The sequence below is a fragment of the Mauremys mutica genome, chromosome 10 (assembly GCF_020497125.1).
Source record: "Mauremys mutica isolate MM-2020 ecotype Southern chromosome 10, ASM2049712v1, whole genome shotgun sequence".
NCBI lineage: Eukaryota > Metazoa > Chordata > Testudines > Geoemydidae > Mauremys > Mauremys mutica.
The window spans coordinates 5,820,886-5,892,974 of record NC_059081.1 but is presented as its reverse complement, the minus strand read 5'-3'; the positions used below and the strand labels follow the sequence as shown (position 1 = coordinate 5,892,974).

Below are 72,089 nucleotides of genomic sequence, written 5' to 3'. Positions count from 1 at the left end.
TGATAGTACCTAGCTCTTATCATGTGCTTTTCATCCCTGTGCCTCAAAGTGCTTTTCAAAGGAGGTCAGTATCATGATCCCCATTTTATAGGTGGGGAAACTGAGGCACGGGCAGGGAAGTGACTTGCCCAAGGTCACCCCACAGGCCAGTGGCAGAGCTGGGAATAGAGCTCAGATCTTTTGAGTTTCAGAGCCGAGCCCTACACGCTGGACAACACTGCCTAAGGAAAGAGTGAAAACTGCATTAAAAAATAAGGAAGAATCTCGAGATTTGGCATAATGAATCATTTTTAAAAATAATATTCTGCACTCATGTAGCCCCTTCCATCTGGAGATTTCAGACCACTTCATAAATATTGATCTAGTTCCATCATAGTCTATGGGATTTTTGCCTTTGGCTTCAGTGCGATTTGGAACAAACCCTTGAAAGTGTGGGATTTTACAAAATCTTTTCCTCTGTCTCCTTGCAGCTCTGCTCCTTCCCAGACCACACCAGCTGCTGGATCACACGTGCTCAGCAAAAGTCCATTGAAAGGCCTGTGCAGTTTGTGCAATGAATTAAAATGGTACTTATTTGATAAAGGGGAAGTGGCTTCCCTGACTGTTATTGTACATGCTGCTGAGGGAGGGATGGACAGGAAGGACTATCAGGAGGAAGCACAGTTGTTACATCAGGAAGTGCAGGGTTTTCCTTTAAGCAGGAGTTCACAGCACTGATACGCTTGTTTCTGGAGAGCCATGTGTTAACCATCTGTCTGCTGCCAACTAGCTCAGGTGCTATAGAAGATTAGGGTTGGAAGAGACCTCAGGAGGTCATCTAGTCCAATCCCAAAGCAGAACCAACACCAATTAAATAGAAGCATGTGCATACAGACCACATACCTCTTGATAATAATAAACTTATTGCAGAACTTCACTGAGCACAATAGACAATTCCATAAGGAATAATCATGCAGGACAATGCAGAATGGTTCACTGATATCCAGTTGGCTGTTGTTCAGTCATTTTCTATGCATCAGTGGTAGGGGTGCCATCAATGTTATACCATATATCTTGATATCTCAATGAATGTGTGCTTTATATTGTAGACTTTCCCCTCTAAAGTAGTTATTTTTAATGACATCTTTGCATTAATGCAAGGTAATTCTGTGTGCATGGTGGTGATGTATTTGGTAGAAAAATGAATATGCTACTTTAGAGGTTAGCAAGAGAGGCTGGTTTTCTTTTCTCACAGTGAACAAAAATGTAGTCAAGTAATTAGTTCCTAGCATCCCTTATCTATCCAGTATTACCTGGCAATTATAACAGAAAGAGGAAAATAATGAAGAAAGGAATAAACAGGTTTTAAAAAACCATAATAATGAATTCAGATTGAAGGCCAGAATTCAACCTTGATTAAAAAATAAATTCTAAAGTGGGTCTGACTCATCGCAGCAACACTCAAAAGACTTTTAACACCCATCATTTCTGCACCCACTTAAATACCAACCAATATTGTGTGTAAGCCGTCTGAGACCGTGACACACATCAGAAGTCAACGTCCCTGCTAATAAACAGACGGTGGGAGGCTCTTTCTCTCTGTATAGTTCTTTGTGGTTTGTATTTTGGGTTTGCTCTGAAGAAGACATCTTGTAAGTGGGACTGAGGCAAACATGACTCAAGAAGTGAGCTGTTCATGTAAATTAGCGGTAAAAAGGTATAGCACATTGGCTTTAAGGGACATCATGGATGGGGTGCAAATTTATAAACAACAAAAGGTTTAAGAGTTTAAAGCAGAAACTCTGGGCTCAGCTCGTTGCTCCTTCTATCTTCAATTCATCCTGAATCAATGTGCCATGTAACATATGCACTACAGCGTCTATGCTCACGAGGGAGAGTTCACGGATCATTGACTCAATATCAGGTCAATCCTGACTCACTGAATACTCTATAGGCCCATGTAGTAAAATTGTCATATTTTTCTGAAGGGAAAAAAGTGATGCATGTCCACAGTGGCTGTGTTTTAACTTCCAAGTCTAGGCCTTTTATTGTCAAAATACCTATCAAACGAGACAGGCCCACTGGTGTTTTGAGATATGCAGCTCAAAAGAAGCCACTTTAAGCTTATCACCTTCTATTTTTCTTTGACACTTGGTTTTAAGAAGTGAATTTAGCGTTGGTGAGAAAGACCAGCCACTTTGACCTCTGAGAAGGAGGCAGGGATCCTATCAGACAACCAACCATGCAGATGGGAGAGCCCACAAAAACCAAAGGTCAGCTATACAGTGGTAATGATGGGAGTGGGCACAATAAAAAGGCACTAGAAGGGGATGCTGAGCAGAGAATGCTGGACAGTGCTCGAAGAAGCAGGAGAAACTAACCTATTGTAACTCTGTGACTTGGGCAAAGACCCCACAGGGGGCTCCACCCATAACAACAATGGTTTCTCCCAGTGTCGAGGGGAGGAGCCAAAAAATACAATGTTCAACTCAACGGCATGAGACAAATAAAAGGAAAGTAGGGATGGGAGTGAAGTCACCAGTCAAAACATGGAATCCGGAAGGCGACCCTGATCAGAGAACCATGGACAACACTGTCTGCTCTGAAAAGCGAGCGACTCCAGCCAACCCGGCGATGAGAATTGGTGGGTGGAGCTACAGAATGAGGGAGGGGCCAGAATTTAGCCGAGTGGAAAGGACAAAAAATGAACAAACAGGCCATAGGCCGCAGGGTCAAAACAAGGGATCCAGAGGAGGAGGCCCAGTTGAGAATCCCAGACAGGAGCTGCTGTTTTGAGAAATGAACACTCCTGGCCTATTTGATTCCTGAGAATGGTGGTTGGAGCTCACCAGAACAACAGGGGACGGGCCACAGAGCTCCGGAGTCAAATAATTGCTTGGGAGAACAACAGAAGAACACAAGAATGAGAGTGAGGCTTAATGATATAAAAGAAGGGAACCAGATGAAGACACCAAGCAGAGAATCCTGGGCAAGCCCACCACTTTGAGAAGAGAGAGGCTGCATTGACAGCCCTGCAGACTGAAGCCCACCACTGAACCAGAAAAAAAGGCATTAAAGCAGGGGGAACTGGTGGTGCAATCTTCTCTCACATCACTCCTGTTGTTGCAGTTTATCCAAAGGGACTGCTTCTAGAGATGGGAGTGAAGTTCAGTCACTCTGGCTCGCTCATCCCTTGGCCTCGAGGCTGAAACTGCCAACAAAGTGCCAGTTGAGAGAATGTTTCGGACCTGTAGCCACCGTCCACTAGCAACTGGGCTGAGAAACTTGTTGCCTGTAGAGCAGCAAACATGTCGGGTGATAACGCCTTTTGGTCCCTGCCTGCTCCGTCTGCATTCTCACTGCCAAGCCCCTGAACCGGCCAGTTCCACCTATCCCTCAAACTGGAAATAAGAAAAAATATTTTTTACCTTTCTTTTGTTGGTAAAGATTGAACATGAATGTTCAATTATGTGCCTGACTAAATGTTAACAGCTGCGGTATAACTGCCTGAATACAACTGCTTAAAAATGAATACACTGATGAAATCCTGATGTTAGAATCCTAGCACAGAACTAGAGCTGGTTAATGATTTGTTAACGATTTTTCCCCCACCGGAGACTATTGATTTTTTGAAACGGAAATATCGATTTTGACAAAACTTTCACCGGGAAGGTTTCTCAGGTCCAGGATGGAATTTCTGGGGTGGGAGAAGAGAGAGACCCACCCCAGAATAACCCAGGGGATGGAAAACAGGTTGAATCCCTGCTCTGAATGAAGTACCACAGCATTTGAACCTGTCTCTCACATTTCTGCTGAGTGCCCTAACTGCCGGGCTTAGCTATTCTGGGTGTCGCTCTCACGCTTGTTTTTTCTCCAACAAAATTCAAACGTTTTCGTTGTGCTGAGGAACATAAACAAATTTGGAAACCTTGAAATGTTTCACAAACCAGAATTCCCATTTCCTAGTCATTCCTGTGAAGAGACCACTTTGCACACATCCCTCTGCCAGGGACAGATTGTTCTCAACAGTAAATTCTCCAGTGCTCTGCCCAGTCTGATTCGAACCATAGAGCTCATGTCCTCTTTCTGGTCACCTGCTTTCCTGTTTGTTCAACAGTTGCATTTGGTTCTGCGTTCGTATGTTTGTTAAGGTGGAGAAAGTACAAAGTGGATGGCAGTTTGTTGTAACTGTCCCTTGGTGGGTTGGTGGGTGGGATAAGACCCAAGGAATGTTCCTCTCTCTTAGCATTACTCTGGTGAGCAAGTACTACTCAGCATGATCAAGCGTAGCAGAATCAGGGCCTTGGTGGAATTTACTTTCCTTCCTGTAAAACAAATGCTTGGCTTTGGGTGGGTGGGTGATAAGCATGGAATGCTCTCCCTCGGCTCTGGGTGCACAGTGCCCGTCCTGCCATCTCTGCTTATTGGACTGAAATTTCCTCTTGACGTCCTGGGCAGTGAAGTCATCTCCCAAACACCAGGATGTGTGTCTTGGACGCCACCTGCCCGAAACTCTCCCCAGTAGGAAAACCCCTTCACACTAGGGATCCTCGTTTAACTTTCTTCTGTTCCTGCCCTCTCTGCTCCTGAAAGGCATTGGTACCACCGTACAGCCACTAATGGTCTACACTGCAATTAAACACCTGCACTCAGCTCTTGTCAGCTGGCTCAAGCTGTGGGGATATAAAATTGTGGTGCAGATGTTTAGACTGGGGCTGGAGCGTGAGTTCTGGGACCCTGTGAGGGTCAAGCTCACCCCAGTCTCCATCTGTTCTTCCCTATTTCCTGCTCTCTCCCCCAAACAAAAGTGTCTTTATTTGAGGACCCTAAAAAGGAGCAAAGGGTGGAACAGCCTATCCCTTCAGCAGGCCTAATATCCGACACACTAATTTTGGTTCATTAATTTCCAGTTCCACATCTTCTATTTTTACCAAGCACTATTTCAACACAGCCCTTGAGTTCTATCAAGAGGCCTTTTAACATAGATTAATTCAGTCTGTCTCCCTTTCATACCTTTCCCCGTCAACACTTATTGTAGGTTATTGTGACTTCTTATGAACTTTTACCTACTTGGTACAGTTGAGTTCACAAGTAGGGTGAATTTGTCAGCCCAATTATCACAAAAAGGGGAAGGAAATATATTTCAGCGCTCTTTTAATTCCCAAGGACTAATACATCTCAGACTTTTTTCCAATGAACACCGCAGACTCTCTGCTTTGGCTGTGGGGTTTTCTCCTTACAAACCCCTCAATATATACCCCAGGGCCTCCAACTGTAACCCCATTTTCCTGCTTGACATACAGACCTTCCACACACACAACATTAATTTTATCTCTTCACCTCCAGAGGATTTTGCTGTGCCTTTGTTTTGAAGGTTCTGCTGTCTGAGACACAGCCCAGTCTCACCTTGCAACCCCCTGAATTAACTAATGCAAATTATAGCCCATGGGAGAGACACCTGCTTCTAATTTAAAGCTGCAAAATTACTCTTTACAGAGACTTTAATAAAAGAAAAAAAAAGCTTTTTTTTCTTCCTAATAGATTCCCCAGCACAATGACTTCCTGCGATATCAGATACCGAACCCATCTCCACAATTTCAATGTCCACTGAACCCTAGAAACACTGTATTCATTAAATCTATATCTAATTAATTCCTTCCTTTGAAATTGACCAGCTTGAGTTCTGAGCTGGATATTTTTTTACCTTCAGCCTGAGGGGAAAGTTTCATTTTATTTCATTAAAACCCACATGTGGGTGAAAACTTATTTACCTTGAAAAAAGATATTTTTCTATCTTGATTTCAGTCTAGCTAGATTATTTATTTATTCAGTATTATTATTTTCCACGATGGTGACTATAGATCCCACTCAGGGACCAGAAACCTATTTATTTAAATGATGATCCTGGTATAAGAACCTATATAAAGCAGACTATTTTGATATGTAGATGCTGTACATACACCCATATAATAAAAAGACAAACCTTTCCCCCAAAAGCTTACACTTTATACATACGAGCAGACAAAAACAGGTTGTTAATTCAGCTAGAGATATCACGTCATGTATGAAAAGACATCATGATACCAGCTTGCAGTGTTTTAAAGGTCCTGAAATGTCTCTGAGGGTACCTCTACACTACAAATTAAGGTGTGATTGTAGTATGGGTAGGCACAGGGGGCTAGCTTTAATTTAGCTAGCATAGGTAAGAATAGTAGTGAAGAAATGGCAGTGTGAGTTTCCACGTGGGCTAGCTGCCCTAATTCAAGCCAGCCTGGGGCCCTTGGTACATACTCAGGTCGCTAGCCCATGCTAGGGTCCATGCCACTGCATCTTCACTGCTATGGTTACCCACACGAGCTTGATTAAAGTCTATCTACTCTACAAACCTATCTTAATCTGTGATGTAGACGAATCCTTAGAATCCATAGAGTATCATCATACCATGGCATCAACATCATCATCCCATGACATGGACAATGGTCCAATTCATGATACATGTATTTGTCCTTCAGGATGGATATTGCACCGATTCTCAGAAGACTTCAGTCTCTTTTTATTTCTATCTTGATGCAAGTCACGGTGTCCCCAGTGGTCCATGAAACCCAACATGAATGGCTATCTGAGAGACCGCCTTCTCCCTAGGCTGAAATCCACAGAGGCATTTTTGCTAAGAGTCCCAAGTCTTACATGCCTGGGTTGAAATCCTGGACCTATTAAAGTCAATGGGAGTTTTGGCATTGACTTCAGTGGAGCCAGGATTTCACCACTACTGCTGTGTTCTCAAAGAAGCAGCTAGGCCCAGGTCTCAGCAAAATGCTGACATAATGGATGAAGCCAGATTCAGGGTGAAATCATGGCCCAGCTAGCATGGAGGTACAAGAGCATAATCTGTCCTCACTCCCCTCAAGATGATACATCCCACCCATCACACACATGGTCAGGATGGGGAAGAGTGTGGCAAAGACTTGGCATAGTCTTGACCAAATGGCGCCCTAGGCTTAGGGTGACCAGATGTCCTGATTTTATAGGGACAGTCCCAATTTTGGGGGCTTTTTCTTATACAGGCTCCCCCACTCCTGTCCTGATTTTTCACACTTGCTGTCTGGTCACCCTACCTAGACCAAATGTCACCCCAGACGAGAAGTGTCTTCGGAGTCCCCTTCTACATTTGTTAAACCTTTGAATAATTTATTTTTATTGTATTTGTAGTCCATTTCACAACTTGGATGCACGATTTGCATGTGTGATTTATCTCTGTCATATAAGATGATAAATTCGCACACTAGGATATGTAAATTTGTATTTATTCATGCCATATATAAGCAAATCGAGGAAGAATTTTTTTAAGCTTATAGAAACTTTTTAATTTTAAGAATAACTGAAGTGTACAGGGCCTGGCTGACAACATTCTAGGAGGTTCAAGGAAAATGTAGTTCTCAGAAAGTCTGGAAGGCTCCAGAGGATTCTACAAAGGTCCAGAACATTCTAGGAAGTTAGTGAAAAATGAATCTACGTACGGAATACCTGAAACATTTTTCTTCAAACATTCTATTTTCCCTTTTGTCGCTGACAACAATAACAGCACCCAGAGACTGGCGCTCCCCATGCCCAGCATCCCAGGCGGTCGCCTGCCCCTAAATCCAGCCCTGGTCTTGACTCTACCCACAATGTGCCAGCTAGCTGACTGCACTGGTACACTGGAGAGTGAGCACTGCATCGGGAATAGACCTGGAGCAATTTACTCCTTCCATGTAGCAGTGGGGGAATCAGCAGGTGTCAGGATCTCCCTCCCAGGCTGCTCTTGGAATGCATGTCCCTTTCTGTGGTCTCATGGCAATGCCACAGTGGAGCAGGGTGGAAGTAGGAGCAGGAGGAGCACTGACATGACGAAGCCCTTGGAGTCCCTACGCTAAACTCTCTTAGCTCGCTTTCTCCTGCCCCAACATTCACAGTGAGGTTCATGCAGAGGCCACAAGATGGCTCTGTGCTTCACCTGGTACCCGGGGAAGGGCAGCCTTATAAAGCATCTCAGATACGGAATCATTTCCTTTCATTTTTTCCACCAGCAGGGACTCTGCTTATTTCTTCCTGAGTGCACAAGCACCCCCACGGAGGCAGGCTAGAGTCCCACCCATCCATTGCTGTCTAAGACCACAGTTATGGGTGGTGTAACAAGGGTGACTCCACCCTTAATGGCTGGAGGGCCTGGGGCTAGATGACCCTGATTACTAAAGGAAGCACACCTGTGGGAGAGTAGCTGATTCCTTATAAAGACCAGCAGGTGGCTGCACTGGCGGGAAGAGAGGAACGGTCAGGAAACAGAAGCCCTAGAAGCTGTAGGTGGCCAGCAGCAGGACACAGATGGAGAGTGGCTCTTGCAGAGATGTTGAACTGTTCCCCATCTCTTGGGAGAATGGCACTGGGTTGGGGCTTGGAGGGCCAGTGCATATCTGAGGCCTGAATAAAGTGGCCCCCAGGTCGGGGAAATGTTTTAATTTCTTTAGGCCTATATTGAGTTTGTTTAAGGAGCAGTGAAGAAGGGGAAAATAGAATCACAGAATCATAGAATATCAGGGTTGGAAGGGACCTCAGGAGGTATCTAATCCAATCCCCTGCTCAAAGCAGGACCAATTTCCAACTAAATCATCCCAGCCAGGGCTTTGTCAAGCCTGACCTTAAAAATCTCTAAGGAAGGAGATTCCACCACCTCCCTAGGGAACCCATTCCAGTGATTCACCACTCTCTGAGTGAAAAAGTTTTTCCTAATATCCAACTTAAACCTCCCCTACTGCAACTTGAGACTATTGCTCCTTGTTCTGTCATCTGATTCGACTGAGAACAGTCTAGATCCATCCCCTTTGGAACCCCCTTTCAGGTAGTTGAAAGCAGCTATCAAATCCCCCCTCATTCTTCTCTTCTGCAGACTAAACAATCCCAGTTCCCTCAGCCTCTTCTCATAAGTCATGTGCTCCAGCCCCCTAATCATTTTTGTTGCCCTCCGCTGGACTCTTTCCAATTTTTCCACATCTTTCTTGTAGTGTGGGGCCCAAAACTGGACACAGTACTCCAGATGAGGCCTCACCAATGTCGAATAGAGGGGAATGATCACATCCCTCGATCTGCTTGCAATGTCCCTACTTATACAGCCCAAAATGCTGTTAGCCTTCTTGGCAACAAGGGCACACTGGTGACTTATATCCAGCTTCTCGTCCACTGTAACCCCATAGCACTCACCCCAGGTCATGAGGGGTTGATATAACAACAGCAACAATGCCCCTAATAATGCCTCTCTCTTACATAATGCTTTTTATCAATAAATTGCAATGCACTTTATAAAGGAGGTCAGTATCACTACCCCATTTTACATATAGGGAAACTGAGGCACAGAGCGGGGAAATGACTTTTCCAAGGTCACCAGCAGACTGGTAGCTGAGCCAAGAATAGAACCCCTGTCTCCTGAGCCCTGAACCTCTCAGGCAGAGTCTGCAGAAATAAGGAACTCAGGGTAAAGCTACACTTAAAATGCTTCAGCTTCAGTGTAGACCCTCACTGTGATAAAGGAGAGGTTCTCCTATTGCTGTAGTTAATCCACCTTTCTGAGGTGCAGAAGAATTCTTCCATCGACCCACCCAATTTAACTATGTCACTTGGGGAGAGGGGTGTAGCGAGGAGGCGTGGCCTCCCTCCCTGACAGATGGGGAGAGAGCCGCGACCGCCCTCTGGTGGGCAGAACTGGGATATCTGCTGCTGCCCTGCCGGAAGCAGAGGGGCGGGGCGGGAACAGGAACTATAAAAGGCCGGTCCTCTAGCTCAGTTGGGGCAGAGCTGCCAGAGGAGCAGGACGTCTCTCCCCTGCTGCTGTAGCCTGGACCTGATCGGGGCTGCTACAGTGCCAGAGACCCAGAAGGACTGTGGAGCTGCCAGACACCGGGGACATTGATGAGCTGTTGGGGCTATTGCTGGCCATTTACCCAAGTGAGACCGATGATCACCCCGGAACCCAGGTACCCCCAGATTGGGAGGGTAGGAAGGAGCCCCAGGAAGCCGAATAGGGGGTTCAGCTGTGTGACTGATTGCATGTCGGTCAGCATGTTGCGGTCGGATTTTCCCGCTGACCCATTGGCAGACCATTGTTATGGCCCTGGGCTGGGATGCAGTGGAGTGGGAGAGCCTGCGTCCCCCTGCCACTCCACCATCAGGGGTGGCAGCCTCCCCACTTTGTGGTCAGGAGGCCTGCAGTGGTCTGGCACCCACCTGAACTAGGATGCCAGATGGTTTGCTGACTCACACCCCAGAGCCCCATACCTGCACTGACTGCTGCCCCGCCCTGATTGAGGGCCCAAGCAGACAGACTCACTGCTCAACCAGACCACAAGCCAGAGCCATTAACTGTGTCGCCCCACCCTGATTCAGGGCTCCGGGCTATGGACTTCTCACTGCTCTGCCTGACTGCAGGCCTGGGACACTGTCAGCTAATTTTCCTCTGAACCGAAGCTCTCCAAAGTGTCGTGGCGAAGGGGCGTGGTCTCCCGCCCTGGTGGATGGGGAGAGAGTTGCGACCGCCTTCCTGGGGGACTAACTTTTTACCGCAGACCTGGCCTAAGACTCCTACACTTGTGCAGAATATCACTGGATACGGGTGAGGTTGTTGTGGACTACGGGACAGTGAATGTGGGACTGCTCCAGCTTTCCACAATGTATTGCAGAGGATAAAACGTTAATTACAACTGCGCGTGTCTAAATTCTGTGCCAGGGACAATCCTGGAGTTGTTAACTTGAGGTCAAATGATGAGTTGCCAGGAAAGCGAAGACAGTTAGCAGAGTGGGGTCCCTACAAATACATTGTTTTAAACAAACTGGATTAATGCCTTTGATGGAGTAAAAGAATCCTCACAAATGCACGGGAGGTGATGCAATTCTCCTGGATTTCAGTAGGCTCTCTGGTAAGGCACCATGCACAGGCAGGTGGGGAACGTGAGAAAAATGTAAACAGGGAGGAGTTTCAAGGGTTAGTGTGCGGGTAGGATTGCCAATATGCTAATTTCTAAGGATTTGACCCCCCCACCCCCGCTTAGCCTCTTCCCTCAAGGCCCTGCTCCCTGCTTGCTCCTCTCCCACCCTCAACTTCCATCGCTCACTGCTCTCCACCTCACTCTCCCCCCACCCCTCCCAACTGGGCTTCCTCTGCTATGGGGCCTAGCCAGGAGCTGAAGCCTGACATGGAGCCTGCTGCCTGCCCGCCCGCCCACAAGATGGCGGCCCCGACTAAGCAGAGGCTGGTGCAGGTTGATCACCTGGTGCCTCCCCTCCCCACCCAGGCTAACTGGACTTTTGCTGTCCGGTCAGTACATCTGATCGGACATTTCCAGGTCGCCTTTTCAACCTTTCTGGTCAAAAACCGGACACCTGGCAATCCAATGAGTTTGAGTTCATAGCAGTAACTTGTGGGATACCCCACAAGGTCAATGCTGATCCTAAGCTTCCATAACCCCGGGGGCCTGGGAAAAGGAAGAGGGGCAGACATACGTTGGTCCGTGGTGTCTTTTGCATTGACATCAATGGTTGCAGGATCAGACCCTAAATCTGAAGGTGACGAACTTTAAGAGGAAAAAGATCCAGTACAGAAACTCCAAGCCTTTTTCAAATGAATTCAAGTTAGACAAGAGAGCGAAGAAAAGGATTCATGGGTGACGTTGTGCACTAACGTGACTAGATCGTACTGTCCGCGTCTGTATATTCAGTGCCTGATTTAGATACAGAGACCGTTCCTTCCTTTACGTGCAGCACACAGCCCATGCTCAGTAAACAACTGATGATGAATGAGTGGAGAAATGTCAAAGGAAGGACCAGTGCGTGATATGAAAGGAGGAAAAGCTCTGAAAGATAAACATGTTGAGCTTGGGAAGCAGATAGCAAAGTGAACTCATTACCGCTTTCAAATACAGAAAGGGGATGCGCAGTTCTCTCAGAAATGACCCAGGTGATTTCCCATTTCAGCATCTCTCCTTCCTCCTTTGACGGGCCAGTTCCAATAAAACAGCAGACGTGGGAGTCTGCCCTTTTTGAGTTTGCCTATTTCAGCAGGAAGCAAACGAGAGCGCCTCCCATTTCCAAGGATATCCTGACAAGGGGCAGCAAAGCACGCAGAGTTTGCTTTAACAGCTGGATAGATCATCCCAAAATCCAAGAGACGCACACCAAAAACTTCCGCATTCATTCATTAGATGGTCCCTTCATAAGCAATATGACCCAAATACCTAAAACAGAACTGGAAGTGGGCTCAGTTCAAGTGGCAACATGCTCTGATATACTAAAACCAGAGCTTCAGATGCTGTAAATTGGCATGGCAGTATTAAAGTCAATGGAGCTACACTGATTTATACCAGCTGAGGGTCTGATTCTGCCCATTTAAGCACACCTCTACCCCATATAATGCGACCCGATATAACACGGGTTCGCATATAGTGCGGTAACCCCAGGGCTCCGGCAGCGGGGCTCGGGCAGTGCTTTAAAGGGCCCGGGTCTCCGGCTGCTGCTACCTGCAGGGAGCCCGGGCCCTTTAAATTGCTGTCCAAGCCCCGCAGCCGCAGCCCCAGGGTAGCAGCTGCCTGCGCACTTATGAAGTCACAGAGTGGAGCAAATCATGGATTCTTTTTTTTCATTTGATGGCATTTCTAAAATTTTGTTTTGGGTTGAACCAAAAACAAAAACCTTCCAACTTTTTAGCAAATTCAAAGTGAAGAAAAAAACATTTTGGATCAGATGAAATATTTTGTTCAACTGAAAAAAAAACCCAACATTTTGTTTTGATTTTGTGCCTTTTTATATTTTTTAACAAAAATGTTACTAACAAAACTGAAGGAAATTTCAAATGGAAATGTTGCATCAAATGGAGAAAAAAATCAAAATGGTTCATTTCCTGGGTGTCTGGCTGGTGAGTCTTGCCCACATGCTCAGTGTTTACCTGATTGCCATATTTGGCATTGGGAAGGAATTTTCCCTCAGAGTACATTGGCAGAGGCCCTGGAGGTTTTTCGCCTTCATCTGCAGCGTGGGGCACGGGTCACTTGTTGGAAGAGTCTCTGCACCTTGAAGTCTTTAAACAATGATTTGAGGACTTCAATAGCTCAGCCATAGGTTAGGGGTTTGATACAGGAGTGGGTGGGTGAGATTTTGTAGCCTGCATTGTGCAGGAGGTCAGACTAGACGATCATAATGGTCCCTTCTGACCTTAAAGCCTATGATTCTATGATGCAAAAGGTTTAGATTTTTTTTTTCCAGAACATTTTTGAGGGGAAGGGGTTTTCCACCAAAAAGATTCAGCGAAATCTACACAAATTCACAAAATGTTTTGGTGTCACCAAATCTGCATTTTCCCACCCATAATAGTTTCAGTCAAAACATTTCACCCAGCTCTAGTCAAGAGGGAACTGGTCTCCTTCGGTACAAAAATGGAACTCAGACCCCATCGTGTGTGTCAATAATTCTAGGACCACATTTGCAGACAAGCAGGAGATGTGGTTGTGTGACTAACAGGCATGCAGAATGACTGCATTTGCTTGCAGAGACAGGCCATGCGGAATCATTCTGGACGGGGCACTAACCACTTTTATCAGTGCAAGTGACCTTGCAGATAAGTTGCTGTGTTATCCCCATGTTTTGTACGTGCAGCTGCACACCCAGCTTTCCTAAGACTCTGGGTCTCATTTATTCCTTGTATCTTCATGCAACAGTAGATGGGGATTTGGGGGATTTTTCTAACTGTCTTGTATATCCATACCCAGCTCCGAGAGGCCTGAAAATGTTAAGACGTGTTTATCTATAATGAAAAGAGAGGAATCGATGACATTCAAAAGGCTAGTTATAAGGATGGCATTTTGCCAGGCTGGTTTCCGTCGATGCATCTAAATAACCAGCGGAAATCAAAGAGAAATTAAAGATGATCCTTCCCTTAAGGGAACAAACAAATGTCTGGCCAGCGCTGTACAAAGGAGTCATTCTCTATTTAAAGCTGCCACCAACTGCTGTGTACATTGAAAGAATACCTAGTCCCACTGTTAGCACTGCAATCAGCTGACACGTCTCCTTACTGCCAGAATACGCTCAATGACATATTCATCAGGGCTGACCTCAGTTCCCCCCCTCCCCCTCCTCAAGATTCTCTGACGCTTTGGGACACTCATTTTGTTTTCGTTCAAATATTATCGTCCGAAAGTATTTGCTTTCTTTGCCGCCCCAAGAATTAGACAGGAAAAAAAAGCCATTTGTGTGGAAGTTAATGAAATTATTATTATTTTGTATTTCCGTAGTACATAGGGGCCCTAACCATGTGCTACTAGTGAGATAAGCATTTCTAGCAGTGCTGGAGAATGTGATGACAGTGATCTTCAAGCCAGGCTAGATACTTCTCGTAAGCAGCGTGGTTATAAAGAAAAGGGGGGAAGGGAATGTAGAGAGTTAGCAATCAAGGCATTAGGGCCAGAGATGCAAAAATCCAGTCCTCATGGTGCAGGGGTATCCAAGATCTGGGGATTTAGCTCTGCTCCTTATAAAGAGATGGGTTGGCCCTGAAGTTTGGGTCGAGATTGACATAAAACAAAATTATCCAAGTGCAATAAATGACAGGATGGCTAATGCACTAGGCCAGGACTCGGGAGTTCTGAGTTCAGGGCCACACTCCTGGTGTGACCTTGGCAAGTCACTTAGGGTGTGTCTACATTGCAATAAAAAACCAGCAGTACTGATTCTCAGAGCCCGGGGGCTGGGCTGGCGTCCAGGCTCTGACCCTCCCCCCTTGCTGGGTTTCAGAGTCTGGGCTCCAGCCCATACCCAACATCCATATTGCTATTTTTAGCCCCAAGTCAATTGAGCTGGGCTCTGAGACTCCCTGCCCCTCGCTGCCGTGGGTTTTTTATTGCTGTGTAGACATCCCCTTAGGGCTCTCTGTGGCTCAAATCCCATCTGTAAAATGGGGAACATGGTGGGCAGTGTGATAGATTACATCGCAGGTCTAATTTTCAGCTGATTTCGCTTCGTACATGTTTTAACGATGTCCCCTTTCCCTCCTGTCTCTTGTATTTGCTTGTTCAACACCTAGCACTAGGGAACCATGCGTTTGACTGATCTAAGCACCAGAGTCCTAGTAAATAATATGAATGTCTTATTTTGAACCAGAGGGGTAGCTGTGTTAGTCTGGATCTGTAAAAAGTGACAGAGTCCTGTGGCCCCTTATAGACTAACAGACGTATTGGAGCATAAGCTTTTGTGGGTGAATATTCACATGTATTCACCCATGAGAGCTTATGCACCAATACGTCTGTTAATCTATATGGTGCCACAGGATTCTTTGTTGCTTATTTTGAACCACACAGTTATACCCTTTCTACTCACCTTAGGCACCAGCCTCATCCGGAGGTACGTCCGTTTACACCAGCTGTGGATCTGAGTGTCTGTCTTTTTAGGGATTTAAAATTTAAGGCTCTCAGCTACACCAGCTGTGATTCTAAAGTCACTACGTTGTTTTGAGTGGAGATAACCCAGTGTAAATCCAGTGGATTTATTCCAGTTTTACACTGAGATAGCAGAGGACCGGGTGCTGCCCAATGCTCTACGCCAAAAAAGTTATGTATTGTGAAAGAACTAATCCTGGAAGTAAATATTTGGATTAATGCAAATATTTGAAATAAAAATCTCAGCTAATGTGCAGCCTACAGAGGATAGATATCCTTTTAGCTTGAATTCTTTCATGTCTTGCCATAAGTGCTACTGTTCTTGGGTGCAGTTAGAAGAAGATAAATAGAAAGATGACACTACAGATGGAAGGAAAGGTGATGTGCTGGCAGATACATAAACAGATCCATAGATAGTGAATGTTGCATAAATCCTAAAGTCATGAAAATGTAAGGCTGGAAGGGACCTTGAGAGGTCATCTAGTCCAGCTCCCTGCACTGAGGCAGGACCAAGTAAACCTAGACCATCCCTGATAGGTGTTTGTCCAACCTGTTTTTAAAAATCTCCAATGACAGGGATTCCACAACCTCCACTGGAGATAGATGAAGGGATAGATAGATCCAGGACCTAAAACAGAGTTTTAAAAAACGTTTGACTTGTATTTACTTATTTACATTTGAGTTCATCATTTAATGGGAAACTCTTCCTCCTTGTGCTGAAAAAGTGACTGACAGTGGCTGGTAGTGCAAACAAAACTCTCTGAGAATAGGTTCCCTGAAGCTGGTTTCCTTGGGAAATCAGAAACCTGAATGTTAGCTGAGAAAACAATGAGCCCGGCCAGTCCTGTCATTCCTGAGAAATAGCCAAATACAACCACTAAGGATTCTGAATTTACAGTGTTCAGAAGCTAAGCCTGACTTTTTTTGATGAACACTGTAGTCTCAGCCTGGTATTGCAACCTATTTTACTTTTCCAGTAGAAGTTTCCATTGCTGATGTGCCAGCCATTTTGCCTAATATTTGCTCCCCAGCCCATATACAGGATGTATATATCCTTGCATCTCACTTGGAATCAGTTAACAGCTTTAAAATGTCACTCCAAATTATGAGCTGACAGCCTGCCAGGTGACATTCCTCGACCTCTGTTCTCAGGGACTACATTAAAAGTCTCAGCTTTACTTTCAACACACAGGAAACATACAAAGATAGTTTGCTTTAAGTACTGAATTTATGGAGACTTCTTGGTCATTGACACAATAGAGAATTCTGGTGTGAATTAGGGTTGGTCTCCATCGGGGTGGATAACTCTCTTGTCGACTCCGGTATGCCACTGGAATGAGAAGAGTAAGGGGAGTCAGCTGGAGAGTTTCTCCCATTAACTCAGCACGGTGTTGACCTCGTGGTAAGTAGATCTAAGCTTCGTTGACTTAAGTGACGCTACTAATGTAACTCAAATTGCATAGCTTAGATCGACTTTTCCCTATAGTGTAGACCCGCCCTTAGTACAGATAGTTTCATAAACTCAGTTTTTAGGGAAAGAAGATATCACTTCAATCAGTTAGTCTGACCACCTGCATAACACAGACCATAGCGTTTCACTCAGAGATTCATAGGGACCATTAGATCATGTAGTCTGACCTCCTGTATAACATAGGCTGTGGAATTCCATCCAGTTACTCCTGTATGGTGCCCAATAACTTGTGTTTAGCTAAAGCGTATCTTCCAGAAAGGAATCCAGGTCTTGACCTGCAGATGTCAAGAGGTGGAGAATCCACCACTTCCCTTGGTAGTTCCAGTTGTTAATCATCCTCACTATTAAAAACTTGTGCCTTATTTCTAGTCTGAATTTGTCTGGCTTCAATTTCAAGCCATTGGTTCTTGTTCTGCCTTTCTCCACTAGATTAAAGAACCCTTTAGTACAGTTAAAAAGGTGTGATTTTATACTGATTTAATTAACCCAGTAATCTTGTGCGTGGAAACCTTAAACTGGTTTAAACCTGGCTCACATCCATTTAGTTTGTGTTGTGTTGTGCCCCTGGGTGGGTTGTCGGCAGGAAAGATCAAACCTAGAACCTCAAGATCTTAATGCATGAGCCTCTACTGCCTGAGCTAAAAGACCCGCCTCTGCTAGCCAAAGCTGTAGCAGACTCATCAACTTCTGTGACCCATCCACCACCAGAGGGGGACTGAATGCCAGGCTGAGTGGCTTAGATTTCTATTGGTATTTACAGGCATAAGCAAAACCAACATAACCAGTTTTAAACAGATACAACAGGATCCATAGGGGGTTGCAGTGGTTAAACTAAGTGAGTTTTTAAACTGATTTAAGATAAATTGGTGCAACTTGTGTACGTAGGTGTCATAACTATAAAGGGAAGGGTAACAACCCTCCTGTGTACATACTATAAAATCCCTTCTGGCCAAAGACACCAAAATCCTTTTACCTGCAAAGGGTTAAGAAGCTCAGGTAACCTGGCTGACACCTGACCCAAAGGACCAATAAGGGGACAAGATACTTTCAAATCTTGGTGGGGGGAGGCTTTTGTTTGTGTGCTCGTTGTTTTGGGGATTGTTCACTCTTGGGACTAAGACGGGCCAGACATCAATCCACGCTCTCCAAATCTTTCTGAATCCGTCTCTCATATTTCAAACTTGTAAGTAATAGCCAGGAAAGGCGTGTTAGTTTTATCTTTGTTTTCTCAACTTGTGAATGTTTCTTTTGTTAGAGGGTTTACCTCTGTTTGCTGTAACTTTAAGGCTAGAGGGGGTTCCTCTGGGCTCTTTAAATTTAATTACCCTCTAAAGTTACTTTCCATCCTGATTTTACAGAGATGATTTTTACCTTTTTTTAATTATATTTTTTAAGTACCTAATTGATTTTTTTTCATTGTTTTACGATCCAAGGGTTTTGGATCTGTGTTCACCAGGACTAATTGGTGAGGGGATACTTTCAAGCCTTTCCTTTTCACCCAGGAAAAGGGGTGTAAAGACTTGGGGTGGGGAGGGGAATTAGTCTCAAATCTGTCCAGGAAAAGGGCGGGTTAGAGACGTGGGAAATATTTGGGGAAAGGCAGAGTTCCAAGTGGCTCTTCCTGAAGATTTGGAACACACTTGGTGGTGGCAGCTTACTGTAAACCTAAGCTGGTAAATAAGCTTAGGGGCCTTTCACGCGGGTCCCCACATGTAAAATCAGGATGGAAAATAACTTTACAGGGTAATTAGATTTAAAGAGCCCAGAGGAACCCGCTCTAGCCTTAGGTTTAAAGTTACAGCAAACAGAGGTAAACCCTCTAGCAAAAGAAACATTCACAAGTTGAGAAAACAAAGATAAAACTAACACGCCTTGCCTGGCTGTTACTTACAAGTTTGAAATATGAGAGACGGATTCTGAAAGATTTGGAGAGCGTGGATTGATGTCTGGCCCCTCTTAGTCCCAAGAGTCAACAATCCCCAAAACAACGAGCACACAAACAAAAGCCTCCCCCCCCCACCACAATTTGAAAGTATCTTGTCCCCTTATTGGTCCTTTGGGTCAGGTGTCAGCCAGGTTACCTGAGCTTCTTAACCCTTTGCAGGTAAAAGGATTTTGGTGTCTCTGGCCAGGAGGGATTTTATAGTATTGTACACAGGAAGGTTGTTACCCTTCCCTTTATAGTTATGACAGTAGGCAAACCCTTCATGGCTGATACAACCCTGGGCCTTACAGGCAGGTTTATTCCTTCTAGAGACCTTTCAGTGGGAAGGATGTGCTTGTTTCTGATTTCAAAGATGCGGCCTAGTGGATTGAGCAATGTGTTAGGACTCAGGAGAGTTGGGTTCTATGCCTGCTTCTACTGCTGGGTAGGTCACTTCATAGATTCTGAGGCCAGAAGGGACCGTGGTGGTCGTTTATTCTGACCACCTGCATAACGCAGGCCACAGAACTTTGCCTCTCTGTGCCTCAGTTTCTCCATCCATACAATAGCAATTGTGATACTGACCTTTGTAAAGTGCTCTGAGATCTACTGATGTAAAGCACTAGGTATTATTAACGAAGTCATCAAAGGCTCTATCAGTGTCATTGGGTATATCACAGATCTTCTTCTGTTTTTTTTAATGAGTCCAAAACTCTCATTTTAGCTCCATTGCTAGCAGACCGCCAGCGTTTGTGAAGAATAAGAAGAGTTGCATTGAATGTTCAGCCTTTCCCTCTAATACCAGCTTCCATTGATGACTAGTGTTATGTCCCTGTGAGACCCAGCCTCCAACTCTTCAGAGAAATAAAAACAGTCTTACAAGAGTTGTATATAAAAAGAAGGGTGTGTCCATCTGTGTACGCATGTAGTATATAATATATAAATAAAAGTGAACATATATAAAGTTCTCCATCTAGTGGTACATAAGAATAATAGTGTTGTATTGTTCATACATTTGTTGCTTCAATATAGTTGTTATGCCCTGCAAATGGTTTCCTGTTCGTAGTCTTTACCACTGAAAGACCCCAGTTACAGGAAAAAAAGTCTAGAAATCCCGGTGTTGCCAATTCTCATGAGTTTATTGCAAGTCTTATAATACTTGGTGCTTTTGTTAAAGCTCTAGCGGCTGGAGTCAAGTCACTATGTGAGCATCTCATCTTTCATTTTGCAAACCAGGATGTTTCTAGCCCTCATGGTTATGGAGAAAAGCTTGGAAATGTGACCCAAGTCTGAGATTTTTCAAAGCCTGATAATGAGAATTAGGTGCCCAAATCCCCTGGACAGCTTCAAAAGCTTCAGCCTTTAATTCCTCTATTTATACTTGTGCCAAAGAGACTACTTTGCATTTGAGATCCAGTTTTGACAATAACTCCTCTCCGTGCCCTTGCACAAACCTCTTGCCTTCTCTTCCTTAGTTCCCCTTTTGTAAAATGGGCATAACAATGCATTGTGCAGTAACTGTGCAAAAATGTTAAGTGTGATGTTGCAATAGGTTATACCTCTCTAGCACCCCGTTGGGGTGAGGATGGGACCTCTCTTGTTCCAGCCATCCTTCCCTGGGTAATGCCATCGCTATGGTTTGAGTTCAGAGTTTGGGGTGCAGCCCTCTAACTGCAACTTTCCCCTTTCCAGGGTGTAAAGTAGTTCAAATGAACAAAAACGGCACAATACTTCCACCGCCCATAAAAAGGACCAAGTGCCCATTGTCTCACGCAATGTAAAGGAGGAGGAGATCTGAGGTCCTTATCCCCTGTGTCTCCAAACAGCCATGGCTGAGCCGCAGGACCCCAAAAAGAAAAGGAAAGAAAAGCCAATCCCTCTACTTCCTCATGGGACCCAGGCAGCCAGTGCTGACTAGCAGTTTCCCCAGTAAGGAACCCCCTCTAGCTCTGCTTGCTCCAGATCACCAGATCCTTCTCGAGGACCTTCTGTCAGATCCTTCTCCAGATGTAGCATGTTGGGGCTGATTGTGAGTAGCTGAAAGAGGATGGCTGAGTTTTTAGTATATCAAAGAGTGTGAGAGAGTATTCATAATGGCAGCTCTGGTTTGTTCAGAGAATTTATGGGCTTTGGTCAGAAGATCTCTAACCTCATCTTATCTTCAAACAGTGTAGGTGACAAGGTGGCGTGCTACCTGCTTTACTGATACAACACGACTGAGCTCATTTCTAGACAGATTAGCCCTGAAACAACCATTCTGACTCATGGGAATATTAACAAAGATGCCAACAAGTGACAAAATTAGCAAAAGATTTCAGAGAAAGGTCGGGATTTGAATTAGTGTCAAGGAACCCAAGAATGAATAAAAAAATTCAGAATTCATTGGGCTGTAATTAATTTATTCTGTTTGCATTGAAAGCTTTTACAGCACCAAGTATAATGTCATTTAGATTAAGCTGTAGGGAATTTATGGAAGATGTCAGGAAACCTCCCTTTGTAGTTCAAAAGAACAATTCAATATTATGACAGTTCGGTTTTCAATAGGTAGAACATTGAAATTCAGCTCAATAGGGATGGGGAGTGGAGGGGGGCAGAGTATTGATTTACACATTCTTTAAAAGGACTTAAAATGTGTATTGGGATTGGCTCTTATCCCAACTAAAGTATGCTGCTCTTCAACTGTAAACTCTTTGCGTCAGGGACCGTGTCTACCTCTGTCTGCACAGTGCCTAGCACGATGCGGCCCAAATCCTGATAGAAACATCCAGATACTAGAAAGAAAGAGAGATTCTGTACCATCTTGAATCTGAGGGATTTAGAATATATTGCAAACACTGGTTACAGTATACTCCTGATTATCTAAATAACATGGGAGACAGAGATTTTATTCAGATAATCGGGAGTTCGGATAATCGAGAGGGCAGGAGCAGTTCAACCATTCAACAGTTGGGTGGCCTTCCATGTGGCCAAGGGCCCATCCTCTTCCTCCGTCTTGCAGTCCTGACTGGGGGGGGTCTCTGCTCTATTATCCAAACCCCTGCATTATCCAAACCCTTTTCTTGTCCCTCCCACATGAGATACGTGGGAGACAAGGAAGGGATTCCGATAATAGGGTTTCAGATACGTGGGAATATTCTACAGTTGGTTAATTCTCAAAACACCCTCTTTAATAGATATGAATTGTAGAGAGTGACTGAGATCAGAAAATCCTAGCTTGAGATCGATCCAGGTGGTGCTCAGACTGCAAGGAGGCTATGTCCCTCTGGGATTTGTCTTGATGAGCATGATAAAAAGAATTTGGGGGAAGAGGTAGAGGGAATATTCAGATTTGACTCCCTCATACAGGAAATCTTCCCCGTTTAGGAAAACATGGAAGCATGTTTGTAACCTGAAGCAGGATTTAAGCACAATCTCAACTTCAAGTGCATGCTTTAGTGAATAGGGGTAGACATAAACATACATATCAGTGCTTGGCCGAATTGGGTTCTGAATGCCTATGAGAGCTGCTGGAAGTGGCACGGGCCGAGGGACATACTGGCCACTGCTTCCAGCAGCTCCCATTGGCCTGGAGCAGCGAACCGCAGCCACTGGGATCCACGATCGGCCGAACCTGCAGACGCAGCGGGTACACAAACCGGCCCGCCAGGGGCTTTCCCTGCACAAGTGGTGCAAAAAGTTTGGGAACCTCTGATCGAGTCTTTTTATAATTAACTTTTATAAACCACACAGCTCACAGTGACCCCTACTGGGTCATCACTTCTCCTAACTTAAATAAACTGCTTATCCACAAACATGCCTAACAATTTTAACCATCATAAGCTTCTGTATATCAAAGGCACCCAAATTAAAGGTCTCCATCCACTTATTTTCCTTCAGTTTCAATTTGTTGACTCTTTTCTCCTCTCCTTCCATTCTGATTAGCAGAAACTGCAAACCCACAGTTAGTTTTGACCCTGCCCCCATAAATTCTGCTTTCAAATTAATCCTTAACTAGGTGGTGGTCTGTTTTATTAATTTATGATGGCTGAATGCACACAACATGGTTGCAATTACCTCAATCACAATCTGGGGTATACTCACCCCTCAAATCCAGGACAACAGACTCAGGCATGGGACTCTGGGTCCGAGCCCTGGGTTAGCGCAATTTGGGTGTGGACGGAAGAAGAGTTAGGCTTGAGCCTGAATTCAAACCCCGGGCTTCCATAGTAGTGCAGACATAGCCCAGGTGATGTACATCTCCAGTTCTGATTTGGATGTGGTTGAAATCTCACAAGATCAAATAATCTTATGAGATTCCTGCCATTTCTGGGCCAAAATCTTCCCTGAAACCTAAACCAGATTCAAACCTTAACAGTCTCTCTCTCACCTACATCATCTTTCACCTAACTTCACTAGAGGAAGCTTACGTTAGGGTTCTTGGCAGAGGATAATTCAGTAATGACTATCTCTTCTGTAGATAAATACTGGCCCACAAACATCCCCTCCATTTTCCACACCAGGGTTTTGAGAAAACCAAAGAAGCTGTTTCTAAATAAACCAACCCAGGTTTTACACTGAGCCAGGTGAATACTTATAGTAAGGGAAACCTTTGTACCTTGTTACAAGGAATGGAAGTGGCTGGATCTGCTTATGCTGGCAGAGTGATCTCTGAGCAAATGTCTGTTTCCTGGAATGTCTTGGGTTTTGTTTCCATGTTAGCTTCCTCTGTGCCCAACATGAAACCAGGGAGGTTAAAATGCCAGTACAGGACTTGAGGAATTTAGTCAGTTCAGAAATGATCAATAAACCTCATATATGACCATTGTGTTGTCTCATTATCTGGTCTAATGATCTTAATTTAAAAGCTATATATACATGCAATGAAGCACGTGGTTTCTAGAAACAAAGATCTGCAGAGCGCCATTATAAAAGCTGCTTTAGATTGTGTGTATATCGGTCAACAAATATTGTCTCTGTGTTTTCTGGAGCCCAATTTGTCATGGGTGGATATAATAACCATGGGCTCTTTGCAGTGCTTTCCTTACCACTGTGTATTCTTCTCCTGCTGAAAGTCAAAAATCTTGAATTAGAGCCAATCAGATACAGCTAAACTACGCCCTGGCTGCAGTAAAAATATGATCAGCATGCAATTTATTATTAGAACAGGCCAGGCTAAATCTTTACTCACATCACGGCAGACACATATATCCAATTTTTTAAACTTATTTGACTCCTGAGCAAGGAAAAGGAAAAGAGACAACAGATTAGCCAGTTTTAAAAACATAATATACTTTTAGCTGGACCCCTTGGGAAACAGTGCTCAAGGCCTGCAACATCTATTATGCTGATTTACACACTGAGGATCTCTTCCCCCCGCCACCCCGGAATGGCCTGAGAATTTTAGCTTTTGATCAGTATGTTCTGAATGTTGCCTAAGCTCGATGGAAATTTTGCCAATTGAGTAAACTACAGTAAGTTAATAAGGAGAAATTTCCAAAGCACAAAAGTCACTAGGCTCCTAGACCCAGCTCCTCAAAGGAATTTAGGTGAATTGAAATCCAGGAGAACTGGGCATAAAATTATCTGTAAGGATCTGGGCCCCAGTTTCCACTGAAAGTCACTGGGAGTTGGATGCCTGACTCCCATTTTTGTCTTTAATAATCCCGCCTTCCTGAGGCCCTGATCATGCAAAAACTTAAGCACGGGCTTAGCTTTACTAATGGGAGTAGTCTCTATGAAATCAATGGGACAATGCGCGTACATGAAGTCGACAAGACCATCATGTGATTGAGTTAAGCATCTGTGACAGGTTTCCGAGTGGTAGCCGTGTCTGTATCAGCAAAAAGAACGAGGAGTCCTTGTGGCACCTTAGAGACTAACAAATTTATTTGAGCATAAGTTTTCATGGGCTAAAGCCCACTTCATCGGACGGATTGCATTGCTGGCACTTGCCCCTCTGCTATGTACATTGGCCAAACCAGACAGTCTCTACGCAAAAGAATAAATGGACACAAATCAGACGTCAAGAATTATAATATTCAAAAACCAGTTGGAGAACACTTCAACCTCCCTGGCCACTACTACAGACCCAAATGTCGCAATTATTCAACAAAAAAACTTCAAAAACAGACTCCAACGAGAAACTGCAGAACTGGAATTAACTTGCAAAATGGACATCATTAAATTAGGCCTGAATAAAGTCTGGGAGTGGATGAGTCATTACACAAACTAAACTATTTCCCCATGCTAATTTTCCCCCTACTGTTACTCACACCTTCTTGTCAACTGTTGGAAATGGGCCATCCTGATTATCACTACAAAAGTTTTTTTCTCCTGCTGATAATAGCCCACCTTAATTAATTAGTCTCATTAGAGTTGGTATGACAACACCCATATTTTCATGTTCTCTGTATGTGTATATACATATACTAACAAATTTATTTGAGTATAAACTTTCATGGGCTAAAACCCACTTCATCAGATGCATGCAGTGGAAAATGCAGTAGGAATATATACTGCATTTTCCACTGCATGCATCTGATGAAGTGGGCTTTAGCCCACAAAAGTTTATACTCAAATAAATTTGTTCGTCTCTAAGGTGCCACGAGTACTCCTTGTTCTTTAAGCGTCTGTGTGTCTGCAAGACTGGAGTCTGAATCATATTTTGCTTTTCCTGACATTAAACAACTGATCACATCAGAAATTTTACTATAAAAAGAAGAAAAATAATCCAAGTGAAGTGAGTTTTTTTAATAGTACAACTATGAGCAGTGTGGAAAATGCCACTCAGACATCACTGAGTTAGAGCTACCACAGAGTTATTTATGAAAACTCTAATAATAGGAATTGTGCTAAGAAACAGGGCTTTTGGGTTCACTGCAGATATTCACTCGGTGCTTTGTTTTTATCCATTGTAACTAAGTCCTTATTTTAGCACAGACAGGCTTTGTGTTAGGACGGTGGGGTGTGACAGTAACATTTCCACTGAAGTATCTCTGCTTTTATGATGAACATGAAGCAATGAAAGGCAGACAGGTACTAAGACAGATGCCTGCGAGTTCAAACATCAAATATGATTAGTATCTCTGGGCACAGTTATGTTAATCTAATCCTTGCAAAAATTATCAGAAGCATTTCAAGCCCTGGTTTGCTTTGATAGATAACTACAAATTAATGCCCTGATCCTTCATGCATCTGCGTGGAGTTCATTGAAGGCTGGATGTGGTAGGTGCATTAGAGAGGGGAATGGAGGAAGGAACCTTTCCTCCAATACAGGAGCATAGGAGGTGGACGTAATCTGGTGCCCTGTTCTCCAGGGCGTGGCGGTATCTAGCACTGACGTACTTAGAGGAAAGGTGGAGTCATAGTCAGTACTGAGGTGGCATTATACCTTAAGAGGTGCCGGGATGGCCCTCTGTGTGTTGGGTATTCTTAGGGGACCATTTGCTCCCATTTGAAGGCCCCAGTCAGCTGCGCAGCCACATAAAATGGATTTAGTGAGATGCTCACTGTCTTGCATGAGCACCATTTTGAAAAACTCAGGCTCTGATTTAACAACATGCTTTGGCTATTTGCGAGCTTAAGTTAGGTGAATGGAACACAGGAAGGATGGTGCAGTGGTTAGAATGCTAGCGTGGATCTAGTTTCAATTCTCTGCTCTGCCACAGATTTCATGCATGGCCATAGGCAAGTCACTTAATCTCCCTGTAAAATAGGAACAGTTGTGGTCTCTCTTTCCCAGTGGTATAAAGGAGACTGAATTTAAAACAATGTAGGCCAAGTGAAGCTCCTTGGTGGTATGGACTATTAGGAATAATTCTGATGGAGGTAGATTAGTGGGCAGAGTGCAGGTGAGATGGTCAAAGATGTGTGTGTGTGTGTGTCTGTTTCGCCACTGCCATACCAGTGTGACCCCTCTACAATAGAGTGGCACATAGTTTGTAAAGTTCTGGTTCTTCTTCAAATGGTAGTGTCTCATACCAACTTTCCCAAAATAACCAGGATGATAAAAGCGCTACACAGGCAAACAGGGAATTTTGTTTCCCTATTTTCAGGAAGGATTTGAAGGCTTCAGAGATGGACAGATGAACAAATGTCTCCACCAAGGGGGAAAAAAAATCAGTTAAATTGCCCTTTCCTCTCTGGGTTAATGGAGACACCGTGAGCCACGGTGGCTAAGGTATCGGCCAATGAAAGGCCGTCATGGAGGCTTCTCAACCTACCTTTGCTATCAGATAGATTGGATGCTTCTGGACAAATACTGTAACCTTTGGCCAAAAAAGGCTTTAAACTACTCTTTAGTTGCCCTGTTCCATATGGTTTTCTCTGCCTACAACAGCCACTGGATGTAAGGGTGAGAGCAGGGTTCAGACATGGGGGACATTAATGGCCAATCATATTGTTTGATTCCCTCCGCTTCCTTCCATGCTTCTTATTTCCCTGCAGCCTCTGCTCCCCTCAAGGCAGTTGGCTCTGGGGTCAGAGGGAGAGAGAACACTATGCCTTTCTATGTTCAGTATCCTTCTCCCAGATTCCTCAGGAAGTGCTATGGAACTGGGTGGGCTCTCTCCATTTTAAAGCTCAGACCCTTCCCATACTGGTGCATGGAAAGGGTCCATCATCCAGCAGAATCGCTGAGGTTCCACTCCATGGTGGTTGAGAACAGGGTACCAGGGGCCTTGCAAAGTGGGCCCTACACCTTTACAGGGGATCCCAGCACAGCGGACAAGCAGGAAATGGGGCTAGAAAATCCACTAGAAAGGAAGGCTTGCCTAGTGGTTACGGTGGCCTCCGTTGCCTTAGAGGATCTGGATTGCATTCATTGTTCTGCTACTGACTTCCTGTGTACCCCCTTGGGCTAGTCACTTATGCTCAGAGCCTCCAAAAAGGTACCTGACTCCCACAGATTTCAGAGGTAGTTCAGAGACTGAATATGTTGAGGATCTAGGACTTAGTCTTGCCTCGGTTCTTCATCTATTAAATGTATGGTGATAATAGCAGTTCCCTTCCTCACGGGGGTGTTATGAGGATAACTAGAGCAAACATGGCGAAGAACATTGTGAGCTACTACGGTAATGGGGACCATATCTCACCCCTTCAGGGCAGGGACTATCCACTACACTATTTGTACAGTGCCTGGCACAATGGGGTCCTGTTCTTGTTTGGCTCTGGGGCACTACTGTAATAAACATGATTAACGGTAAGTACCTAAAATTAGATAGGTTTCAGAGTAGCAGCCGTGTTAGTCTGTATCCGCAAAAAGAACAGGAGTACTTGTGGCACCTTAAAGACTAACAAATTTATTTTAGCATGAGCTTTCGTGAGCTACAGCATCCGAAGAAGTGAGCTGTAGCTCACGAAAGCTCATGCTAAAATAAATTTGTTAGTCTTTAAGGTGCCACAAGTATTCCTGTTAAAATTAGATAGATATCGGGATCTTCCATTCCTTTGGCTTAGCTGTGGCCCGGCAGGTCAGATTCCTTCCTCACAGCAGAGTTCCCCCGTGTCCAGACATATTACTCAGGATGGGAACTGAGGCAGGATTTGAAGCTAAGCCCAGATCTACGGTTAAAATCAGATCGCTCTAGCTACATTGCTGACGGCTGTGAAAACTTTTGCACCCTGTGTGACATAGTTACGTTGACACACCACCCTGTGTAGGCAGGTGGGTGGAAGAATTTCTCAGAGAAACAGATGATCTGCCCTGGCAGAATAACCCCTTTCACTGACGTAAGACGCATCTACACTATGATGCTACAGCATGGCCTTAGTGTAGACACACCCGTGCCTGTCAGCACCTCAGCCTCCTTCCTTTCCTCTGTGTAGATCCAGAATGCTCTGTGCATGCCGCATGTTTTAGGTGTGGAATGGGGAAGCAGAACACAATGGGAAACAGAATTCTAGTCAGTATTTTCCGTTCATTCACAGGTGTCTGTCCACACTACATCAGCCCTTAATCTGGTATAAACTGATGTAGCTCTACAGAAGCAAGCGGAGTCACATCAGGGGGTTTTGTCTCTCTGGCCCTTGCCTTGATGTGCTCTGCATGCCAGGGAGTATTCAAGGGTTCTCTAACCACTGTGAGAGTCTGTTGCAAATGCTGCTGATGTGAGTTGTTTACCATATCGGTGCCCGCAAACGAGGTTAGGTTATTTGGATTTGTCATGTACATCCCACTCCACCGTTACAGAATAAATATTGTCAGCCAAGTACATAGCAGGGCATTTAGCAGCAAGTCACTTAGCTGGCTTAACAGAAACAAGCTGCACCACCTTTGCATAACAGGGGGAGTTTCAGTCTTGATTCTGATTTTCCTGCCCCTGACTTTGAGTCAAACTGTTACTGTGTTGTTGACATCGAAGGCATGCTGTGAATTCATACTGACCCATACAGTCCACGAGAACTGAGGATTGATGAGTTCTGACAAAACCACTTGGGTCTGATTCTAATGAACTATTAGTAATAATAATGATTCATTAATCGTTCCTTGTATTTTGGTGGTACCTAGAGGCCTTAACCCAGATAAGACATTGTGTTAGGTGCTGTACGGACAGTAAAAAAAACACTGCCTGAAGAGTGAATAAGCTAAATAGACAAGAAAGAAAATGTATAGGCAGTAAGAAGTACTATCACCCCCATTTTACAGATGGGAAACTGAGGCAGGGAGAGACTTGTCCAAGGTCACACAGGAAATGCGTGGCAGAAGCAGGAATTAAACCCCACTCTCCTGAATACCAAGCCGAGTCTCTTAATCCCTGGCTTGATCCTTCCTCTTATTTACACCAGGGTAACTACTCCAATTTCAGTGGTTATATTCCTGATTTATACCAGTTAAATGAGAGGGACAATTAGAATCTCAGGGCAGAGGCTTGCAAGCCAGAATGGAACTTGAAAACCCCATTGTGAAATCATCCCAGCGTTCCTCCATTTTTTTGGCAGTGACTTATCCACCATTGGGTTAATATCCATGGGGCTGGTAACTGGCCCGGGACGCTAGGCTGGATTGTGATTGAAACCAAGCACGTTTAAAAGCATTTTCTTTCTACTTGTTGCTCAAGATTCAAAGTTCCTGGAAGGCAGAGGGGCTGGGATACGTTAAACTTGAAAACAGTTACTGCTATCTGAAAGTGGGGGCCCCTCCCCGCTCATGTGAGCTGGAAAGGCAAAAGAGAATGACACATGTGCTGTTTCCTTTTCCAGTTGCGAAGGGGTCAGGAACTCAGCAAGGAGTGTCTGAACAAGTGTTGCATTCTCCTGGGTCCTTGGTCTCTTCCCTGCCTTTCTGGCCGCTCTGTTTAATCCAGCCGGCGATTCTGAACAGGGGGGAAAAAAACTATCAGCACAAATAAGGCATTTCTGAAGGCGTAAATTATGAGCGACCAAAACAATGTGACACCATCGCCATGTGAGTACCCTGTTTTTTTCCCCTCCCTGCAGTAACAGTGAATTTACAAGTCTGTTGTTTAACCAGATGATTTTTAAACACAGTTCAAGTTCTTGCAACAAATTGCCTGGGGTCTCCTTAAAGGAAAGAGATATCAATGAAACTGTCTCTGTGTGTGTGTGTGTGTAAGTTACAGAGGGAATCGAAACAGACCTCTGCAAAGTTTAATTCCTGAATATAGCATACGAAAATTTGTTGCATTTCATTCTAAGTGCTAGTTTAGAGAAAATATAAAGTAAATGCTTTTCCCGTAAGGAATGAAAATATAGAGCATTCAGAAGGCTTAGTGTCTCTCTTCTGAGATATTAATGGTGCTGCTTAGCTTGTATTTAGAGACACCAAGCTGTCTGTATGTAATATGAGACGCAAGCCAAAAACGGTCAGTCTATATTTAAAGTTACAATGCATGTTTGCCTTGGGAACTTTAGAAACATAGACTTAGGGCAACTGAATGGTTTCCTCATAGTAATGTTAGAGGAGGGAAAATTCAACACTGATGTAGTTCTGTTGATTTCAGTGAGTGGCGCAAGAGAGAATTTGGCAGAGGGAGTTCAAGTGACCGTGCCATTTAATCACCCCACGGTAGAATATTTTGGGGGTAATATTAAAAAATTGAGGGCCAGATTCTGATCTGGTGCAAATCTAGAGTAACTCCAGCGACATCTATGGAAATACTTTGGGTTTCAATGGTATAACTGACAGCAGACTGTGACCCACAGTCCAGATAACCTCTTTGGAAGAGGTTTGCTGTTTTAATCCCACTATAACCAGTTTGGTAACATCACAGCATATTTGTAATGAACCCACCAAAACGGTATTGATCCTCACAATGGATCCCTGTAATAAAAAGCACAACACAGAGGGGAGTGCTGGGGAAAGAGCCAACCTCAACTCTTGGTCCCAGGGTTGCTGTAGGATGAACTGGTCTATATGAAATTTGAAACTGACAATGATTTTCAAGCTTTGAATGAGATAGATGGATTGAGCAGAAATGTTATATTGAAAAGAATCACTGGAATTTTAGCCAAAGATTTTTATTTGCTCTGGGTACTTTTACAAGTAGAAACCAACTTAAAAGCAGAAAAATCATCTCCATCTTTTTTTTCCGGTTCCAGTAATTTTGACCAGATTTATGCCTATTCACTGCTAGTAGAAGGAAAAAACATTCAGGCAAAAACTGGCACTTTAGAAGACACTACGGTGTCTCTGAGCTTCTGTACACTTATTTTCAGACATGTAAAATACTTATAACTATTGCTCTTAAATGTCTTGTGGGATGCGGGAGTTACACTCTTTAGCTGAAATGCACGTTATTGATTGGCAGTGTTGTTGATTATGTAGATGCCCAAGGCCCAAGCTTTACTCAGGAGTTTTGCCTGCTTAAGGAGTTTCGGAGTGGACTCTCAGGCCATGATTCAGATCTCACTTGTGCTAGTGTAGCTCAGGAGTGCCACCAGTTTAAAAGTGGCAAAAGTGAACTCAAGAATCAGGCCCAATATTTGACAAACCTGAAGTGTTAATTCGGTGTGTCAGCATCTCACAACGGTACAGAATGAGAAAACAACTGTATACATCAAATCATTTCATTTTCTGGAACATCTAGGAAGGAGCTCCCAGTTTTTGACCATGTCAGACTCTGCAAACCATTTTTACAACCATAAACTACAGATGGTTACATACGAAACTTGCACCCCCTTTACCTAGTGTTGAATTGAAATAATAATATTGCTGTCTGCTTTCCAGCTTTCTGAATGCAATTTCTCCTGCAGGTTCAGACAGGATGTTCCTGTATCCTGTTTCAGTTTGCATCATGGTAAATGTGATCCACATTGTTTAAAAAAACAAAATAAGAACCAAATTCAATTAAAGAGGAAGCCTTCTGGTGACTACAAACACAAGTTCAGTGCGTTATTTCCATGCAGGCCTGTTTTGTTTTCCTGGCACAAATCCAGCAGCTTTGGCACCAGTCAGTTTCTAATCAAGGAGACGTTAACGTTCAATGTGTACAGAGGTCCTGCACAGCACAGACAACAGATGTTTAACAGAGAGGGACTGAGTCTAGCAAAACAAAGTTGTATGGCTTGATAAGCAGCATGAAAAGTACTGAGGCTGGTGCAAATATCCATAGAGCACCAGCAATACATCAGACTAATATTAGTCTAATTTTTTGATACTGGCTGGGGATGCCAGATAACAGCTGTTTTGTGAGATGGATAGAATGGGGTTGGGTAACCTAATTACTAGGGTGCTCTGGTGAGCCTCTTGCATTGACTGATGAATGATAAGGGGTTTTTACTCACTCTTTCTTTGTATACAAGTATATTCTTGATGGTCCTGAAAGAGCATAACAGAAAGAGGAATGTTTCCATTTTAAAATTCCCAGCTTTATGAACTTAGAGAATTTATTTTCCTCTGCCTCTCTTCATCTGATCATGGCTCCTTTACGTGCCATGCGGTGAAGCCATTATTGACCTGCTGTGAACATCCCTGAAACGGTGTTTTTTAGCTGCATCAGTTTATCGGTAATCTCATGCTTATTTTTATTATACTCAGCCCATGAGATTTCCCCATATCCCTCCCCAACCGCCCAAGAAGGCAGTGGGTGTGGACAGTCACCATGTGGATTGTTGTTAGAAAACCTAACCTGGCTCTGGAGATTTCCAGTTCCACTGTAGAGCCCGGGCCTGCTAAACTTTTTCTGGTGAGTTGAAGGACAAAGCCGTGGTTGGGATGATTTAGTTGGGGATTGGTCCTGCTTTGAGCAGGGGGTCGGACTAGATGACCTCCTGAGGTCCCTTCCAACCCTAATATTCTATGATTCTATGACTGCTTATGTGAGTGAGGATTACTCGCAGGAGTAAGGGTTTGCAGAATGGGGGATCAATCCTACAAGCTGCTGAACTCTGTCCGTTCCCATCTCCTTCACCAGGAGCTGAAGGCCCTCAGCAGAGACAGGCCCTCAGCAGAGACAGGCCCTTGAGCACCAGCCTGTGTGTGTGCTTCTCAGGGTGTAGCCTCTAATGCCCCACGTTGGCTGTCTGGAGCAGCAGAAAGGGGAGAACAACCTCCATGAGGTTATTTCCTATCCTGTGCTGATGGGTGTAGAGTGACTGGAGCTTTGGTGCTACCAGTGCAAGGCACCATCCAGCACAGATTGGAGGGGGAAATGCTAGGGAAAGGGCCAGTGCCTGACCTCCCTTCTGGAGCCAGGGGAAACTCAAGGACCAAAGTCACCAGTTGGTCTCTTGCGCTGCCCTTCACTCGGGGCTTGGGGCAAAGCCACAGTCAGTCCCTGAGGAACCTTCCTTGGACAATCTGCCGACTTGGACCTAAACTTGCTTTCGTTGCCTCTCATCAGTGGAGGCCCGGTCTGGAACAGTAAGTTTTAAATCAGAATGGAGGCTACTGATTGAGGAAATGTATTTAATGAGTCAGGAACCGTGGTGGATTACACTGACCCCATTTTCTAAAAGAGAAGGCCCCAAATGCACCCACAAATGCATGTGAAATTGAGCGCCTGTGTTTGTGTGCAGAAGAGAAGAGCGAGGGGGGATTTGATAGCAGCTTTCAACTACCTGAAGGGAGCTTCCAAAGAGGATGGAGCTCAGCTGTTCTTAGTGGTGGCAGATGACAGAACAAGGAGTAAGGGTCTCAAGTTGCGGTGAGGGAGGTCTAGATTGGATATTAGGAAACACTATTTCACTAGAAGAGTGGTGAAGTACTGGAATGGGTTACCTAGGAAGGTGGTGGAATCTCCTTCCTTAGAGGTTTTTAAGCCCCAGCTTGACAAAGCCCTGGCTGGGATGATTTAGTTGGGGTTGGTCCTGCTGTGAGCAGGGGGTTAGACTAGATACTTCCTGAGGTCTCTTCCAACCCTAATCTTCTATGATTCCCATGACTCTGCATGCAAATTGGATATACCTAGTCCATTCTATGCAGGCTCTTATATTGTGCCCATCTTCATAGATATCTATATGGAAATGTGCAAATACAAAGACTTGATATATGTCCAAAATTGTGGTAATTGGACACAAATGTAGGTTAAAAAATACCCATGTAAATAACACTCTGCTTTTCTTAAAGTGCATGACACTTGACATTTATTGGGATCACTCTGCCCCTGACAATTAAAACAAATATTATACAGCAGATTTGAATGATCCAGGTTATAATTAGCTAAATTCATAGGCCTATTAGCACTACTGCATGGCACATCGTAACCTTGTCACATAGCTGTTATCACTGCATCTTTTTGTCTGGGCTCTCATGGAATACTGTACATCCATCACTGCTCAGATGATGATAGATAGATAGAAATTGAGGTCCCATTTTCAAAAGTGAGTTAGGCACTGGGCTCCTCAGTCCCATGAAACTTTGGAAAAGAGGACTTAGATAGGATCTATCTATCTATCTAAGTCACTTAAGTACTTTTGAAAATTTTACCCACAGGCAGATAACTGTTCCTGCAAAGTATCTGGTAGAGAAATGTTGACATTTGCAGAAATCAGGATTCGTTTGCAAATTATTTATGAACAGAAAAAATTAAAGGCTATGCTGGATAATTTATTTGCAACCAATAATTCAACCACGTTCAGCAATGATATTGCAGTGCAAAAACAGCAGGCTGGCAGATCGCAATGTGTGGCAGAAATAAGATCCATATTCCGCGAGTTTCTCCAAGAATCAGCATCATCCAGCTCACACCAGAGTCCGATCAAAAGTGATTATCCATTCCATACTCTCCTATTGCATACCCGCAGTGGTATGCCTTGTGCGTGTTTTTGCCAGTAAGACATTTGACTAAGTGATTTTGTTTTAATTAATCTTCTAATCTACGAAAGAGACCAGCCTCTCACATCTTTTCTCTTTTGACATCTGTTTCACAACGGGGTTCTTTCCTGACGAAGCAGAAAACTTAGCTGAAAATCGCAAATGGGTTAAACTCGTTCTGCTGTATTATAAAGTTTTTAAGTGATTTCTCTCTCGCTTGCTCTCTTATTTTTAGCTTATATAAAAACCCCTGTTATTTCATGAGGGTCTAATTCTTTCTTCTTCAGATAAGCCCTGAGATGGAGTTAAGCTTTTTATCAGTAAGTTGCAGGGGGGCTTTCAGGCAGACCCTGAGACAGCTCCATGACATCCTGTGACTGATAAGCGACTGTTTCAGTTTCTTAATGGCAGCGCTCATGTTTAAAATGTCCTACTTTATGGGACAGTCCACATTATAAAAGAGAACACGTGACAGGCCGTATATTGCAGAGTCAATACCAGCTCTCTGTATGTGTGTGTATTCTCTCTAAGCTAGAAGACCTACAAAGCCTTCTGATATAGATACTGGTTTTAAACAGAAAATATCTTTTAGTCACTTAGTACATGGAACCTACCAAATGGCCTTCAATGTATGTGTGTATCCTTCTCAATTCTCATGCTTCTGCTTGGAGTGAGTATGTTTTATTTCCCTATTCATGACGCTATTTGCCACCCAACGTCCACATGCTCGCACCTTTCCCTTTTATAGCTTAGATGCCTCTAAAAACTGGTAACAAATAAGAAGATGTCATCTGGCCAATGTACAATCACTTTAAAAAAAAACAGCAAGGAGGAAATCAGATTCTAGGCTGTGTAAAGAAGATGGTGGAAAGTAACATGGAAATATGAAACATTTTTGTATGATCCAGTTGTATATTAGCATCCTTAATAGCACAGTCTCCAGGCCTCCAAACGAAAATGCCTCAGGAAGAGCAATAAATGGAAATGACTTGAGGAAGACTAAATAATTTCTTCCTCAGCAGAAGTCAAAGACCAGGATTATGGATTAGAAAGTGCTGGTCACGCTTGCCTCTCAATGAAGTTAATGGAAATTGTTTGTGGACCAGTCACAAGGGGTGCATCAGTGGTTGGAGATGGTGTGGCTTGACCATGCGGCACTCTAGTGATCTCCAGCTTGTGTTATAACCCCTAGGGAGCTGTTACAAACCATGGAATACAGAGCAGTTCTGAACATGGATATCTCAAACAACTGTGTATGTCAACCAAATTCATGCTGCTTCTTGTCTGTATGGGGAAACTGAGGGTACGTCTATACTACTCACCGGATCGGCAGGTAGTAATCGATCTATTGAGGATTGATTTATCGCATCTCATCTAGACACGATGAATCGACACCCATACTCCACCTCAACAGGAGGAGTAAGTAGCGTTGAAGGGGGGGCCGCGGCAGTCGACTCACCACCGTGAGGATGGCCAGGTAAGTCGAACTAAGATACTTCAACTTCAGCTATGCGAATAGTGTAGCTGAAGTTGCGTATCTTAGTTCGACACCCCCGCTCCCCCCGCAGTGTAGACCAGCCCTGAGCAGCATAGCTATTCCGGAATAACTCCCATCTGGAAACTCTATTCTGAAATAAAGCTGACTTTAGTCCAGCGTAATTGCTCTGCTTTGGAAGCAAAATACTTATTCTGGAATGAAATCACTTTCATTCTGGTATAGAGTATCGACATAGGGGAGTTATTCCAGAAAAGGTAAATTATACCAGAATAGCTATAGCAGAATAGTTATTCCAGAATATCTATGTCAGTCAGTTTCCCTTGTATAGACAAGGCCTTATTCCCTGTTCACAAATGTTTGCCCAAATGGGGTTGTGTTGTCCATGCCAACGTCTGTATTTTCATGCAAATAAGAGTGCTTGTTTTCTGGTACGTATTCAGAACTTTCAGTTATCCAGTCGAGAAGCAGAAGCAATACAATGTGACCAACTATAACATAAAGCAAATAATGAGTAGTCCAGGTGTACAGTCTATGAAGAATTTAGCATCGGAAATGTGCATGTCTAAATATTTGTTGAAAAGTTTCATATGATTAATAGATTCACTTTGTGGATGAACAACACATGTCAGATAATTGAATTGAATCCCTGTCTAGGGATTTGTCCTGCTTTGAGCAGGGGGTTGGACTAGATGACCTCCTGAGGTCCCTTCCAACCCTAATATTCTATGATTCTATGAAGCAGGTCCTGAAGTTACCTTATGAGCTCATTGACAAAAAGCACATTACAAGAACAATAAAAACAGTGAGGAGTCTGGTTGCACCTTAAAGACTAACAGATTTATTTGGGCATAAGCTTTCATTACCGAAGTGGGGTTTTTTTACCCACAAAAGCTTATGTCCAAATACATCTGTTAGTCTTTAAAGTGCCACCAGACTCCTTGCTGTTTTTGTTGATACAGACTAACATGGCTATCCCCTGATATAAGAACAATATTACCAACTCCAAGCAATCAAATATTAGGAGTCAGGCCTCAACAAATTAGGAGATTGGCTTGAAAATCATGAGACTATTTTAGAAAAATAAACGTTGAATTATTTTTATTTTCCTGCCGGTTCTCCTTCTGGAGTCTTTAGGGTTCAGCTGAGGCCCACGTTCAAGCTTTTCTTGGCAACCAGAAGGGCTAGAAATTCATTTTTAATGAAAGCTGAGATTCTTCTGCAATCTGTTTATTCCAGGAGCTGGTGCTTGCAAGCCTTGCAATAAAACCATGAGGTGGAAATGTTGTAATGACCAGAATAAACTAGGTTTCAGAGTAGCAGCCGTGTTAGTCTGTATCAGCAAAAAGAACAGGAGTACTTGTGGCACCTTGGAGACTAACAAATTTATTTGAGCATAAGCTTTCATGGGCTACAGCTCACTTCTTCGAATGAATAGAATGGAACACACAGTAAGAAGATATTTATACATACAGAGAACATGAAAAGGTGGAAGTACCCATCTGTATCTGTACGAGTTTTTTCATGAAGTTGATGGATTTCCACTCCATATGGCTAAATTTCAGGATTTGTTCTTCAGGCTGTGTTTGGTCACCTATGTCAGCTGGCATTATTACTGCTCCCCAATTGGTTGGCCATTGCATAGCAGGCTGGGGGCAGCAGAGGATTAATTTTTCATTGTGTTCATCATGGAGTGACCACATGGAGTTTCAAGTGATCTCTGAACCATCTGTTTCCTGATTTAGCCCTACCACTGATTTGCCTATCTGGTCAACTGAGGTTTGTTGCTTCCCTGTAAGCCTCCCATTTTTTCTAATCTCATCCTCTCTTAGCTCCTAGGGAACTTCTGCCACATCCAAACTGGGGGCTCTTGTGAAGATCATAACTGTTAATGAAGAATTGTTTCTTCCTGTCCTTCAAGGGCATTCCATAGGTTCAGAAGTGAGAAGAACGGAAGGGAAGCCAAGACCAGATGCTGGGAAGACATAAATCTTTCTTTTTCAGCCTAGAATTTCTTTTCATTTGGGAGTTCTCCTGCCTCCATTCCCTTCTCCAAAGATTTGTGTCTTGGTCTCTGGAGCTTACTCTACAGCAGAAAATCTCTCCATCTCCACTTTCTTCCTGCAGTAAGGTAGGAGTTCCCATATGCATTCTGGGGCATTTTTACTCCCTGTGTTGCAGGACTAACAGAGTTCATCTTGACCAGGCTCCCTTTCATTTTCACTGCTCGCCAGCGGGTTTTGCTTTTGGATTCGGGATTCTAAACAGCACTTTGAGCTAGTTTTCTTTTCCTAATCTTATCACACTTAGTTATTTGAAATAACAATAATACCTAGCTTTCATATTGCATTGTTCATCAGCAGATCTCAAAGCAGTTTACAAAGACTCATTGGCTCCATTTTACAGATGGGAAAACTGAGGCACAGGGGAAGTAATTTGTTCAAAGTCACCCAGCAGGCTAGTGAAATTGCTGGGATTAGAACTCAGGTCTCTGGAGCCCTCATCCAGGGCTCTAACCATGAGGCAACACAGCCATGCTGCAGTAAGGTATTGACATTCTGGTAAATAAGCATATGGAGGCAGAAGTTCTATAGTACTGCATATTGCAGTATACATGTAGGATTCGACTGTAACTACAGTCTGTGCTGAATAAAGAGCGGTAAGTAGCTGCATCACCCCAGAACTGACCCGGAAACAAATTGTGATTCAGGCTGTGTCTACACTAAGGAGAATACACCAGCTTGGCTACATTGCTATACCGGCTTAACTGCTTAGTGTAGACACATACAGTGATGGAAGGGGTTTTTCCAGCACTGTAAGAACACCGTCTCCCCGAACGATGGTAGTTACATCGATTAAAGCATTTTTTCAATCGACATAGCTGCGTCTACATGGGGGTAAGTCTGCCTAGTTATGTCTGTCCAGGTGTGGTTCCCAGATGTTGACCCAGAAGACTCAAAGAAAGCTAATGTGCCAATTTTTAAAAAGGGTAATTGGGATTGCCTGGGTAATTATAGGCCTGTCAGATTCACATCAATCCCAGGCAAGATAATGGAGCAGCTGATATGGGCCTGAATTAATAATGAACTAAAGAAGGGTCATTTAATTAAAACAAAGCAAGATGGGCTTATGGAAAATCGACCCTGTCAAACTAACCTGCTATCTTTTTTTGATGAGATTACCAGTTTGCATGATAAAGGTAATAGTGCTGATGTTATATACGTAAACTTCTGGAAAGTGTTTGACTTGATGCAACGTGACATTTTCTTTAAATAACTGGAACAGGATAAAATCAATCCGGCACACAGTAAATGGGTTAAAAACGTTTTCTAGATTACATGATACACGGGGCGCAAGCAAACAATATGCATTTTAATATGGATATGAGTACCCAGTGTGATGTTGTGGCCAAAAGAGCTGATGGGATCCCTGGATACATAAACAGGGGACTCTCCAGTCGGAGCAGAGAGGTTATTTTACCTCTGTATTTGGCACTGGTGCGACCACTGCTGGAACCCTGTGTCCAGTTCTGGTGCCCACAATTCAAGAATGATGTTGATAAAGTGGAGAGGGTTCAGAGAAGGGCCCTGACAGCGGTTAAAGGATTAGAAATCATGCCTTATGCTGGTAGAATCATAGAATCGTAGGACTGCAAGGGACCTCAAGAGGTCATCTAGTCCAATCACCTGCACTCAAGGCAGGACTAAATATTTTCTAGACCATATATAATATACAGGCCCAAGGAGCTCAGTTTAGCTTAGCAAAGAGATGGTTAAGGGTTGACTTGATTACAGTCATTTTTAGTCTGTTTTTCACTCTGAATTGGGACAAAACCAAATTTCAAAATATCGAAATCCTCCGCAAAACGGAATTACCGTTCTCCGCACAGCTCTGTCTCTACCAGGGAAAACTTAGGCTCATTATCCTGAGGTCTTGGCAGGTATATAAAGGCATTAGGGAGGGTTTGCTATATTGTTATAGCTGTGTCAGTCCCAGGATATTGGCGAGACAAAGCTGGGGGAGGTAATATCCTTTACTGGACCAACTTCTGCTGGTGAGTGAGACGAGCTTCCGAGCTTAGAGAGGGTCGAACCTTTAAGTCTACACACATGTTCACTTGGGGAATTGTTACAACTCCACTGACGTCAGTGAAGTTATAACAGTTTCCACCAGCTGAGGATCAGCTCCTGGACTCTGAGCTGACTCTCATAGACCTCAATGGCTTTGGATCAGGGTCTGGCTGATTTGGAATCTTAGTTCTCTTTTCATGTCAGCCTGCTTGCCTTCCGCCAGGCCCTGGCTGAGACAGGAAGAGTTCTGGAGGCTAACTGGGGCTGTTCTTCTGCTGTGGGGGACATACCAGGGGCCAGCACAGTTCAAGAGGGGGAGGCTCTGACGGAAATTTAGAGATGCTTCCCCACTGAGAGAGGATGGCTCTGGTACCCCAGCCAGCTCTCCCTGCAGGTGAATGTTCCCTGCAGCCCAGGCTGGTGCATAGAGGAGCAAATCTCACCTCCCTAGATCAGCCAGAATGAATGGCACTCAGGCGATGAATGATTTTTAGATTCCTCCTGCATGTCACTACCTCCCGTTTGTAAAAGACCCTTGCGTTCCCTTCTGGAACCCATCATGCTGCTTGAAACCATGTCAAAGGCTCGTCTTCCTCCTCCCACACGCTTCAGGAGTTTCTTGAACTCTGCACACACACACACACACACACACCCGGAGGACAAAACTGCTTGCCAAGTCCCTCTGCGCTTTGGTACCTCCCCAACTCAGCTTTGCTCTCGATGAATACAGCCTTTGATCTGATAGCCTCTGACTCGGGTCATAGGACTTGTGCCTGGCTGGAGCAACAAGGAGAGGGCTTGGTGGCTGCTTGGAGAGCTGCTTTGCGGAGTAAATACAGAATGGATGAATGCTGGGGGGGTGGGGGAGAGGCAGAGGAATAGATTGAGTTCCATTGTGCAGTGCTGGTTTAAAAAAAAAAAGGAAAAGCCGCCTGAGACAAAGAATTCCCCCTCCCCACTTCCTGGCTTACATTTCCTTTAAGAGGAGGGTCATACATTCTGCCTTGGGTTGTTAACAACATTATCTATGCAGGAAGTGAACCCTGTGTCATGTTTTCCCCTAAAGGCAGTAACTGAACAGATGGGAGCATGGATTCCATGTGTCTGCTCAACTGTGCTGCTTTTCAGCGGACCGTCCCCCAAATCAATGAGGCAGCACCACCGAATTCCCTCTCTCTAAACGGTCTGCAGATAAGCACTGTGGCTTACACATGGTGGCAGCTACCCAGAGGTGGCCAATCGCAGCCCGCAGAGGTGAAATCCTAGCCGTCTCTTTGCATTTCTACAGGACTATTTTCGTCAGGGGTGTAATTGCAACCGTAGCTGGGTATCCACAGCACATGTCCTGTAATTAAAGATTGTGTTCATGATTAATTCCACAGGAGTCGCGCATAGTGTCCTTGTAAGTCAGAAGTAACTTTGAAAACAGGAATAGAAAGGCATCAGCAGGAATCAGTGAATGGGTATGTTGCGGAGTACGACACAGGCATGAGATGCCTATGGGTAGTAAAACCTCAGAGTCCTTGAATGTCCACACTGCATTGTACACCTGGGTTTCCAGTTGCTGGACTTGGGTCGCACAGCCTTGCTAACATGTCCACACTGCCCTATGCAGACCTTCTGGTTCAGGTCTATGGCTTGAGCTGCATCCATACATTCATCACATCTGTTCCATAGCCCATCGTGGAGTTATCTCAACCAGGGTGTATCTAGAAGTGACAGAGTACAGGGCATCTCTGTGTAAAGGATAGCAACCCCAGCACGTGTTCCCCATGTAGCTTTCCTTTAAAGCTCGCACCAGAGGAAGCCTTGCGGAGATTTGAGAAAATCCGACTTATGTTATTATTCTGTAGCTTTTAGCTGACTCAGCAGCAAACAGCAAAGGAAGAGGTTTGCAGGATGGCTGACAAGAGCCTTCCTGATGGGTTACTAATGACAGCTTCTACCCAGCTTGACAACTGATTTTCTTTTCCACTGGTTGCAGTTTCTAGGTGTAGGGGTTGAGATCAGGGTGTTTGAATGTCTCTATTGCAGATAGCGTAGGATGATGGGATAGATCCTTTGCTGGTTTGTATGTCGGTGTAGGAGCTATGCTGAGGTAGAGCAGCTGAGGATCTGGCCCAGCGACTCCTTTGCTCACCAAAAACAAGGGGTCAGATCTTGTTGCTACTGCAATAAGGTGTGGGGGGTGGGCAGGACGGGAAAGGACTGCCCCTGGCTTCAGTGGGAGTAGAAGTAGGTCTTAAGAGTGTAACAATTGTCTTGATGCCAAGTAGCACCTTTAAGCTTTGTTGATAAAATTTCCAGGGAATGCATCTCAGTAAGGTGCAGCCGCACATGGTAAGTATTTACTGTGAGAGCAATTCAACTGCCTGAGCTTAACCCTATTGGGAGTTCTGCCGCTGACTTCAGGGTGAGCGGAGGCTCGTGAAACAAACCCTTGCAAAAGCGCCGCCTAGTGGGGCGGGCAGGATGCCAGTGCAACCTGGAGCACTGCTCCTTGGCGGACTTCCTGCATGGCCATATGCAACAGCTCTTTGGGTGTAAAGTGATATAGGGCCAAAGGACCCACCACCATGCAGAAACGGCTCTCCAGGCCCTGCCCCCAGAGCACAGGGATCACAAGCCCCATAAAGACGATTCCAGAACCGAGGCCAGAGCAGCATTTACAGATGGGATCCACTCTCCCTCTGCTGTCAAGGTCATGAAGTCCTCTGTCTCTCCTGAGCCCCCCTCAGGTACTTGGGCTGAGAACTGCGGCCCCTGGAACATACCGTCGGTCACCTAACTGAAATGCAGATGCAGACGACCTGATTTTCAAAGTCAAAGGGTGAGATTGCTCTTTCATAGTAACCTGGATTGTGAGATGTAAGCTGACCCTTACTTGTTACGGGTGAAATTCACTCCAGCGCAGAGGGCCCACGCAAACCGTGACGTGCCACTTCAGCCCCTACCTGAATAGTCCTCTGTTACTAGTGCATCAGACATGGTCGTTTTAACTAAGGGGAAAATCCTGCTCTTATGACGTGGGGGGAATGGTTGTACGGAGGGTCTCTGAGTCATCCCACTGCTACAAAGTAGAATGACTTTGGTTCAACTATACTATAACAGGGTTCAAAACAGAATTACATATGTTCACGGAGGATAGGTCCATCAATGGCTATTAGCCAGGATTGGTACAGATGGTGTCCCTAGTCTCTGTTTGCCAGAAGCTGGGAATGAGTGATAGGGGGTTGGATCACTCAATGATTGCCTGTTCTGTTCATTCCCTCTGGGGCACGTAGCCTTGGTCATTGTCAGAAGACAGGATACTGGGCTAGATGGACCTTTGGTCTAACCCAGTATGGCTGTTCTTATGGTGTGGGTGGGGGTGGTACAGAGAATATGCTCCAGAGTTCCCTACAGTGTCTGCTGCTAAAGAAAACACAGGCCTGATCTTCAGCTGGATCCTCCTTCCCCTGGTAGCTGTAGACTAATTTACACTAGCTGGAAATGTGTCTCTCTATGCAAAGGGAGTTGCTAGAAGCATAACCTTATCCCTGATGCACTAAATCATATCCCTGTGCAGCCCTGCTGTGCCATCTGATAAACTGGTCATACACCCCCAACCTACTGGTCAAGAGAGCACTAAGCTGGAATCCTGCTCAGCTACTGAGTGGGGACATTGGGTGGAGAAAGACTTCTCCTTTGCCCCATTCCCTCGCCTCTCCCAGCGTACCTGCAGGGTTCTACCTGGCTGTTGGTGTGGTACCATTTACACATCTCAGGTGACAAGGGGCAAAGGAATGTTTCTTCTCGTCCTCCTACATCTCTGGACTCTTTCCATTTTCCTGTCCAATCCATCAGGAACAGCAGCTTTCTTTGCCAAAGACACCTGCCACCCTGTCCTTCTGCAGAGTATGACAATGAGCAGGGTCCGGCAGCATCGCCTCAATCCTGCAAGGTGCCAAGCGGTTTGGGTTGGTCCAACAAAGCACTTAAGCACATGCTTAATTTTATGCATGCGTACAGTCCCATTAGATTCAGTAGGGCTTGAAGTTAAAGCAGGACTGAGCCCTCATCTCCTTCTTCCCGATTGCCCCATTTTTGTATATGCAGTAATTCGTTCTTTACCGCTGTCAGTGGCTCTGAATCACGGCTTGTGATGGGGGTAGGTTGGAGACACATTGCCCCAGTCAGTGCAAGCCTCGTGCAGACACAAGGCCCCCAGGAGTTGTGCAGTGACAGAGACACTGCTACACCCTTGCAGAGGCTGCAGCTCCTCCTCCACTCTACGCTGGAAGGCCCACTTTGCCAGCTGTGTAGGGTGGAGGAATGGCCCCATCAACACAGTCCGCAGGGGCTTAGAGCTGTCCACCCTCACTGAACCCTTAACACTCTCATAGAAGCATCTTGGAAAGGGGTCTAAAGAAGTAATGCCCATCTAGGTGCTTATTAAGGATGATTATTTCCATTATTATTACAAAACACTTCTGCAAATCCAGAGGAATGCTTCCCGCTGGCTCCTGCTGCGGGGATGGTTTCCCCTCAGGTGAATAACTCAGAAGAGAGACCCCCCCACACACACAAACACTCAATAAATGGCATGATTTGGGCAGGGGTCTAGCCTCTCTCTGTGCTTAATTCTTGGAGGTTTTGGTGCTGCTCAGCAGCCAGGCAGCAAACTAGAAAGCAGCAGCCTGTGGTGAGAAAACAGCCCCACACAACGAAAAATCAGAAGAGGGTGGGGGATAGAACCAATGAGCCCCAAACACAGAGAACATTCCTCATGCAGAAAGGGACCACCTTGTCTTCTGCTTCCTGGTGTCCCAGTCTGTAATTCAGGCCTGGGGGTGTAGCATCAGGCAGGCCTGTAAAAGGAGCTAAAATGTGGCTCTAAAAAGGCATGCGGGTGTGTGGTGTTTGTTCTTGACCCTGACTCACAATGGATAAATACTTTGGCTCAAGCTGTGCCCTTAGATAAGCACAGCACAGCTACCACTGAAGTAAACAGGAGTTGCACACGCCTGTCAGAGGGTGGAATTTGGCTCGTAAACAAGCTTTAATGTAAGTACGGCATGGCTGAACTCTAAGTTGACTTCATATTTTCCAGAGCTGTGGCAGCCCTGTATGTTCCCCACCCACACCCCCCAGCAGATGTTTCGTTGGGATAACTTACCCTGCATACACTGTTCCAAAGCAGACCTCTTTGGAGGCAATGTTAATGGTTTCAAGATACAAAGTGATATGAAAAAAGTGCTGTCTCTTCCATGGATGGTTAGGATTAGAGAGACCCAGTGTGGTAACATTAGGTAGAACAGGCTGTGTTCTATTAGTCTGTGAGTTGGAGAGTCAGCGAGAGCTACCAGGAGTGTCCGAGTCTAGCGACTCTAGAAAAGAATCCTCTTTCTGGTCATTAGTTCTGTCCCCTCTCTGACATCTTTCCAGCTGGGATTGTGAAAAGCCCTCAACATTGACCTAACTTTACTTACATTAAACTAAAGCTGGGCTGGAAACAGTTTTTCTGTCCCATGAAAAATGTTGAGGTGTAGACAATTTTTCCTGCCTCCAAGTGAGATGGAAAGTCAAAACCTCAAAAACTTTGGTGAAGAGACAAACTGAAAAAAAATTCAACTGGAGTTAACAACAACAAAAAAATTCCCATAATTTTGAGACTTTTTGTTTCAATTTTGACATTTTTTCTTTGGTTTATGCTTGTTTTAGCGTAAATTTTGAAATGAAAAGTTATTCTGAAACAAAAAACCCAGACCTTTTCACTGAAGAAAAAGAAAAAGTCTCAACCTTTTTTCAGGTTGGAAAATTTGTTGAAACCAACTGTTTCTAGCAAACAGTTTCCATGTTGATGAATTGGCATTTTTCAGGAAAAAAAAATTACTGAAAAATCCCTGACCAGGTCTACATGCAAGACAGTGGAAGTTTAGCCTTTGCTTTCAATGGGAGCAAGATTAGTTCTACACAAATGCTTTGGAAAATCCCACCTTCTATGTACAACACTGGTATTTCATTTTGTCCACTGAATGGTGCTGAACCAGTGCCCTTCATAATACCAGCACAAATGGAGATCAGTGATGCCTGATCCTATTCAGTCATGTGACAGGCAGAATTCCACTCTGTTTCCATATTCCAAATGAATTCAGCAACTTGGAGTATTTTATTTTATGTTGTTATTTTTGGTAGAGAGTTTACTGAGGAACTCTTCGATTTTTTTCATTGGGGCCCTGGTTATCTGGTTTTATCGTATGTTGGTTGTTTAATACTTTTAGAAAAGAAGCAATGGCTTTCAGCCCTGGGCATTATAAAATATGCTCATGAGAAAAGTGCCTTAGCAAGCATTTGTTGTTATCAAAAAATACTAGACCATATTCTCCCCTAAGTTAATTGATTAGAACCCCATTGAAATCAACAAGGCTGATCTGCTGTCAAAGAAAGAATAGATGCACATTCACGCAACCCCTTTCCCTGTCTACAGCTGCTAATTTTGTTATATTTTGTGAGTTACTTGGACAAAAAGGAACAAAAGACCACATTCTGCCACTCTTGCACTGCGTCCCAATTAGACTATTCACAGAGTAAGGCACTACTCAGCATGAGTAGAAGTGACTGAACATTTTCTGAATTGTTTTCCCAAACAGCCGCAGTTGAAGGCAGTGACGTAACTTGTTTCACCATCCAGTGCATGACCTCCACCTACTCCTGAGTGAATAGTTTAGAATGCTGAGAGTTCTGTGCACTCCCAGATGATTCCTGGGGCTTATCTAGAAGAACACTTAAGTTTGTGGCAAGTTTCCTACCTAGCCTGCCACACTATTTGTATGGATCCTGCTGCTGCATACAAAAAGTTTCCCAGTGCACTTGAATCTGTCCTCCTTTGAAACAGGAATCGACTACCCTAAATCTCTCTTTGCTCAGATTTTTAAACTTTATGAGCTCATTTCCAGCTAGGACGCTATCCACCCTCTAATTTTCAAGGCATAATTTTGCCTCCATAAATACCACTTTAATTTTTTAAGCCAGATTTAGGCACCCAAGTCTATCTATGTAAGCACCCAAACAAAGGCCAAAATGAATGAACACTGAAGCCAATGGAGAGGCTCCCACTGACTTCATTGGGTGTTTGAAGTACATGGTAATTAGCTCTCAAAGTGCTACCATTGACACTTGCAAATTGTTAAGGGTGGGAAATTATTTGTGGGTGTAAAACAGTGCTCACAACAATTCAAGGCCATCACTGAAAATCTTCCAATATACGCTGCTGATATAGGATTTTAAGGTCAGCACTGCTAATGTTTTCAACAGCTAGTACCAGACAGTTTTCCAAGAAAAATATTAGCATTGGCCTTTCTTTTATAATAATTATCACACAATCTGAATATGATGATTCAAATAAATGATAGATGTTAAAGAAGTTTTGCTAATAAAGGTCAAATAAAAGGTTTATTTTTCCTCTTTTTAATTCCATTCAGCAAAGCAATTTTCAAATGCAGCAGATATTCAAATGAAATCTGCACATTCTTTACCAAAGCCTTGGAAAATGAGAATGTTGTTACTTCAAGCTGTTATTTGCCTTGTAAGTTTCCAGTGTGTCTTGGAATGTCTTATTTTCCTTTTCATATGTTCAACATTGAAAAAATCAGAAGCTTCTGTTTCCACTACAGATATCTTCATTAATAATATTATGCTTGTCAGCACCTCAGGACAGGGTTTCATGTCCCTAATGAGCATATGCTAGACATCCTGATATTTCACTTGTGATGTTTTTAGTAGACATGGCCTGAGGCGAGAATTGGCGCAGGACATGGGAGTAGTTGAATGCAATTTCATTTAAAATAAACACGGAAGGGGGAAAATTCCTGTTCCCAAGAGTAATCACCTATGGGTCTGCTCCGCTACAAACTGTGGGGGTAGGGTGACCAGATGTCCTGATTTTATAGGGACAGTCCTGATTTTTGGGTCTTTTCTTATATAGGCTCCTATTCCCCCCCACCATCCCTGTCCCTATTTTTCATATTTGCTGTCTGGTCACCTTATATGGGGGTGAACCAAAGTGCATATTTTAGCAAAGCTGCTACTGTGCTTTATATATACACACTAGCAGCCTGATCCAATGCCCACTGAAGTCTAATAGAAAGATTTCCATACGTGTCTATAGGAATACATGTATACAAATGTTCAATCAGGTTCTAGCTTTTTCCAGGGCTCACCTGTAAGTTGAGCACAAGGACAAGTTCTGTATTTTTATTCATCACCCTTTGCTAAAGTAGCCTTCGTATTTTATTTCCTTGATTGTCAATGTTACTTTTAAAGATGCTGCTAAATGCATTCGCTGGAATTATTTAAAATCTTTCTTATCATGACCATTTGAGCGCTGATGCATTTTAAATAAGCCAGAAGAACAAAAGAAGGATATCTTTTCCTCTTCTCTTTGATCCCCATCCATCAGCTCAACAGCAAGAGTAACAAATTAAGCTTTTCCACCGCTTTCTATCTTGTACTAGCTTCATGGCTTCATTGATCTTTAATCATTTTTGTTCCATGTCATTTTTCACCATGTTTACCCAACACATCCTCAGTCTTCCTCTATTTCTAGTTCCTTGCACATTGGCATGCATCGCTATTTATTGTATCCCCTTAGGGGTCCACTCTTGACATGTGTCCCTCTTTCTTGAATCTCCTATAACAGCATTATTTCTTTCCTGTTTTCTTATCTCTTCTTTTTTTTATTATTTATTTTCTGCAGCCTTGAAACTCAGCATTCCTGTCAGCCAGCTCATTTCTGCAGTCAAAATCTTTTGGTCATCGGCTTTCTTCATACTCTAGTATTCTGACCTAGACAGCAGTAGCTGCATGACAGTTGTCTCATATACACAGGGCTCTGCTTTTATTGAAATGTCTTTGGACTTCCAGATCTTGCAGAATTTTCCGAATGTAGTAGAGGCTAGACCGAGTCTTTTTTTGATGTCATCTTCACAATTCTCATTCTTTATACTAGTCCCCCAAGGATATATTACATAAAACCAAAACCAAAAACTAAATAAAGCAAAAACCAAACTCTGTGTTAAAAGAACGTTAAAGTTGCAAAGACATGTACTTACAAGTTAGGAAATGCCAGAATTAAAGGTTGCCTGTGCAACCTCAATTCTGCTCCCACCGTGTATGCATTATGAAACAGTCTTTAATTACATGATCACATACTATTTTTTCCACAGGACCCCTGTTTTATCTACAGGCTATAGTCATATAGGCTGCGAAGTATACACACACACACACACACACACACACACCATATGTTGAGCCATTCCCTTACTCCCGCAGAACACCCTTGGATGTCAACAGGAGATCTTCCTGAGTATTCAGAATTTAAGGCCCGATCTAAAGTCCACTGAAGTCAATGAAAGTCCTTCACTGGGCATTGGATAGGCTTTTAGGTCGGAATTCAGGACTGGGTGCATTAAACCTACCCAAACCTGTGAGGTTCAACGCATCTTTAATTCCCATTGAAGCCAATGTGGTTGAGAGTACCCAGCAACCCTGAACAGGTGCTCACCACCATTCTCCAGTGTCAGGCCACTGTAGCACTTCTGGGATTAGCATTCACAATGTAACCCCTTTGGGGTTTAGAGAGCATGGCCCCTTTACATCTTTTTCCCAGGGGGGAGGGGGAGAGTGAGGAAAAAAGGAGGGAAACTCCACGGGGCGGCACTGGAGCTCCAGGGAGGGAGAGAGGCAGCCGGCAGGCCCTGGAGAAGTGAAGCAGGGAGAACCTGCCTGAAGCCTGGGAAGGCCATGGCGGCCGATCGGGGACAGCCCAGGACAGGAGCCAGGAGGAGCCTTGTGCCAGGGAGGAATCGCCCGAGAAGGACAGGCCGGAGCTGGACCCAGCATCACGTCTGCCCAGAGCTGGGTGGGACTGTGAGTACTGGGGCTTGTGACTCTGCATTCGGAACAAGGAGGGAGGCTGTAGCTAGTTAAGTGGGGAGGGGGTCGCTCTGTGGGGCTTTGCAGAGAGCGGCAGAAAAGGATACCAGAGGGGTTTGCTGGGGAAAGTTCACTGGCACCAAAGATGACCAAGAGCCCCCAAGACTCACCAAGGGACTGGAACTTTGCCCAGGACTCCCGAACTCTGAGTGCAGACGCATTGCTCAGTGTCTGCCCTTCCAGACTGTGCTACCACTGGGCCTGTGGGGCCTTGGTTTAAATGCAACCCTGTTTTACTGCTCCCCCTGTCTTTCCCCTTGTTTTTTTTCTCCTCTCATCCCTCTGTAAATAAATATCTCCCTTTGTTATATCCATTGTACTTTTCCTGTGGGTGGGTGTGTTCACTCTGGGGGGTTTGGAACAGGTGCCCCTGGGATGGAAGGGATTTCTCCTGCTGCCTTCCTGCGCGCGCCTTCTCTTGACCAGAGCTGCCTGCAGAGCAGACTCCGTCTTGTCCACGAGGGCGCTAAAGTTACACTTACGGTGTCCCTTGTCCAAGAGTGGGAATGCTCTGATGCTGAGAAGCAGAAACGTGTGCTTGAGAGTCTGAGGGGACCTGCCATGCGACTTATCCGAGCCCTGAAAGACTCCCAACCAGCTGCCACAGTGTAAGACTATTTAACTGCTCTTGAGAGTGTCTACGGTGCTACTGATAGCAGTGAAGACCTGTATTATCGTTTCCTCCATACCTATCAGGAGCCCCACGAACGGATTGTTGGATTTCATCAGGAGACTAGAGGATTTGCTACAACAGGTAGTGCAGAAGGAGGGCATCCCCACCAAGCACATTGATTCCGCTAGGTTGGACCAAATCCTTCGGGGCACCCGACAGGATGGGTTGATGTTGTGGCGACTGCAGCTGAGGGAGCGGGCCCCAAATCCACCACCATTCCACAAGCTCATTCGAGAGGTACGTGAAGAGGAGGAGCGATGGTTGCAAGTGGATGCAGTGGTGCAGCCGAAGATGGCAGGGAGTCACACCACCACAGTGCTTGGAGAGATGGAAGACGCCCCGTCAGTGGCAGCAGCACTGAGAGATTTGACCCGAGAAGTGGCCATGATGAAGACTCAGGGACATACTGTGCCATCCTCAAGAGGGGAGAGTAGCAGAAGGGGTGATAGCCATCGAGAAGGTTTCTGTTATAACTGTGGAAGAGATGGTCACTATGCCTTGGACTGCCAAAACAAGACAGATCATGCAAGGGTATCTCAGAGATTGCAGCAGACCATTAGGAAGCTTCAGGGAAACACCAACAGGGCTTGGGGAAGGAGCAACCCAAGACCCTGAAATTCCAAGGCTTCCCAGAAAAAACCACAAAGGGGTTACACTAGCACAGGGGTCGGCAACCTGCGGCTCCCGGCTCGCCAGGGTAAGCACCCTGGCGGGCCGGCCTGGTTTGTTTATCTGCCGCGTCGGCAACTTCGGCCGATCGCGGCTCCCACTGGCCGCGGTTCGCGGTCCCAGGCCAATGCGGGAGGCAGGAAGCCGCGGCCAGAACACCCCTCGGCTCGCGCCGCTTCCTGCCTCCCGCATTGGCCTGGGACCGCGAACCGCGGCCAGTGGGAGCCGCGATCGGCCGAAGTTGCCAACGCGGCAGATAAACAAACCGGGCCAGCCCGCCAGGGTGCTTACCCTGGCGAGCCGGGAGCCGCAGGTTGCCGACCCCTGCACTAGCACCAGTCTGTGGAGTAAAAAGCACACAATATGTTATAACAGCTGGACAAAATCCAACATCACTGGCAATTCATTGTCCCCACAGCCCCACCTCATTTTCCACAGGAGTCCAGCAGAGTTTAGAATAATATTCTGAGAAAACTTAAGCATAACACTGTGTGGAAATAACATAGCAGATGCCACAGCAATTGGAGGGCTCTCAGTACCTGGAAGCACATGGTAAGCACACTGAAAATATCAGTCAATGCGGAAACACGAAGCTTCCAGTTCTATGTACAAGCAGCCTCTTTTCCTAATGTTATTGTTTTTAACATTCAGATGACAATGAAGATAACTGCAATTTCTTTATACCTGTAGCAAGAGGGCAGCTGGGGTTGGTTCTAGCAGAAATTCTACAGTGACACAGCTAGACACAATGACTTTAGGGATATGACTATTTGTCTTATTCTAATAAAGTTCCTAGTAACATGGTAGCAGAGATTGACTCTTTGTGTGTTTATTTTGACCAATGTCCTAGGACAATGCTCAGGAATGTCCCTTGAGCACAGGTACCTAATGAGTAGAATGGGTTGAAACATGGGAAAAAGTGTTGTGAACAATTTATCCCTTTTCTTCATTAAAAAGTGTCAAAATTGTCACCCAGCTGTATTAGGGACATTTATGAAGCCTAAATTCTCAGTATTGCCAATTTTCTGCCTGATCCTTTACCACTGACTTCAACAGGTGCTGGATGACACGCTTAGGTCCCAACTAATCAAATACCCACACATCCTTCACTTGAAAAACATTGGTTGTCCCACTGAGGTCAATGGGGATACTCACATGCTTTGAGTTGTGACCATGCTTAAGGATCATGCTGAACCTGACCTTCATATTGTTCCTTTCCATAAAGTTATTAAGGAAGTGGTATTATTTTGCTGTTCCCAATGGCTGCTCTTTTCTTCACTGTGACCACAATTAGCACTCTTGGTGTCCAGCCAGCCCCCACTAAATAGCACAAGTACTTAAAAATTACTCTCCGCGTCTACATTTAGGGGGCAAAGAACCAAGTTTGCCTCACCTTCACAATCAATAGATGATCCCAGATGGATAATGAGTTCTTTTGACACACAGGCAGTCTTGGCTACCTTTAATTGTTGCAAGCTCTCCTTTAATCTATAAAATGTGAGGATATTTAGTCTAAAAGACCTTGTTTTGTGGGGTAGGAAATAAATTCAGACATTTCCACCGCAATTCAGATTCAAAAGGTGAACTGCTGAGATTGTATGGACTCAATTAACATAATTATACTAATTCTGCGAACACCCCGTCGCTTCATTGTACTACATTAGCTGAAAAAACATTCTCACATAGCCAGCTCCTTCCTGTTTCATTTTGGTATTTTCCCATTAAGCATTTACATCCCCAAACATTTAAAGGTCTGATCCTGTTCCTTTCAGAGTCAATGACAAAACACCCACTGAGTTGGCAGGGAACAAGATTGGGCTGTATGTGTTTTAATTTTAAAACAAATCACATGCTTATCTACATTTTTATCGTGAATTCTAAATGCAACCCATTTTGCCACTTAAACGATCATGCAGTTTTTGTTGTTTTTTCCCTCACCCCGCTATTATCTTTGTAATAATTTAGCATATAAATGGAAGCCAAATTATTCTGTCTCCTGTCCAGATTGACAGATGAGATACTGTTCCTTAATTTTCAAAGAGCAGCACTGATGAGTTTCACTATCTAATGGGAGACGGTGATGGGTTTTTCAACGGAGAGTGTCAGATTGATGAGTTTAGACTGATGACCCTTCATGAAAGGAGATGCCAGCTCCAGTGGGGCAGCACATGCTTAGTAGAAAGTATTTAAACACATGATGGATAAAGATTTTTAACTCTAGAAAGGCATATATCTAATGTAACAGATATTTCACAAAACAAGTCCAGAGGCTGCTTGGAGAGATTTTTAAAGGAAGTTTGCTCTGTTTGTTCTTACACATAGAACCTCAGTAAACCAGATTTAACTGTAGCTTGCAAATTACATCAGTAAACTAAGGTTAATAGATTAATGATTTTCTCATGAATGTGATGTATTGGGAAGACACAAACATGAAGGGCAAGAAGGGTGTACAGGAATTGCATAAACAATGGGTTGTTGTATACGTTAAGACTGTGTTACTTCTTGGGTCTTAACTAACTGGTAGAATGGATTTTGCATTGGTGATGATAATAGAATCCTGCTAACTCAGAGACTTACTTTTGGAGCTCAAGCGATTGTTGAGTGCAGGAAGGTACACAAGAGAAGAAGAGTTCATGGGAGAAGAAAGATTATAATAATAACCAAGAGTCATTACCCATTGGACCAGGGATAGATTCTTCCTCACTTGATAGAGGAATTTTCTACAGCACTCAATGTTGGCCTCACTAACATGTTCTCACTGAAGCCAATTAGGTACTTTTCCATTGACTTCTATGGTCGCAAAGTTAGTCGAATACTGAGCTCTTTCGAAAATCCCAGCTGAAGTCTTTAGAACAAAATGGGATACAACAAAAGATATAGTCTTTTAAATTATTGGGCTTGATGCTGGTATTAGTAGGTTCCGTTTGATGTTTTGTATTATGCTGGAGGTCAGATTAAATGCTCTGGCCTTCCAACCTATCAATCTATAAAAGTCTTAAATGGGAAACAGGGATCCATGTATTAAGAATGGAAAAATCCTGCTTTCATTTACATTCAGAGCTGGTTGAATTATTCACTTCAAGCCACTAATCCATTCAGTTTGGACTCTCTCCCGTCCACCTAAACAGAGCACGATATCTATGAATCAATCCCATTTGTTTGATGCTTTGTGCAGACATGTTTCAACCTATGGATTCCTTGAACGCCTTTTGCTGCAATCATTTATTTGATATTTGGAATTTGCTCTGGGAGCTGTGTGATTGGACACAAGTCACATGGGATTGTTTCTGTTTCCTTATTGGAAGAGCAAACTTTGATAGATTAGAAAGTATCCAGCAATTTGACACTGCTAAACAAAAGATCCAATTGCAATATCTAACCCTCAGGGGCATTATGTGGACTTGCAACATTCCCTGTAGATTTTTGGGACCCCTAATCAGTGCATGGATTAAAATGTAATAACTGAATTGTGTTTATGGACTGATATAATCTTGCTCCATGTACTGTGATCCTTGCTCCATGTACTGGGATCCATTTCCCACTGTCTTACTCCAGATATTTCAAAAAGTCACTCCCTTCCCCTATGTTCCATGATGATATTTGAGGTCTGCTGGGACAAAGCCTCTGTCTGTCTCTGGGACATGGCTTGATGAGATTGGCAGCAAAGCCTTATCTGTTGCAAAACCCTGCTTCTGAAACTTGATCCCTCAGAGCCGGAATGTGATGAGTTTCATATAATGCAACAAAGATACTGGCTTTTGGCTGAACATTTAGTTTGGCTGTTTGGTTTGTTTATTGTTGTCTTGATTTGTTTAATACATTGGGGTGGGTAGGAAATTTTATGAAGAACAGGAGCTTGTCCAGCTCTCTTCATTTCTGTATGTTTTAATAACCAATGCTGCTGCACGGTGCCCAGCTGCAGTATTTGGGTTACAGTGCTAGATAACACATAACGGGCCAGATTGCGCCTAGCAGACATGCAAGCCAGCGTAACTGTGGGAGGCATTTTTGCAGGGGCAATTTAATAGGCAATACCTGAAAACGTCTCCCCTGTGAAACACAGGAAAATAACCAAATGGACACGACAAAAAGACTCATGAAACACTGGCGTTTGAGTCCTCTGCACTTGCAGATGAATGGAATAAAGAATTCATAGAGTGTCACACCTTGTAGTCCTTACCCAGGCAAAAACTCCTGGAAGAGCATGGGAGTCTTTGCAACTGTAGGGAATTCAGCCCAATAGTAACAGATTATACTTCTTGTGCATAGCTGAGGCAGTTTAGAGTTCTACAGCTGCTCCAGCTGATGGCGGTCACCTCTCTTTCAGACTCGGAGCAGGTCATCTCATTTCATGAGTGCAAACCCACTGGGCTCATCAGCCCCAACACTTCGACCAGTCATGGTAACTTTGTATAATGCCCTCAGTTCTATTAATAGAGCAGGTCTAGGGACCGAATGGCTAGGCAGCAGTTCTGCAGAAAAGGACCTAAGGGTTACAGTGGACGAGAAGCTGGATATGAGTCGACAGTGTGCCCTTGTTGCCAAGGAGGCTAACAGCATTTTGGGCTGTATAAGTAGGGGCATTGCCAGCAAATCGAGGGACGTGATCGTTCCCTTTTATTCAACATTGGTGAGGCCTCATCTGGAGGACTGGCCCAGTTTTGGGCCCCACACTACAAGAAGGATGTGGAAAAATTGGAAAGAATCCAGCAGAGGGCAACAAAAATGATGAGGGGGCTGAAGCACATGACTTATGAAGAGAGGCTGAGGGAAACTGGGATTGTTTAGTCTGCAGAAGAGAAGAATGACGGGGGGATTTGATAGCTGCTTTCAACTATCTGAAAGGGGGTTCCAAAGAGGATGGATCTAGACTGTTCTCAGTGGTAGCAGATGACAGAACAAGGAGTAATGGTCTCAAGTTGTAGTGGGGGAGGTTTAGGTTGGATATTAGGAAAAACTTTTTCACTAGGAGGGTGGTGAAGCACTGGAATGGGTTCCCTAGGGAGGTGGTGGAATCTCCTTCCTTCGAGGTTTTTAAGGTCAGGCTTGACAAAGCCCTGGCTGGGATGATTTAGTTGGTGTTGGTCCTGCTTTGAGCAGGGGGTTGGACTAGATGACCTCCTGAGGTCTCTTCCAACCCTAATATTCTATGATTCTATGAGGTCTGGTAGTTCTCTCACATGCTTGTTCACTGAGCTGCCAGCTGAGATCCTCAGCTGAGGAAGTGGCCTATTTATGACAATGAAGTTACTTTTGATTTACACCAGTGTGAGTGAGGAGGGAAGTGGGCCAAATTTCTAATCCAAATTCTCTATTGCTGTATAAATTGGCGCAGCTCCAGTTTACCCAATGAAAGGATAACTGTGGGAGGAGGACATGTTAATGCAAAAGTGGAGACTCTCCTATTGGCAATCATTGAGAGCTGTGGTGATTATAGACGTATAACTGTTTTCACTGGCATAGTTCCACTGACTTCAGCAGAGCAATACCCATTTCCACCAGTGGAGGATCTGGCCCACATTCTTCCAAAAGCTTTAAAAGTCCAATGTCAAAATTAAATCTTAACACGGAGATACCTTATCAAAAAGCACTTCTGTGTCAAGGGCTGGAGATAAGGCATCTGCTTGTTATCTGAATCAGAAGGGCCCTTGGGAATGCCAGGAATGATGGAGAGCTACTCATATACTTTTATAATTAAAGCAAGGAGGATTTGATCTGGAATTAATATTTGGAAGCATCCCTTTGTAGCTTGATATTGCAGTAACCTAGGGAAACGTTTCAGGATTCACACGTCGCCCTGCTAATTCCCCATGGTGGGCGATGGACTGGTGTGTAGTGAGGTGGTGTGGCCTCCCACAGACCCAGATGTAGAGGAACCCCAATGCTTGGGTACTACAGGGAATTGATCTGTTCTGAGCCATGAGGATTTGGAGTGTGCAGATTGCATGGAATGGGGTAAACCCGTCATCAGCACACAGCTTGAATGGGATCGGGGAAGGGTGTGCTTAGGAGAATCCTATTCCTAGACCTTCCTTAAGATACTTTGGAAACCGCCCCCCACAGTGGTGCAACTCCATGGGAGGGCAGGATCTGAGGCTGTGGGGGTATGTGCCTCATCTCCAGTGAGGCCTCTGTGCTCTGATATAGGGGCTGGAAGCAGTGAGCCTGCCAATGTGTTACCGTTGCCTTTCACAGGTCTGGGATGTTCTGGGAACTATCACAGTCTTGGTGCTTCTGTAGGAGGACCTGGGCTTTGGGTGTCTTCCTTCTCCACCTAAACAGACTCTTCCCAGATACTTGGGTTGTACCCTGATGGATTGAAATCTCCCATCCTATACAATTTGTCTTATTTGTCAACCAACAGAATTTGTAATTATATAAACAATACAACAACAATCCACGTGAAGGGAGCCTCTGTACTATACAAAGCATGTATAGTACTCCAAAAGTCAATCACCTTGTTTGTTGCTCTAAAAGATGTGCTATAGTTCAAAATAAGAATTCTTTCAGGGACGTTCTAAGGCCTATATTATGCAGGAGGGCAGACTCAAGCCTGGTCTACATAAGGGGGGGATAACGTAGCTGAAATCGACGTACTTAGATCTACTTACCGCGGTGTCTTCACTGCAGTAAGTCAACAGCTAATGCCCCCCCATCAACTCCGCCTGCGCCTCTCACCCTGGTGGAGTACCGGAGTCGACGGGAAAGCGCTCGGCGGTCGATTTATCGCATCTAGACTAGACGTGATAAATCGACCCCCACTGGATCGATCACTGCCTGTCAATCCAGCAGGTAATGTAGACAAGCCCTAACTGATCACAGTGCTCCCTGCTGGCCTTAAAACCTACTACCGTCTGCCTTATCTTTCTTGACTGTAGAAGCTGCCAGTCAAATGCTTGCTACAAATTTACCTCCAAAATTAATTATTAGGCCTGCACGGTAATAATTTCCTTCTGAGAATAAACACAGGTTGAGCTGAGTAAAAAATCAGGAATAATTCAGTTGAAGTCAGTGGGGTTACACCAGAGTTAAAAACAGTGGAGCGGAGTATGGAATCATACCTGGTAACGTTGGCTTGTGTCCAACCAAGGAAGCCAATAGGGAAATATCAGTTTATCTCACTTTACTGTTGCATTAAGTATCATATTAGATCGGAGGTGGGCAAACTACGGTCCGTGGGCCACATCTGGCCTGCGGGACCATCCTGCCAGGCCCTCCCCTGCTGCCACTCCCCCAACCCATGCCGTCGCACAGGCAGCACTCTGGGCGGCGGGATTGCACGCTTCTGCCGAGCAGTGCAGCAGCTTGTCTGGCTCCAGCCAGGCAGCACGACTGCCAGACATGCTGCTCTGAGTGGCATGGTAACGGGGTCGGGGGGGTTGGATAAGGGGCAGGGTGTCCCAAAGGGTATTCAGGGGACAGGGAGCAGGGGGCGGTTGGATGGGGCGGAGGTTCTGGGGGGCAGTCAGGGGACGGGGAATGTGGCAGGGGGTTGGATAAGTGTGGGAGTCTCAGGGAGCAGGGGTGTGGATAGGGGTCAGGGGATGGGGAACGGGGGGGTTGGATAGGCATGGGGTCCCGGGGGCCTGTCAGGGGGTGGGGGTGTGGATAGGGATTGGGGCAGTCAGGGGACTGGGAGCAAGGGGGTTGGATAGGCGGTGGGGTCACGGGGGGTGGTTAGGGGTGGGGGTGGTCAGGAGACAAGGAGCATGGGGGGTTGGATGAGTCAGAGGTTCTGAGGAGGGCAGTCAGGGGGCAGGAAGTGGGAGGGGTCAGATAGGGATCGGGGGACAGGCTGTTTGGGGAGGCACAGCCTTCACTACCTGGCCCACCCCAATGTGGCCCTCGAGCCAAAAAGTTTGCCCACTCCTGTATTAGATAAAGGTAATAATTGGAGAGATACTAATCTCCTAGAGCTGGAAGGGACCTTGAAAGGTCATCAAGTCCAGCCCCCTGCCTTCACTAGCAGGACCAATTTTTGTCCCAGATCCCTAAGTGGCCTCGTCAAGGATTGAACTCACAGCCCTGGATTTAGCAGGCCAATGCTCAAACCACTGAGCTATCCCTCCCCTAGGGAGGGAAAAATGTCATTGTTTCATTTTGTATTTTCTCCAAACACTACAGCTTTTCATTAGCTGTTTTTCCCCTGTGATTTTGGTTTTTGTTTTTTTGTTGGTTTGGATTTTTTAGTAAATGCTATTTTTTCCCAGCAGTTTATGACTTTTTCAACCGAATTCCCGATCTCAGATACCTAAAAGGCCATGGTCATCTTCTTCTTACGCTTTTAAATTCGAAAATTATCTGCTTAGAAGTTATAATCTATTATTTGGCTTCGAAGGGCCACATTCAGATGTGGTACAAAAAAGTTCTACTCCACTGAAGTTATACTGTACTCACACCAGGTCTGGCTTTCCTCCAAATGTACATTTAAATGATGATGCTGAGACATAATGGTAATTAAAGTCAACAGAACTAAACTAATTTATATCAAATGAGAATCTTGTCCAAAATAGGCACCACTTTTTTGTCCCCCATACTGACTTTCCAAGACTAATCACACTGCCCAGATATTTTTAATTTCATCATTCATCAGAGGATGTTACAGGTAAGTGATCATAAGAAACAGTAGGTGTGTTTCCCTGATGGCCAAGAGAATTTGCACTATGTGTTGGCTGTTTCTTTCCCAAGCATTATATTGATACAATATCACTATCATGCACCCAGTTCTAATTAGATATTTTACTGATGCTACATCAGAGATCTCATTTAAGTTCTACATTTCATGTTACAGAGGTTAAAATACTATTGCACCCTTCAGTAGGGGAGCTGTAGTCACACATCATCCAAGCCATTTAATCTACTTAACTTTTCTATATTCTACTCTATTTGCAGCTGGAGCTCTCGGGGGTTCTTCAGCGGCAGTAGATGTGGCAGTCATTGGAGGTAAGTATTCGACTGTATTTGAAAGTTTGATTAGAACAGCGTTCCTCAAACTGGGGTCCAGGGACCGCTGGGGGTCCACGAGGGTACTCCGGGGGTCCACCGGCCCCACTGATCAACTCCACCTCTTCCCTCCCTCAACTCCTCCCACTCACTCCCTGTGCCTCCTGCATGCCAGGGAACAGCTTGTCAGCGGTGTGCGGGAGATGCTGGGAGGGAGGGGGAGAAGCGGGGACAAGGCACTCGGGGGAGGGGGCAGAGAAACAGGGAAGAGGAAGGTGGGAAGAGGTGGAGCGGGGGTGGGGCCTTGGGGGAAGAGGTGGAGTGGGGGTGGGGCCTATGGCTGAGTGGGGGGGATCTGGGGGTCCGTGAAAACTTTTAAATCAAAATGCTAAAGTTTGAGAACCGCTGCATTAGAAGAAAACAGGGCTCTTGCCATCCTGTAACATCCCGTGCTTGGTCAGCCTTTTATAGACATCGCTGTGCAGATACTATGCAGTATTCAAAAATGAAATCAGAAAAGTCCCAATCCAACAAAACACTTAATTACAGACTTAATTTGGAAGCTTAATTTTAAATTTTCTGTAGCGTTTGCATGCGTAAAGTTAAACGTGTGCTTAAATACATGGCTGAATTAGGATCCCAGAGTGTGCTCTCTCTCTCGCTCTCTCTCTCTCCATCTCTCTCTCAGGAGACAGGGTGTTACTATGTTCTACAGAGTCACTCTCCACCAAGCAGGATTTGAAGGGTTAAATCTTCCAAGAAGCTTCATCCCAGCCTCTAATTTTTTACCTGTGGCCAACCGAGGAGAAAAGTGATAGAATTTAGACATCTAATGGCCTGGGGCCTGATTCTGATCTCATTTATGCCATGGGGAAGCAGGAGTGACTCCCCATTGAGGTGAATGGAGTTACACCAATGTGAGACTGACGTGAGAACAGAATCAGGACACTTAAATCCAACATTTGCACCGGCAATTACTTGCCATTGCCTGTGCGTAATTTATTAGAGAGGTCACGTTTCAGGTGCAGAATAAAGGGGAATTTTAAATAAAATGGCCATGCTTTCTGGGAGGGAATCAAATATTCCAGGATCTGCCTGGATGTTAGGGTTTCGATGCACAGGGGCTGTCCATATGTTAATGATAATTGTCTATAGCTAGACAAACTCAGACTGGCAATAAGGTGTAGATTTTTACCAGTGAGGGCAATTAACCATTGGAACAATTTATCAAGGGTCATGGTGGATTCTCCATCGCTGACCAATTTTAAATCAAGATGAGATGTTTTTCTAAAAGATCTGCTCTAGGGATTATATTGGGGCAGTTCTCTGGCCTGTGTTATACAGATCAGACTAGATGAACACAAAGGTCCCTCCTGGCCTTTTATTTGCTTCGGCACGAGACGTCGGCAGAATTTCCACAGTCTTGGAGTGGGAGGATGCCACTGAGCTGGCAATTCCCTGCTTGTGCTCCAGCACAACTCACCTGTACCCCCAAATCCATCCCTGGGAAGCAGAGAAGGAGGTGGAAATGGTGATGTTTAGCCTTCCCCCGACCGGTATCTATATGTCTTTCACTGGCCCTGTGCATCTGGAAGGGGTATGTATGGCCATGAGGCAACCGTTTCCCTCTCTTGTCTCCGAAAGGACCTTCCACATCCATCTGTGTCTAGATTCCAGATCATGTCAGAACCTCAGTAATCGGCTCTTTGCTGAGTTACACACGCTGTAGTCCCACAAATGATGATACTCGCCCCAGAGTTCAACAAAGAACCAATAGTCGGGCACTCTAGTGACCTCTTACCTCATTGAGCCAGCTCATCAGCTGGTGTAAATCAGGGTAGCTTCATTGATTAGAGCTACGCCAATTTATACCAGCTGGTGATGTGGCCCATTATTTTTACAAAATATACAACACATTTCCTAGAGTTCTATTCAAGCACTCTCATACATTTAAACTAACTACAGTTGTCAGGCTAAATGAGCAAAGCACTGAACATGGAGAAATGCATTATCCTGGCCTTTTGATTTTCATTGTGTTTGTTCACTTCCCTGCTCACTCTCTCATTTCAGTAATTCACCAGGGGTATCCCAATCATTAGTGCAAATTAGTGAGGTTCTGATGTATTTCCCTCAGGTTCTAGCTCCTGTAACTTTAATTTCAGTTTCCTGCAAACCAGTGGAAGGTAAATTGAATTGTGCTTCGTCTCCTGGGCTTATTAATAGTGTGCCATATCTAAAGCCTATTTAAGCCCATTGTGTCAAGGGATACCAATGTAATCCAAAAAAATTGAGAGAGCCTCTGGTGGAATCACATTATTATTGTAACCTCAACTTCTTTACATGAGCAATTCTCTTTCTGAAAGCAGGAACGTCAGTCACCATAAAAGCTGGAGGAGCTAGTTAACATAATTAGGTACAACTAAAATGGTCTCCTGCCTTAGTCCTGGAAGTGTTGCCAAAATTCTCCCCTCACCATTGTTTTCATGCCAATATTCTCGTATTACTCACCCCCATTCTCATGTCCCTACAAGTGAGCTCAGGCTCACTCTGCAATGATGTGATACCCTTGGAAAGCCCATTGACCCTTTTGCTATTTTGGCATTATGCACTATATGCCTCCTATCACTTTTAAAACAAACTTTGTATGTATGGATAATTTAAGCACTATACCCGGATGTACAGACACTTTTCTCAACCTATATATTCTAAAATATTTTAACATTAGCTTAAATAAAATTTGTAAGTATGACAGGGTTTCCCCCCCCGAGTTAAGACAATCAATGCTGCTCATATCCTTATCTAAGGGCTACTTGGAGACTACGTGTATGGCAAGTAGGGTGACCAGATGTCCCGAGTTCATAGGGACAGACTCGATATTTGGGGCTTTTTATTATATAGGCTCCTATTACCCCTCACCCCCGTCCCAATTTTTCACACTTGCTGTCTGGTCACCCTAGTGGCAAGTCAGGGTGTCAATCTACAGCAGACTCGCTTGCTGTATACTAAGTGGCCGTGTGGCCCCAGCTACCACACACTAAAAGTCCCATAGTGTGCTTCGACGTATTACTGTTTGATACACTGCTGCAGTACATCAAAGAGCACTATGAAACTTTTATTCCATGCTAGCAGGGCCAAGACAGTGTGTGGCAGATTTCCTCCCTGGCTTGCCACACATGAAGTCTCTGTGTAGACATGACCTGATTACTTGTCTAGCAGGACATGCTTTTCTTGTGTTTGTTGTACAGATTTCATACAGCTCATACATTGCGTACACAGTCTAAAAACGGGCTTTCCGTGGGATGGTGAGCACAGAAGTCAGGAGAGGCCGATTCCTGCCCCTTACCTTGGATCAAGAATGTGGGACAGACACAGGGTCACGTTGGCTGCACCTTCCTTGGGCTTTGCCCAGTGGCTCTGCATCGTTCATAGACCTGTGAAGAGTGCTTATGCCTTAGAATTGCCAACTCTCATGGTCTTGTTATGACTTTTGTAATATTTAGCATATTCCTTAAAGCCCCAGCCCCTGGAGTCATGTGAATACAGGAGAATCTTGGCCATCGTATATAGAACAAAATAAGTTTCTAGCCATCCAGGTGCACAAAAAAGCTTAATCTGGGACCTGAGTGCACCCCAAAGGCTCAAAACCCAAAAGGCAAATAAAAAGCCCAAATATATTATTTTAAAATACACATGACTTTTAAGCCAGTCTCATTATTTGGGGCAGGGGGAGTCTGACTTATGATTTTTGAATGCTTGGGATTGGCAGTACACTGCTTCCCTGGCATCTCCTTCCTGGCTCTCACGCTGCTGAAGAGCTGTGAAGTGCCAAGGCATGCAGAGCTCCCCATGGCTTGGCTTGGCTTCATACTCCTGCAGCAGGAACTGCAGCAGTACAGGTTCTGTGCAGGGCTTTTTCACATGCACATTCAGGTTGCCTTTAGGAAGCAGCATTTCTGGTCCAGATAGAGGCATTGCAAGCGAGTAGCTAGTCCTGGAGGAGCAAGCATCTACACAGGATTCCTCATCTCCGGTGTCACTTCACCAGTCACTAGAAACTGTTTGTTTAATTAGAGCACAGGATGTGGAAGCTAGTAAATACAGAACAGTGCAGGGACATCAAGGGGTCTGTTCCCACCCCATGCTGGGTGCCACCTTAAAAACTTCCATGCCTTCAATTCCTCCTGAAGTCACAGGGAGTTGAGAGCATTCAGCATGGTGCATGATCAGAATCACCTGGAAGTAAGTTGAATTAGCACCAGCGTGCTAACCAGCTCACACAATTTTTTCTTTTAGATTGCCTTGTTTCTTCTCAATTTGGGATGAATTTGTATCCACGTATTGAATATTAGCCAATTCATTTGGAAGCAGACTGAATTTTTGCATGGATTTCTGCAATACTTTTACTCAGGCCTGGATTGCTGAAATTCTGCCTATCGAGATATTTATATAGACCTCCCATCCCTGCCATGTCTGAGTGCGTTATGATGTATTATCCATATACTTCCCCCCCTACTGAATACCCCTGGTTACATTATGTCCCGGTGTAAAATGTAGGCTGTATATGATTGCTCGCTAAGCAATTCAAATGGTTCTCCCCTTCTAGGTGTCATTGCAGCAGTGGCTATTGTCCTAATCTGCCTGTTGATCGTGATGCTCCGATACATGTACAGGCACAAGGGCACCTACCACACGAATGAAGCAAAGGGAACTGAATTTGCCGAAAGTGCAGACGCTGCGCTGAAAAATGACCCGGCTCTCCAGGAGGCTGTGGATGAGAGCAAAAAGGAATATTTCATCTGAGAGCAAAGGGAAGCCACACTGAGACTGCCTTAGTGGTTCTTTCCCCAAGGGAATAGGCCAGAAATGCTACATCAACGAAAGCACTAAGATATGGATATGGCAAGGATAGAAGCAAGCATCCTAACTGAAATGCTACTCCCCCCACACACACACTCCCCATGAAGAACGGAATGCCAGATACCTGGCTGTTGATTTTATTAGCCACACAGCTGGTCACAGCTGAATTCAGTATCAGATCAGAAGAAATAAAATCTCAGTCTGAACGATAAACCGATACCAGCTAATGATATCAAATGTCAAACCTTGACATTTGGTCAAAATAGCAGATGCCAATGGAAAACATTCTCTTAGCATTAATGATGCCTCCTCTGTCAATATTATACAGAACTATCTGAAAATGCATTTTCAGTGGTAATAGAACAAGTGTTAAACCCGATAAAAGCTGAGGTTAGTGGAACAAAAACTGGTCTATAGTCCAGAATCCCGCCCCCCTTAAATGTGCACTTTGCCAGGTGTGATGTTTTCCTCCCCAGCCCTCTTCCTTCCCCCCCCACCCCCCCCCGCCACTTTGTTTTTAAGTCAAGGACATGACACACACAACCCCCATAGGAAAAATATGGAACACTTAAGAGTGACGGATTTTTAGCTAGCTCTGCGTGGTGACTTGAGGATTGCAAAGTGTTAGAATTTACAGTATATAGTAGGTAATGACCACTAGACTTAAGAAAATGATCCCAAATAGCTATTTGGCTCCTTTCATGCATACGTAAGTAGGTCAATAGTTATTGGCTAGTGCCAGCCTTCTGAAACAAATGCTCTCCACTCGATTTGGAATGAGAACTCTGGCCCTGATGTTTATTTATTTATTTCATATTGGAGAATTCTTTCAAAAGCCTGCTGACATTTGGGGGAATTGAGTCAGAACACAGACATAAATAATAGTTAGAAATGTAACTGTAATGCTACCCGGGAGCAGTTTGTCCATTTGAATCCCATTCTGTTGTATTGATCTTTCTCTCTTGTGTGCCCCTCCCAGCTTTTAAATATATCTTGCTTTTCAAGCAGCCTCAGATACAAAAAAATTCCATTGAGCATCAGCTCTTTAAAAAAAAAATGGACGTGATCTGTAAAATGAAAGATCCTGTTCATCACGTAAGAATTCACTGTGATGAATTTCTTCACTACAGCAAGCTCTCTGTCTCACGGAAACCAACAGGTAGTCCTGGAAATAGGATTAACTGTCCTCTGCACCTGTTTATCGCCAGCTAGGTTTATGCCCTTAATTATCCCAAATGAGTGTGTGTGGGGGGGAGGGAACAATTAATAACAAATGTGCCTTCGATCAACTACCCTGTTTTAAATCAATAGTTTTCTATGTTTTCCTGTTTAAAAAATATGACAGAGAGACATCTACAATTGTGCTTTCACAGCTTGGTGGCTTCATCTTCTCCAAAGATCTTCATTTTATGACACTGAAGCCAGACTGGCTCCTAGAGACCAGCTTAATTCACCAGCGTTGGCCATACAACTACTAGAGGAGACCAGATCTCCAGGAGAAAATACTTGAGGAATCAAGTAGATTTGGTGAAGGAAGGGGACAGTTTTGTCTCTTTAATTACATCCTCAAGGCTGCTCAGTACGTACAGGAGCAGGACTTTGCAGTAGGAGAGTCCTAAGGATTGAATGTTGGCTAATGTTGAATCTTTGTGCTGTATGCTTTTAACCAAAGAAAATCAAAACCATGCCAACTTACTAAAAGCTTGGGACCAAATTCCACAGACCATTGTACAATGATATCATATACATCAGCCCACACGATACTAAAATCCTATAGTCCACCACTAACACAATTCAAATGTTATGGTGTCATGTACTTGATTTTTTTATTCACGTTACCACTTTAATCCTTTCACTGCCGCTTTTGAAATAGGAATAAACTTGTGTGATTGTTTTGGGTGGAAGAAACTGATTAACCTTAGCAGCGGGAGTATACTTCTGTGCCTGCATCCCCAGAAAAGGAGCTGGGGGAAGGGGGAGGAAAGGGACATCCTCTTCTTGAAGGTGCAGAATTCACGTATCTACTATGAAGTTAAATTCTTCATCGACCTAAAAAAATACATAAGCTTACGCCCTGGATAGGCCCAGGAACCCAGTCTGGAAACAATGTAAACATTCCCTATGGATGTGAGGGTGGGCGGAACATACACCCCATGTCATACATGAGGCCAGGGACAACCCCCCCTCCCAAAAAAAAATACTTCCAAGAGGCATAGCGGGCCAGGCTCTATTAAACCTTTTCCTTAAAGCAAACTTCCTGAGTCAACCTTATATCCCCTTATTTCTACCTTGCATCTATCCAGCCCCACACCAGCCAGCTGTGGCTGCTGAGAAGAACTTACGCAATAAAGGTTTGTTTGAAGCCTTTCTAGTGGCTGACTGAAACTGTAGTAAATTCTCATCTGAGCAGCCATCTTCTGGATGGACACACAGCAGAACTGAGGTGGTGGTGGGAGGTCCATGGAGGTTGCAAGGAACAAGTCATTTTTCAAGGCTAGGTATTGTTACTAAGCTACTAAGGAACCATGGGATACCTGAACAGCTGCACAAGATACACCAGAGTGCGTTTTTATTTATTAATGGGGTGGATGGACCAAGCCAACCAAGCCTGAGAGTCATCTCCAGTTGTGGGACTGATGGCCATCAGGTAGCTGTTAGTCATAAAGGAGTGGTGTAAATTGGCTTCAATGGAGTTATGCTGATTTACATCAATTGAGACTCTGGCCCAGTATGTGACTATTTAGGCCTCAAATCTTTGGCTATGGTCCTCCTTAGTAGGTTACTTCATTTCTGTATGCCATTTTCCCCACATTCACGCAGCCAGCTGAACAATCCAAGTATACAATAACTACATCGTCTACCCATCACCAATGAGCCTTTTAGAATATTTTAGAACAGTAACTTTGGCGCTAGTCATGTTTTCAGTTGTTTTTTCAGGGTTCTTTCAAGTTCAGCGATTTTGACTCACGCACCCAGAACAGAGAGCAGAGCAGGGATGTGAGGGGTTTTTTTGTTTGACTTTTTACGAATCAAAGGATGCTTTGTAAAGAAAGAGCAACATTTAACAGTATCATGAGACTGGCAGAGCTCTAAGGGCCCAATCGCTCATCCTCTACCCACACAATAGTCCCACTGTCTTCAATCAGTTTGGCCTTAAATCAGTGCATTACAAAATTCTCATAACTTTTAGGGCTAATTTGCAAAACTTCCCTCTCTGTACGCCACATGCTGTGCTAAACAGAACACAGTTTGCAATACAGAGGTGCCTCGGTGGGTGGCTATAACTTTGGATCAAAAAGAGCTGATAGATTTTTTAAAATAGCACTAAAAGTTTTCAGTTAGTTACTTACTCCCATTATTCTGTAGCCACCAACTGAGGAAACAGGACACATTTTGTATGAGCAAATGCCAACTATACACCTGGGATGGAGCTGGGTGGGAATTTTTTGACAAAATGGTTTTCTGTCATAAAATGCCGCTTTGTCAAAACAAACTTTTTGTGGGAAAGGGTTGGTTTTAACAAAAACTTTTTTGGGGGGAGTTTTCTCTGGTCCAGGATGGAATTTCTGGTCCAAACCAGAGACACTCCAGAGTACTCTGCTGCTTGAATTCACCTGGGTTCAAGTCCTTAGTCCAAATCAGTCAGAGCACAGTTCTGAACCTAAGTCTCACACACCTGAGCTGAGTGACTAAACCACCAGGCTATTCTGGGGCAGGGGAATCTAGTTCTCTTTTTTCTGGGTTCCCCCTACCCCCCCTCAAAAAAATCAAAACAGTCTTGGTTTCATCCCAGTGCAAAATGGGAAATTTTTAGAAATCTCAAAAATTTCCACAGGATAGGAAAACCATTTCACACCCAGCTCTAGTTTGGTACAGATGCTCCTGGTGTAGTGCTCTCTAATAACTGACAGTCATTGGTCCAGCAGGGACCACTTTGTACATAATGTCTCTGTTCCGAAGCACCAGTCGGTCTTCAATATGCATTTTCAGTGCCTTTGAAACTTTGTATCGAATCCTCAAATATTTGCTATTTTTCAAACTGATGCAGTTGTGGAAACATTAAGGCTTTTTTAAAATAAAATAAGATAATAGCTAGTGTTAAGAAATAAGGCTGATAACTTAATTAGAAAAAGCTTGTCTGGAAAGATTCCTGTTGATGTCAGTGGGCTTTAGATTGGGCTCTGGAGATTTAAACAGGTCTCATTGGAACACTGCGTTGTTTGTGAAGAAAAATAAAGCTATTTTCAAAATCCATCCTCTAGTCTAGATTGAAGTGAGTTATGTGGACATCTGTTGCTCTACTGGATTTACATGGCACCAACACCTGATCTTATACTAGTCACAGTGTTTAGTCTAGGGCTGTGCAAACATTACAGGTGCTTCGCTACAGTGGTGTAACCCCATTACCAACAGTGGCATTACACCGGCATTACTGAGAACAGAATTTTGCCCATAACCATTCAGTCCAACTAGCGGCCCTGCCTTGCTCTGTTGATGGGAATGCTTATCTAAGCACTTCCAGATGCCAACCACTATCGGTGCCAATGTGGGACAATCGGCCAGTGTTTTGTCACTGAAGCTGTGCCCTACCCTTTCATTACATAGTTAACGTTCCCAGCACCTTGGCCTACTCTCATCAGTGAACGTGAGGGAATAACAACCGAGATGAATGCATCCCATTCTCTTTCTAGGCAGTTGGTCAATTTCTGCCACACCTCCCGCCCCATGCAATTCTATTGACTTCAGCTGCAGTATTGTCAATCTGGCCAAATAGACACACAAGCCCACAGATGCCTTCTGAGGCAAAATCATTAGGAGGAGAATGCAAAGCAGACTGTCTCCAGCCAGGGAGAATGCCTGTGACATTTTCCTGTCCAGTACCTGGGAGCCGGAAGACTCACAGAAGGTTCCAGAATCCAGGTGTTAATAGCCCAGCGGAGCTGCCTCAGGACAAAGGAAGAACTTCATCTCTACCCTGTTTTGACTCATGTATCATCCACTGCTGTGAAATGAGTGTGAACAGCACTGCTGTGTCTATCTATCCCTACCCAATCTCCAGTGTCACCAGCCTCCAGTGTAGAAGGGCACCATTGGGTTATTGGGCCACCTTTCGGCCATTTTCTTCATTGCTTTATCTAGTTTCAAATAAACATGGCAATTTATACTTAGGGCCAGACTGATCTGTGCTGCTGGCCAAGCTGGATACAGGACACTGGACCAGACAGCGCAGAGACAGTATGGCAGTTCCTATGTTCCAGATGGGCTTAGTGTGTAATGTTATGGGTTCGGTGATGAGGTTGTTGAGTTCTTGCATAGTCTTGAAGTTCTATGGCTTGTGTTATACAGGAGGTTAGACTAGATGATACCAACCATCCCTTTTGGCCTCAAAATCTATGAATTTAAATCCACCATTATTCTACCAATTTCAACAGTTACTTTGGGATTACACCAGAGTAACTGGAGCAGAATTTGGTCTGTGGTATAAACAAGGCTGGGAAGCCTTTGTAAAGTAGATTCAGAAATAATGCTCACTGGATCCTGCTTGTGCTTCTCCATGTGAGATAACTGTGAATTGCTTGTCAGAGTCACTTAATCACATTTATCCTATTAGCTACATTTTTTTATCATAGTGGAGTGAAAACCGCAAGCTTGCCAAAAGCTAGAGATCAGTCATAGCTTAAATACCACCCTGCCATTTACATTAGAAAAAGAAAACCTGCTGCTGCTTAGATCTTTTCATCTTTCATTACAGACCCTGAATTTGATTTCTGTGCAATTTAGCTCTGTTTTAATGGTATATCTGCAAGCATCTCTGGGACCAACCCTGCAGCCTGTCACTCTCGATTAGGCTGCGCATTTTTATGGCAACATACAGAAACATCTGGCCACATTTGCTCTCACTCACTCCTGATTTACACAGCTTGGCACTCCATTAACTTCAGGGTCTCCATTGACTTAATGGAGTTACTCTGAATTTACCAGTGGTTAAAATAGATTTTTAAAAGGAGGGGGAACCAGCCAAGAAGGAGCGCTCTCTATACTCACTGTACCAAGCCAGGGATATGGCCTATTGTCTTCTTGCTGGTACCAAGCATCCAAGATACCTGTGCATATCCCAGATGGCTGAATGAGATCAACGAGGAAGCAGATGAATGTCCAACCTTATGCAGCTTTCTTCATTCAGAAGCCTCGACTTCTGGAGTGCATGACCATGGAACATGTAGGCAAACATTGCATAGATAGTCTTGAATGGCTGGCACAAATATTATATTTTTTCCCAACACACCTCCCCCTCCTTCAAAAAAACTGTAAAGAATAAATAAATAACTAAGGGCCCAGATCCTCAGTGTATGTAAATCAGCATCTCTCCAATGACTTCTGAAGACTTGTGT

At 44.4% G+C, this 72,089-nt stretch overlaps 1 protein-coding gene across 1 annotated transcript; it reads left to right on the top strand.

Moving 5' to 3' along the window:
- Positions 1-29,879: 29,879 nt before the first annotated feature.
- On the top strand, positions 29,880-69,951 carry GYPC (glycophorin C (Gerbich blood group)). Its single transcript, XM_045032570.1, has 3 exons — positions 29,880-30,206; positions 60,790-60,840; positions 65,444-69,951. The coding sequence occupies exons 1-3, from the start codon at positions 30,173-30,175 to the stop codon at positions 65,638-65,640; spliced, it is 282 nt and encodes a 93-aa protein (XP_044888505.1). The 5' UTR covers positions 29,880-30,172; the 3' UTR covers positions 65,641-69,951.
- Positions 69,952-72,089: the final 2,138 nt, after the last annotated feature.

Bases quoted from the DNA above. Each gene is read 5' to 3' on its own strand.
- GYPC (XM_045032570.1), top strand. From the start codon at position 30,173: ATGAGCGACCAAAACAATGTGACACCATCGCCAT. The intron at 30,207-60,789 runs GTGAGTACCCTG...CTCTATTTGCAG, and splicing joins CAATGTGACACCATCGCCAT to CTGGAGCTCTCGGGGGTTCT. The intron at 60,841-65,443 runs GTAAGTATTCGA...CTCCCCTTCTAG, and splicing joins AGATGTGGCAGTCATTGGAG to GTGTCATTGCAGCAGTGGCT.